This window comes from Alosa alosa, chromosome 17 (assembly GCF_017589495.1).
Source record: "Alosa alosa isolate M-15738 ecotype Scorff River chromosome 17, AALO_Geno_1.1, whole genome shotgun sequence".
NCBI classification, from domain to species: Eukaryota; Metazoa; Chordata; class Actinopteri; order Clupeiformes; family Clupeidae; genus Alosa; species Alosa alosa.
In genome coordinates, this window is record NC_063205.1 from 7,240,608 (window position 1) to 7,311,784 (window position 71,177).

The window sequence follows — 71,177 nt, forward strand, 5'->3', positions numbered from 1 at the left end:
TGGTATATTTCCAAACCAGCACTCCATTTGAACAATCTATCAACCTTTTTGAAAACATCACAAGTCCTTTGAATGTGTATTCCCCCTGTTGATTGATAGATGCGTCTCCAAGACTTATCAAGTCACCATGCTACACTTAGAAGGCATACATGTATGGAGAAAAAAACAACTAGACATTAAATTACAGAGATCTCCAAATGGTCACCTGTAATGATTTAGACCAACACTCTACCCCAAAGTGGGTGTCACAGTTATAAACATACCCGTAACAACAGCTGTTTTTATCAAAGGGGAAAGAATGAACTATTGGGAAATATCAACTTACCCCGTATCACACGCGTTACCCCAGTAAAACGCTTAGCAGGCCTCGCAGTTATGGCTAGATCTTCAGAATCGCTATAACGTCTCTTCTTAGTATCCTTCCAATAGACATGGTCGTAAGATGGTAACGGGCCCCCTTTTTTTAGTGGTGGTGGAAATTGGATAAAAAAGGCATCATTTCAGCTCTTACTATCCTGTAGTTTTTATTATAGGCTAATATTCCACTATTCCACAAGGATAGGTTGATAAGTTAACAAAAACAGGAAGGAAGAAATAAAGCATTTGAAATGTATCCCACAATTCCACTAAGAGGCATATTGAACCACTGTATTGTTTACATGTTTTTTTCTGCATGGGTCAGCTATCATGTTGTTGTTTGGTGATTTGCTCCTTTACTACACCCACTTCTCAAGCAAACAAGCCATATAGGTTGATCATGCATCCTACTGCTGTAGCCTACTGTTCTTTCTTCCATAAAATAACTTTAATTCATATGGTTAATTATCCTTTCTACTTGTCCCTATAGTCATAGTTCATTTCGGGCTCATCATGGCGGGGGACTGGCTGATCTGCTGCTCAGGCTACTTTTGTTTTTAGGCCTATAGGCTACTGCATACACAGATCAAGCTTGAGTTTTGTTATCAATATTTGCATAATATTTGCAAAGTCTATGAATAGCCATATTGGATGATACCAAAATGCTAATATTTTAATTCATTATGTTACTTGCGAATAGGTTGACAACGCTACAACGTTCAGTAGGTTATTAGCCCAATTACGATGTTATAATCATGGCTATCGCTCTTTACCAGTTGCCACTTATGTCTGTCCTCTTCAAAAAAATTGGATGCATGGCACATTTGCCAGCATTTCCCTCCAATACTTTTCGTCTTTTTTACCTGGCCTTTTCAGTCCCTCATGGCATCTTTCTACCATCCATCCTCCCTGACGCTTATCACTACGGTAGGTCCGACCCGGCTGGTATCTGAGAAAACTTTTTAGGAAAGACGGGCTATATGGACCCAACCAATTAACTCTTCTTGGGAGGGGAGAACAACGCATGCAGAGGCTGCGGTGTTAGGCATAGAATGTGAACGTGTGTAGCCAACTTTAAGAGAAGATAGATTAACGTGACAAATGCCAATATTTTTCCCTCGACCGGCCCAAAAGTGAAGCGGCCCACCGGGAATTCTCCCGATTCTCCCGATTACCCACTCTGGGCCTGGTTCTGTACCAGATGTAGATTTACTGCTTGTCGCAGCATCTAATTCAGATCCCCGGTCCGCTCCCAAATCGTTTTAGATCAGCGCAAAAAGACCAGATGTTTCAAGGCTGATAACACAGTGACCAACTAGATCATAGGATGGCTACAAAATGAAAATAGAAGAATAAATATCGAGTGAAATACATTTTAGATTCGAACATAAAACCAACCAGAAACTCTGACAAACCATACAGTTCTTTTACAATGTTATCAGCACTAGTGTGCGTGAAGTAGTAGGCAGACCCCCACATGAAAGGGGTCTCAAACAATACACCCAGAGACATGCCTGGACAAAACACCACCCCTACAGAGTAGGGGGATCATAGACTATCATTTTCGTCACCTAAGACCTCCATTATTTCAGTTATAAAGGTTACATTACAATGCGTAGCGTCTAGCTAACACATTTTTCAACCAAAACCACTAACAACATGCTAAACAGGTTATTGGCTATGCTAGTAGCATACTATAAGTTTATTTCCAGCTATTAACACTCCTATACATTTCATACAAAGTTTATCTGATCCCCCATTATCCACAAAACACACATGCGGGTTTGGGGCCAATATGGCCGCCCAGGGGTTTGACATCAGTCACATGTCTGTCACATGACTCTACATCCAATATGGATGCCAAGGGGGGGCGTGGCATTGTTTGACAACAGACACATGACTGTAACATGACTTTACATCCAATATGGCTGCCCAGGGGTTTGACACCAGTCACATGACTGTCACATGACTCACAAAACAATAACAATAACAAACAACACGTGGTGACAACCACGTGGCTAATTTGCATAAAAAGGAGGCGTGGTTATGACGTGATTTATGACGTTTCAGGGGGCGGGGCTTATTTTGACAGATAGTTCAGGATAATTACTACTCATGTGTGTGTAGGGCAGACTGTCCTGAATCGGGCAATATAATTGCCATGTTGGAGGGATACTCTGGGGCTGAGCAATTTACAGAAATATGTGGAGTGTGATTTATGGAAATTAATGTCATTTTTTATTTAGTGATGACCTTTCTGCGCTCCATATCTGTGACACGAACTGATCTGACCTGACTTGACCCGAGGTTGCGTGTTAGCCTGCTTTGCCATAGAGAAACACCAGATAGCGTTGGATTATAAACATGCTTTGCCACAAGAACAGATAAAAACGTGGGGTAAGTCCAGCTATATGAAGTTATTATTTTGCTGTCACTTAGTCTGTTTTATAACCCAGGAGGATGTACCAATGGATAGCCCTGTGTCCCCTCTTTCATCTGATATGCTTGCTATATAGATGCGATCACGGGTTCGCGAGTAATTCAAACGAGAGTAATGGGTGCGCAGGTGAACACAGAGAAGTATAGACTGTAAATATGATGCAATTTGATTTCATTTCATGATTTTTTTTTTTTAATTTTCATACTTGATCATACAGAGAAGTGCGTAGTCTCTTTGGAAAGTCCCGCTTCTGCTCTGTCATGCAATAACGGTTTCATCTTGCTGTGATGAACAGTTTCGGAGCAATGTAAGAGAGAAGAAAAGGTGTATTTTTTACGCACTTTGCGTCAATCGGGTTCTAAGGGTTAATATGTTTGTATTATATTTTATTCAAGTAAAAAGAAATTTTATGTGAGAGTAAGGTATCTGTGTTTTTTTGTCCTTCAATTTATGAGGGTGCTTGCATCTGGTTTCCCTAATGTATTTGTGCTAATTTCACATCTTGAGCCTGTTTCTGTTTATCTGGATGTTTTGCCTCATGCCACCCTTGATTTAATCAGTGCCTCACTACCACCCTTAAAAATGTCTAGAATCGCCACTGGTTGGGGCACAACAAAATGCTTATATTCAGTGGACCAAGAGGCATTGTCCACAGGGGACAGTCCATCTTGCTGATAATAATGTTACCCTTTCATTTGATCCACTCCGTGACTCTGATTCTGGTGTATATCTGTGTATTGCCAAAGATCATGCAGAAGGAGCTGAGGGTTGTCTGTGAGTATAATTAGGATGATGTATTTGCAGCCCGTGTCCTCCTCTCTGGGTTTGCCCTCTCTTGTGTGCTTTATTTTGCAAAAATATGCAGTAGCCTATCTATATAATATTAACCTTCTCTCCAGGGAGGTAACCTAAACGTTTTACTCTTTACTTTACAATGCGTATTTCATGAATTATAACTCTGTACACAGTAAAAAACATAGTGTCAATTTTACTCTTTAAGAGTTGAATTTAACTCTGTCAGATAACATTTGGTCCCACCCTAAATTAGTGTAACATTTACTCTGTAGCCAGTGTAAGATTTTCAGAGTTAATTTTACTCTATTTTGTGTCAAAATTTACAATGAAATGTGTAAAAACATTTAACACTGTGATCTGTTTACACTATTAGAGTAAAATGATTTCACTCCATAGAGTAGTTTCCACTCTAAATAGGCTATTCTTAAAATACACTATATAGTGTATATTTTATTTTATTTTAATGAAATAGTAATGTTTTTAACTGCTATAATATAAGACAATACACACCATCAGGTACTGTAGCACCATTTATTTCCTGATAACTCCTCAGAGATAACAATATGGGACAACATACATAGTGGTGTCATTCTCTCCACATGACATTTGTATGTCAAAAGGCCTTGGATAAGGCAGATCATCAACTTGAAAAGCAACAAAATCGAGTCAAATCTTGAGCCAATTACAAGCTCCACTGGCTCCACAGTTTCCCACTTACTGGTAATAAATTTTGATTGTTTGTAATCTGAATTTAGAGCTGTGAATGGATTCTCTAATTGGTTAAAACATCCCTCCACATTCTTGCATGTTTCAGTGTCTCTTTGATCACGAAATACACCCTGGATGACTGACTCTTTTGCATGCTCATGAATTTCCTGCACAATATCCTCCATAGAGGTCACAAAAGAATTAACAACAGACTGGGCTACAACTGCTGCCTTTAGATCTGAAATGACAGAGGCACAACTATTTACAAGGTGTTCTGACGATAATGCTGGCTCTGACTCAACCTCAGCCTCATATGTCTCTTCTGCGGGATTTGCATTAGTACTATCAAGAACGGTTTGACAATGTGGTGGTTCAGTTTCAACAATAACATCACATGCACTATTCACATGACACTTATTCAGATGCTTCCTAAGACCAGAAAAACTATTGAAAAAACGTGAGCATCCCACTTGGCCACATTGAAGATAAAGAGTCCTTCCCCGTTACAGAGTCCATGTATTACTTTGAGGTGCTTTACTAGATTGTTTGCTTCACCAAAGACATTGCTGCAAAGAAAGCACCTCATTGTTTAATTTCAAGAGTGCCTAACGCACCATTCTTGCTCGCAACTCTGCAATTCTTGGTGTTTCCTTAGTTTTCCCCACGTCAATGTTGTAAATGGAAGTTTGCAGAAAAGTGAACAAGTTGTTCAAGACAGGACTGTAAGATGTACCAAACACATAGTGGGCCTTGAAGAGAAGCTTGAAGAGAAGCTCATCCAGGGTTCCAACCGAGCTGGTGGCTTGGCATGGAAGTGCATGCTTGTCGATGGCAATGAAGAAAGAGTGAATGCTGCTTTTTGTGGGTCCCTGAGCAAGGAGGTAGGGCTGACTGCTTTGAGCGATGTTGTCAAGATGCTGCTGCACGCTTGTTCCCGTCTATAACAAAACACATTCAACAACACTATTTATTAAAACAATAACATGAGATCACTGCAATCTCTAAACAATTTAAGGATTCAAGAATTTTATGTCACATGCATAGAATTACTTGCGCAAAGCACATGCAGTGAAACTGTAAGGTTCTCCAGAAGAAAGAAAGGTTCAAAGGGAAGAGTGCTGTGTGTGGGATAGGTGCTCGTAGTAGTATGTGGTGTATAACGTTGGTGTGTGTGTGTGTGTGTGTGTGTGTGTGTGTGTGTGTGTGTGTGTGTACTGTAGAACTTTGAGTGAGGACAGAAATGAGATAGATAAAATGATACGCCTGAACGAGAGTATAGTTCCATGTCAAATCAGCCTAGAAAATCGCCACGTTTCATTTTCCGTTGGTCTTATTACACTTTCTAACTTGAGGAGACAAATATTAAATAGGAAAATTACCGGAAATCTTAGTAACTTTTAAACATGATGCTAGCACGTGAGAAGTTAACGGTCTAATCAGATTCAATGATCTATGCTAGGCTGTAGCTAAAAGTTGTATCGCCAGACTCACAGAACGGCTGGATGAACGGGAAAAAGGTAAACATCATTAAAAACATTGTTTTGCTCGAGGGGAGGTGGAAAATGAGCTTAATTCCCCAAATGGTGGAATATCCCTTTAACATTATGCCATCATTTTCCACCATCCTCAATATATTTAGCAACATGCTTCTCCACATTCAAAGACTTACCTTTTTCAACTTCAGTAGATGTCTCAGCATTGCGCATTAAATCAAGAAGGTCTGTGGAGGGGACCAGTCCATGGCTTTCCTTAATGACTCCTGCTTTGAAAGTGGTAGGCCACCTCTCCAGGAACTTGTTGGCAGTCTGCTCACCAAACATCACTCTAAAATCTTGTTCTATCTGTAGTTTGAAAAAGAAAAAAAAAGAAGAAAAGGAGGACAACCTGAGTTGGTACCTTGTGCTACATTTTACAATATGTCTCAGTATTCAATGAATGTAGATGCCATACCAGTCCTGGTGTGTCTAGGAACCGTGGAAATACTGAGAAGACCTCTGCTGATTTGTTCTCATCATTGACCATGGCGTGGCGGTATACGAAAGTGACTTTCATCTTTTCAGGGATGGTCTCCTCATCAGCAGAGTGTCTCAACAAAGCGATAGCACATTCCACTTCCTCGTCAGTCAGGACTCTGTCGGCAGTAAAGGGTCTAGTACGCCCATGGCCTGGCCCACCAACTTTAGAACAAGACAATTTTGTTGTTGCTGTTAATAACTACACAGTTGTATATCCTCCTTTAAACACATTTCACAGGTTAATAATTCCACCTCATGATAAATATTACCTTTAGGAGCTTTCCTCAGCAGCTTTTCGTTGAATTGTCTTCAACCGCCATGCAATGTAACCTGAACCACTTTCAGGATCGTAGTAATGTTCCTATGTATAATGTATGCACAGTGTGATATATACATTCATATGATCTCTGAGCTTTGGATAAAAGCGTCTGCTAAATGCATAAATGTAAATGTAAATCTCAGCAGTTCGAAGGGCAAATTTATTTTAAAACCTTTACTTACATAGCCATTCTGTGAATATGGGTCTTCAAGGTATGGAAACAGAGCGACAATCCCCTGTGCATACATCACTTTTACACTCCGGGGCGGAGATGTCCTGGTGTATTCAATAATCAACATTCATAGATAGCATTGAACAACATGACCTAAACAATAATTGCGATGTTTAAACAATGTCTCATGATAACATATTTGATCCATACTTACCCATGTGTTTCCGTCATCTCTGCAGTAAGTATGTTGATGAGCTGTCTTCTGGTTGAATCTGTAATTGATTTTGTTTTCGCATACTCCTCCATGACACGGTCACCTCCAGGCTTTGTCGTCAAGATTTTTTCAATCAGCTAAGAAATAAAATGTGCAGTATTGTATTTTGAAAAATACTTGGCAATTATGAAACAAATAAAATGCACCTCATACACATATGAATCAAACTCCCCACACACAACTCACAGCTTTTGCTTCATAGTTAATGTGGCAAGGCCTTTTAGGTTGACTTCCTTCGGCTGCAACTGGCTCCTCAGCTGGGTCACACAAGGAGAAGTTGAGGATCACTGTGTCTTCAGATGCAATAGAGCATGGAGATGATGTGGACTGAGGGTTACCTGAGCATTGGGAAATAAGAACACAATTACATAGTTCAACACTTCCACTTCAACTATGTGTGTGTAGTCTTATGCAGGTAGGCAGCAATTACCAGGTGCTTCATTGGCCAATGAAATTAGGAAAGGTCCATGGAACTCTTGTACGATCTCCTCAAAAACCTCAGAGTCGACCTCTGTGTTAGACTGGTCATAAACCTTGATGTCCAACCGTCTGTCTTCAGCAATGTTACATTTTAGACTCACTAGAGTAAAAGAAATAAACAGTGCACAAAATGTTCTGATGAGAAACAATTGCAATATGCCACCACTTGATTAGGCTACTTTCAATCCGAATTTAGTGACTAACCTTCTCTCAAGAAATCACCGAATGTTAGTTCAGGCAGCTTGATGTACATCTGCACTCCGCCAAACGAGACACGCAGCAGCATTTTCTGTTAAATTTAAATTTAAGGAAGGTTGAATAACTGTTAATATCCATATCCATCAAAACATTCTCTCAAAGTTATTAGAAAACGTAATGGTCTAATAAACACTCACGGACGTATGGTATCAATAGGCTGATATACGGGGTGCTAATAAACTTGTTAGCTGAGAGTATAACCTCCTGTCTTTCTAATGACTTTCTTGCCATTCAGCAATTGTTGAAATTACTCTCAATGTCTGGTTTCAGACAGGCACAAGTCAAGCACGACAACATAACATCTTGCAAATTATTTCAACTTGGGCAGAAACCACGTTGTCAAGCTAACTTGCTAACATTTTGGTACGTTAACCCAACGTCACCCACCCGGCCGAACAACTTCAATTATCACTAACCCATACATTGCACGGTGTTAACAAGTAAATAAAGTCTAAAAAATGTGTCATTTAAATGAATTTCGTTATCAACTGTATTACTTCTAAGTTCTTGACGTGGTATTGCAGTCGAATGCATCTGAACTTGAAGTCAGTGAGGTATATTGATTAGCTAACTACATCTATGCATGCCTAGCTTAACTTAATAATTTACCATCGCCTATCATCGTCAATGTATTGCAAAAGTTGGTCGTAAGTGGAAAAAATATCTAGCTAGATGGTGAAAACCTACAAATGTTCATACAAACTTACCACGATAGGTCTGCTAGTGGGGAAAGAGACAATTTCCAACGTGCCACTGCCAGCTTGAGCTCCAGTTCAGTTCTAGGATTTTCCGCGGGGAATCATCACCATGTAGAGTAGATTTGGTCATTGTGTGCATGTTGGACTTAACTCTCACTTTTGACACTACTATTTAGACGATTTTACTCTGTACATTGTTATAACTACTCTATCCAGAGGAAAATAGGTTTACTCTGCAATAATGACACTCCATTTTTTACTGTGTACGATCCCCTGTTAATTGCCATGCCATAAGACAGACATGTAAAACGCAGGGTGATGTGGATGTTTTTGGAGTTAGCTGCAGAAATGGGGCATCATGGGGTATTTTTATTAGTCCAACATACATGGTGTCCTTTACCCCATCCTCAAGCCTGGGCAGTCCAGTTACTCAGAGAGTAACATTTATGTGGGGCTGACATCCTGCATTTTTTACAATATAAAACTTAAGTAGTCACTTCATGGATTATGGGATTGAAATGTCTAAAGTGTCACAGTCACAGGGCATGCACATATGGGCCATGGACTCCTGAGTTAAGTGAATCTGGTGACAGATCAGTGGGACAAAATACTCTTCCTTCCCAAGGACTTCTGACACATTTCACATTTTACTGCACAGCTAAATGCTACCCAGCATGTGCCTATGTGTGGTACTTAAATGGTGAAAACAAGTGATGTATATATTATAGCTGAAAATGCCAGCTTCTCTATCAGCTCAGCCAGTCCAGTGTACAGCAGCTGATGAAGGTGTACTTGCCTGTGTGCCAATCAATCCAATTATATGAATTATACAAAACTATACAAATGTTGAGACGAACACTGAACTGATTGTTTTGCTACATTATTCCCTGTACATTTTTATTTCTTGCAGATGGCCCAAAGAATGTCACTATATCTCTGGACCAAACTCAGGACAAGTAGGGGTGAAGGTCACTTTTGAGTGTTCAGCTGTCTGCGCCCCACCATGTTTCCACAAATGGGAGGTCTATGGGAGAACACTGCATGGCAGTGAAGTGGATCTTACCATCAGTAAATATGTGGCCACTGAAACCCTGATATGCATAGCACAGAATATTGTCACTGGGGAGCTTGCAGGAGCAAATGAAACACTTGATGTTACAGGTAAGACAGCTGGCTATAATGGACAACATATAGCTCCATAATAAAGCAAATTGCTACCTATATTACCAAATTATTAAAGTATTGCTGTTGCAGTAAATATTACTAATACCGGTGACCAGACATAGATGACAGTCATGTTTGTATGTAGATGTTACTGCCTAGTAGTACTAGTTGGTGCAACTTAGGATAATTTTGCAAAATTTGCTTTACCATAATGTTTCCCCTCCAAACAGATCCTGACTGGTGCGGCTGTGATTCATTGTGAAAATGCTTCCTCTACTGTAGGTTGACATCAGATGAAGTGCTTTTGTATAAAGGATATCTAAACAATTAAACATTACCGGTATTTGTAATTCTGATCTCAAGATGCAACTAAAACGCAAGTCATACTGTATAAACAAAAACATGCTATGACAACATGATGTAGCATTTTTCAAATGAAAATCTGCCTTTTAAAGAAATCCTTGTGCATCTCTCTCTCTCGCTCTCTCTCTCTCACTCTCACTCACACACACACACACACACACACACACAAATAAATCCGTAAAACAAGTGATGTAAAGAATTGATCAATATAATATGGATGGAGCAGCCTGGACAAATATGGCATTACCTCAACATTACCTCAACATTACCTTATCATCATTTTACACAGATAAAACGAGTCACAAGAGCTCATCTTTCTTCACCTATTTAATTCATTGTAAAGCACAATCACACTTGTGACATATGACATTCATTCACCTTCTCCTTTGGCCCGACTGGGTCTGTACAATGTCAGTGTCAATTCCAGGGCTATATTCCACAATGTAATATCCCAGAAACATAGTTCAGCTCCACCTGGTAGGATATATTCATTCACCGGCAGCTCTAGATTGCTGCCTTGGTTCTCCTCTCAGCACAGATGTCATACTCCATACTTCTTCTGCAGGGCCTGGACGGACGCATCCTTAAGCCCAGCTTGCTGTATAGTCTCAAAGAGCTCCTGGATCCCTAAAATATACAGTAATACAGTAAATAAACAGTATAGCAGAGATATAAAATATCCCACAAAACCAAAAAGCTTTTCTGCATCGTACAACAGAGACATCACAAGTACAGCATGCAGTGAGCTGCTTGTTGGTGGCAAACTAAACTGGAAACAGGAAGCAGGTTCCAGTGTACTCTCAATGAAAGGAAAGCCATTTGGCAACGGCACAATGCACTTGTGTTGGAGAAATATAAACTCTTTATATATCTGCTAGCTTATAATGATAATTAAGAAAAGTTATTGCACTGTTTTAAAACACCTATAAGTGATATGTTTTTCAGTTTAGTTCATATGCATCCTTATGATGCTGTTTTAGTTCACATGCTTCCCTATGATGCTGTTTTAATTCACATGTACTGTCACATATATGAATCTTCTGTTCTGTCATTTTGACTCTGTTTAGTTATGACCTCGGCACTTTAAGCCGGGTCATATAGGTTTAGTCAGAATTTTTTTTTTTTTTTTCTTTTTTTAGCATGCCCAAATTTCCGTCAATGATTCCCGGGACACTGAAAGACCGGAATTTTACACGAAACTTGGTGGACATGTAACCCCACATGGATAGCATGGAACCATCGTTTTTCGTTTTGATCTGTAGCCCCCCCGCTGAATTGGACCCCCGAAGGAGGGTAGGGCAGACACAGTTTTCTGTGAATATCTCTAAAACCGTAGGGTTTAGGAGGACCATTTTTTTTGTATGTTGATCTCAAGGGGCCATGTCAACCCATTCCATAACCACTCATTTCATGTATAGCGCCACCTAGTTAAACACAAAAAAGTAAAAATGAGGTGGTGTAATTGAAGGTATCTGTGACCTAACATAGTCAAAACTGCACGAAATTGGAAGTGTAGGATCATTATGACACCCTCTGTATGCATGAAAAGTTTTGTGGAATTCCGTTCATGGGGGGCCACACAATAAATTAATTTATGTTACTATACACCAACTGGCCTGTAGGTGGCCGGAGACAGTTTTCTGTGAATATCTCGAGAACCGTAGGGCCTAGGAGGTCCACATTTTTTTTGTATGTTGGTCTTAAGGGTGCACGTCAACCCATCCCATTACCACTTATTTCATGTATAGCGCAACCTAGTTAAAAATTAAAAAGCAAAAAATTAGGTGTTTTCATCTCAATATCTCTGACAAGGTCAAACCTGCACGAAATTAAAAGTGTAGGATCATTATGACACCCTCTGAATGCATGCCAAGTTTTGTGTACTTTCGTTCATGGGGGGCCTTACAATAAAATAATTTGTGTGTACATTTAGTGACGTACACCAACAAGGATTCCCGGGACACTGAAAGACCGGGGTACACAAAACTTGGTGGGCATGTAACCCCACATGGATAGCATGGAACCATCGTTTTTCGTTTTGATCTGCAGCCCCCCCGCTGGACTGGACCCCCCGAAAGGAGGGTAGGGCAGACACAGTTCTCTGTGAATCTTTTATGGTATGTTGGTCTCAAGGGCCCACATCAACCTGGCTCATAATCACTCATTTGTGATTTGCCCCCCCCCCTTGGTCAAAAATGAAAAAATGCAATATTATTCTGCTTTAATCGCCCTATCTTCAGTTAAGATGTTCAGAACTGCACCAAATTTTATGTGTATGATTGACCTGGCATTCTCTGGGGTCTGGGGGTATGCCAAGTTTCTCGTAGAATTTCATCCATGGGGGGCTAAAAAATTAGGTTATGTGTACATTTAGTGACTGTACACTCATTGGCCTGTAAATGGCGGTGCACACATATAAACATGCACACACACAGGCACCCACATACTATCGGGTATTAGAACGGCCGATACATAATTACAAATTCAATAGGATCAAAAGAAAGCCAAAATATTCATCATCATCATCATGGCTGCATTTTCAGTATTGGCGATAAGTAGTCGTTTGTCCACTAGATGGCGCATCGTTGCAGTGAGACGTTCCTACAAGGACTGTAATTTACCGCAGCGAACATCTAATAAGGACAGGACGATGTTCACATGAAGTGTAAGTGAGGATGAAGTGAGGATGTTTATCGTTTATTTGTTTTTACTGCAGGTACGTTAATCTTGTAATATCAATAAGGACCTAGGTAATGTTACCGTTAAGCGTTGGTTGAGTGATGGAGGCCCATTTGATTGATTGCATTTGTAGAAAACTATAAATGCGGTTATACCAAGCAAATTGATAGCAGCACTGTTTGTATCTTTCGACTGTCATTTATTGCACGCTGCTACAAAATCATTCTGTGCAATGGAAGATTTACCAACGTTACAATCGGTCTGATACAGTTTTGCCTATACATGCGTTGAGACTGAGATGCCTGTTTATTTTGTTTTTAAGTGCGTGCAGGGTGTGAGAGGGGAATCGATGTGCTTTGATTCCAGCTTGGTAGTTGTAGTCTGTGAAATTAAAAAGCACGTGTGTGTGAAGTATCCAAACAATGACACCTTCATTTCATTATGGCTGCTTTAGCAACACACCTTAAGCTACTGTGTAGTGGGTCCCATTTAGAAGTGGCTACTTCATTCGCGCTTTCCTTGACTCATGGAACTGCGTGAATGTTATTACAACTTTTCGCCACGATATGGCAGTTTAAGTCCGCTTGATACTGTAAGTCGTAAGCCATTGGTTTCCAAAGGAGATTTTATTTGTGTCGCCAGCATAGCCTATTGACAATTTATGTTGTAAATAGGCCTACCTTATAATCCTACCTGTAGCTTAGGGAAGCTAACCGCTTTCTATTAGGATCTAGTTTGTTAGTTACAGTTTTGTCATAACTCCCTAATGCATTTTTGCATTTAGAATAGCCAGAGCGTGTATATCTCAATCTGAAAATTAAACAATATCGGGTGCCTATGGACTAGGCTGGGTGAACCCAGCCTGATCTGCCCGCTATTTATTTTTTGATTTGTTAAAAGATTGAGCTTGGTCTGATGAAAGCCAGACTAGCCATGGACCTCAGTTACACAATGCAAGGGAACATGAATCAGCCTATATTTGCAAATAACAATAACGGACAAAAGCTCTTCAACTTTGGCCCGTTAAAATGTGTATGAACAGTCTAGCTTACGCATTTCATCAAGGCCCATTTGGACATGTCAGTTATTTGCACCACTGGTTAGATGTAAAACAGCATTTCGTTTCAGACTACTGTTACTTAATTTGTGCATTAACAATAACGTTTCAGACTACTGTTACTTAATTTGTGCATTGACAATAAAGTATTGGTGTAAGATGACTAAAATCTTATGTAGAAGAAGAAATATTCACAAAAAATCCATTCATCCAAAAATGACCTTTGTTTTTGATAGCTGGTAAAAACGGCATGGAACTGACAGAGATGTTTTTGTTTATAAATACATAAAAAATAAATAAATAAATAAACATTATGCTGATACCTTTTGCTTTTCCCAAATACAATGTAGCCTACAGGTGTAAGTGACCTTTCATCAATCCAGTTGCAATGGATGAACTGTGATGACCTGCCCTACTTGTGATTGTTTAGAGATTTTAAAGGTTTTATAACAATGCTACATCTTCTTTGGCTATTCTACAATCTATTCACCTTTTCAGCACAAGTAGGCTACTTTCTGTGCAGCCGCACACACACACTCAGGCATGCCAAACAAGCATACACAAAAGTTTCAAGAGTGGGGGATGGAGTAAAAGATGGAGACAAATTGAAGTGTGATTTATTTTCGCGGAATGGATGTACAGGACTGAGCGGCGGTCATATTTTGTACCGCTATGCGGTACATCTAGTTATAAATCTTATGTTTTGTATATTATTGTGTCTTAGTCTGCGAACATGAACCTTGTGTTCTGTTTATAGTTCCTCTTTTGCTAAAATCCAGACATGCATAATATCCAGATATGCTGAGTCGCCCAAGTGAAAGTTTAAAATCAACCACAGAGGAACGGAGCGAAGCTCATGTCACAATTTCGGAATGCGTTGTCTGACCTGAGGGTCAAGCTATGTCATGTTTTAGGCCATATGTTAACTGTCACACCCTGATTGTATGACATAAAAGAAGCTTGCCTGCAGAACATGTCAGAGTTTGGGTACGAACCATTGTTTTGTCTCATTCTCTCTCTTTGCAAAGATAATACAATTGTATTGTTCTTTTGGATCACTGGCTCCTGTCTTCATTTTGTGTCAAAGCGTACAAAATTATCAACAACTTGGAACGCTAACACCGTGATGTGTGTTTGAATCAGGCAATAGCCACATTTGGGCAGAGCCAGAATATTGATCCAAGACAAACATACATCCATGACCTTTTCCTTGCTCAAGACAGATAACTGATAGTTTATACCTTTCTTCTCTGCAGATGACATGAACATGACTGCCATGTCGAATCGCCTCACGCTAGCCAGGTTCTTGAGGATGTCCAGGATGAGTGTAGGCTTTTCATTCCTGAACAGAGGAGGACAGTTCAGCAGTTACTGTATCTATAAAGCATACCTGCTGTGAAGCATTTCAGGCGGCAGAAAATAAGTCAGACTCACACACCAATCATACTTACTTGATGTAGTAATTCTGGAGAATCCTCAAAATCTGATTCAAAATTTCAGGTTCTAGGGAGTTCTGAAAAATTCTGGTGTAAGCCTCTGGTTGAATTTGCTAAAACGAAACGTGAGAGATAAACGTGAAAACAATGCTTCGCGTTCTCCTGTTTGTAGAAATGTTTTGCCCAATGTGAGGCTATCCTAATGACAATTTGAACATATTTGTATTGCAATGAGCAGTTCACAGGACAAAAATATTTTGATGATTAAAATCAGTTACTGCACTCATCAGTAAAGCAGGCGATTAGCCAACAAAGGCAGATCAGTGATTAAATATTGTGTTTGTTCAACATAAAGCCCAGAGAAAAGTACATTTGCTCTCTTGCATAAGCAGATAAGGTGTTAGCAGCAGCAGCAGCACACACCTTTAAATATCTGTAAATCATTTCAGGCCTTTCCCCGATCTTCCTCAAGTCGGCTTCTAACTGGAAACTGTTGCCTGGCGGGCTTGGTGGGACATCAGACTCCTGGTGGCTTGAGGAGGTGGCCTGCTCTGAGGCGTCTGGGAGCCTCTCTACCCGCTTACTCCCTGAGGCTTTTGAACGGTCACCCTCAGGTTCCCTGACGCAGAGTGAAACAGTGAAACATGGTTTTAAAGAGAATATTAATGATCTATTTAGCATCCATCCAAGTTTATTGATCAATCATCAATTTACGTCATAGCGTTATATGTCCTTTCAACATGAACATTTAGAACAGTGCAAGTATCAGCGTGCAAGTTCCTACATTACGAGGTGAGCAAATCCCTTTTCCTGAGTTTCATAGTGTCTTTAGTAGCAGGTTTCAGTGGCCAGTTGAGCAAGTGTTCAAAAGGCTGTGTTGACATTTCTTAAAATAAATCTGTAGGGTGGCGATTTCTCCCCTGACATAGCACAGGTGAGGTGTTACCTTCAAAAGCACATGGTGGCACAATACATAATCTGTTAAAATACCCACCCTTCCACGTACAAAGCATTGAACGTATTGCACACACTGGTTATTCAATGGAGTCCACAACTCCACCTCTCTCAGGTTGTTTGTGATGTATGGCTGCTTAGCTCACTGAATTGAACTGCAAGTGACCTTAAACTGGCCTGAGCTGCTCTGTCTGTCTGTCCTATTTACGACAATGACACTGTTGCCTTGTATATCGTAATTTCCCAACTATTAGCCGCGGCTTATACATTGATTTTGCTAAATTTCTTCAGCTATGAGGTTAATACACGGGGGCAGTTAATATGGTATTAATATGGTTTTGTTTCTTTTGACTTGTATAAAACACGGTCCTGCGGCTTATACACAATGCGGCTAATACACAGGAAATTACTGTACAGATGTTTATGCACATGAACATATTAGACTATTTACATTTATGGAACTTTATTTGTTATTAAACATATTAAATCCTCAGTCACAGTAGACACCATTGAAGGCCTGAAACAAATTTTATGGTAGGCTACCTAATGGCTGATGGGACAAGGGTGAACCTTTCAATGAAGGTTTCTGTTGGCAATGTTTGTTCTCCTCACTTGAAATCCTTGACAAACTCTTGAGAAAGTAAAAAAAGGTGGTGATAAGCAAAGCAAACCACTCGACAACCCAGCAAACACTCTGGTTCACCGGAGTACCACAAAAGATGAGAAATTGTGGCAAAGGTGTTTATTTCACTCCTATGTGTGAAAACCCTCTGCTGAATTTGAACGGATTTGTGACTCCAGTGTCTCCCCCAGAATTGAATTCCATTTGTGGTGGTTGGTTTGCAGAATTAACTTGAATACAACAGTTTTAAACAAATTAGCACCGCGTGGTTATGATGCTAACCAGATTTAAGCACAATTTAGTACAAACTGGAAAATCATTGTGTGGTGGTCAATGTTGATATTGTGATGGGCCGCCACAAATAAGTCAATGTATGGGAAACACTGGACTCACAGTCTTTACAGATCACAGAACCTTACATAACACAATGGACACATAAATAGCTAGGGATAACCTAATGGTTAATCCCAATTGTTTGATTGTAACAGAATCTTACTTGGCTGGAGATTGTGAGACTGGGTCCGGCAGCTCCTCGATCTTCTGTATTTTGGCAGAGGGGGATGATCCTAGTGATGACCCTTCACCTTTAGCCTTACTCTCAGCCTGAACTGCCAGTGGTGATGGGACCCGGGTTTCAAGGGAGACAGATCCACCTGCCGTGCTAAGGGACTTGTCTGAAGGGGCAATATCTCCTTTGATCTCCTCAATTTCCACCCTTCTTAGTGGCCTCTGTAAAAACATAGGTAGAAACAGAACATAATGATGTCGTGAAGGGCACTCAAAAAACACTCAAACTTTTAAAGAAGCATTAGAGAGTGAAAATGTGACTTACAGTTGAGCGCAAGTGAGGTGGCTTGCTTATTGGCTGGATTACTCTTCTCTGACTGTGCTCTCCGACTTTCTCTGACGTTCGGCCCGCATTAATGTCCTTGGCAAAATGAGAGGAAATTTTGACTTATGACTAACTGTTCTGAGTGAGGCTCGAAAATAAACATTTATTATTTAAATAAACATTTATTTACAGGACATGTGATTCTAAATGTCAAAATAAAAGTAATGTCAGTGGGGTTATACTAGTAAGTCATTTGTGAATTTACCATTTTAATCTTGTCGAGTTCATTTACAGCTAGCTTGTTTCCAGGCTCCAACTTCAGCACTTTTTCAAAGTCTATACAAGACAAAACATTTCTCTGAGTAAATAATCTGCTACTTTACTGAAGCAAAACATAAATGCACCTTAAACATCACAGACATCCATGACCATGTCTGACTGCATGAAGACAACACATATTTCTTTCAACAGGTTGGAGGATGCTCCAAGTTAATATCAGTGATTATGTACTATGGAACCAGGATGTTAAGAAAAATGATAGCTATTTGAAAGACTTGTGGAGAGATAAGATTTTATGCCAGCTTTTGTGCCATCTATACACCTGCTTTGGCTTCTTGCAGCTTTCCCAGAGCAGCTCTAGCTGTTCCCCGTCTGGCAAAGGCTTTAGAGTAGGTACCATCCAAAGCTATGGCTATACTACAGTCATCCTCTGCTTCTGCATATCTGGAAAAAGAAAAGGTCAAGAAAGCATGAGGTCAGGATTCAATCAATCCATACTGAATGACATTAAACTATAGCAAGACAACTGAAAATAATAAGAATAATAAATATCTACTCAAACAGTGTTTCCCACAGAATTGAATTCCATTTGTGGTGGTTGGTTTGCAGAATTAACTTGAATACAGTTTTTAACAAATTAGCACAGTGTGGTTATGATGCTAACCAGATTTAAGCACAATTTAGTACAACCTGGAAAATCATTGTGTGGTGGTCAATGTTGATATTGTGGTGGGCCCCCACAAATAAGTAAATGTATGGGAAACACTGACTCAAATTTCTAGTCACTTTTCCATAAGTATCCCACAGGAAGGTGTGTAGAGGTAATTACCTCTACAAGTTGAGGCAATTGCCTCTACAGCCATTGAACAACAACTGGCAGTTTCAAAGGGTTTCGTACCTCTCCAGTTTCAGGTAAGCCATCGCCCGGTTGGCTGGAAGGAGAACGTTGGTGGTATCTACCTCCATGCCCTGTGTGTAGCATTCTACGGCAGCTTCATATTTCCCCTCTTTGAAGTAAGCATTGCCCTGAAGAAGTCACACCGTTAGAACAGGCTGTTGTCATCTTTCATAGTCATACAAGATGCCAGACTTCATACATTAGGGCATTTCTCCTTTGTGAATTGTACACGTGGTGGAAAAGGCCTACCCGGTCCTTGTGCAATACTGCCTCCTGTCTTTTTTGTTGCTCCTCAAGCTTTTTCTGCAGGGCAGGGTCGATCACAGTCTCTCTCACTTTTCCTTGCTCTCCTTTGTCTGAGGGTCCCACTTTAGCCAAGGCCTTAGACGTGGTAAGAGATTAGCTCATGCTTAGCACACAGCACATATTCATTCCTTTCATATTCACAGTGCAGTGCAAAGTTGTACCTCTTTGACTTTTTTCAGCTCATTCTGAGCCTCCAGGTTGCCAGGTTCCAGCTTGAGAACAGTCTCGTAATCTTGCAACAGTCAACAAATAAATCAATTTTAGTGCAATAGCATACATAACTGGAAACTGGCAAAAGTACCAAAAGTACGTAAAAGCTTTACAGAAGTGTTAAAAACCGGACACACTTTATCCTCTAACACCATCCAAGAGGCTGGTTCTTTTATCAGTTCATCTATTGATCAGACTTAATGTCCATGCACCTTCAAAGGCAGAGCGATAATTCCCCAAGGCAAAACGTGCAGCTCCTCTTCGAGCATAAGCTTTGACGTATTTACTGTCCAGAGCAATAGACAAATTGCAGTCTGACTCAGCAACAGCATATCTGTGAAAATAATTAAGCATATTATTTTATGTTTCACTATGATAAATAGCTATAGTATCATACATCAACCAAGCATAAAGTAGATTCCATACTTTTTGAGTCTGAGGAAGCAAGCAGCCCTGTTGGTAGGGAGGATGGGGTTATGTGGATCAGCATCCATGCCTCTGGTATAGCACTCCAGAGCGTCATCATACTTTCCTTGCTTAAAAAGCTGGTTTCCCTGGAGAGCAACATAAGAGTTTTAACCTCGCAGACACAAATTATATATACTGTACTACTACACAAACACATGGTGTCAGGTGCATAGATAAACTGTACATCCCAAAATATCATGAATCCCCCAAAATATTTTTACCAAAAAGAAATTCAAACATTGACAAACACAAAACTTTTTGAGGTCACAAACTTTTTCCTTCTCAGCCAGAGCTGCCTCTTGGTCAACCTTAACAGCACCGTCCTCAGAATCCGACTCGTTAGACTCCTCTTGACTCTCTTCCTTGTCTACCGAATCCAGAGCTTTGTCCTGTCAAAAATAGCAAGAACTGGAGTAAGTCTCAAACATGACTAACCGCAAAAAGAGAACATTGTCAGAAAAAGGGGCAGATGGCATTACACTTATTTTTATGATCATATTAACATATTACCACATCAAATTTCTCCCAGGCCTGATAGTCATATGACTTGATCCGACTTGATTTCTTGTCTTCGTTGAGAGCATCCTTGTCTGACAGTTTGCTTTTTGTTTTACGCTTCTTCTTTTTGAAATCTTTGTTTCTCACTGGTGGTATATTTTTCTGCCAAAAACAAAAATAGATACAACAACGCGCGTCTTTAGATAAAACGCTAATGGATAATGGCTATTTAAAAAACAAACAAAAAATCCAGTCATACTGAGCTGTCTCCCTCGTTCCCTGTACGGAGTTGTACGTCCTTCTTCTTTATGTCAGCTTCCCAGCTGTTAAGTTCTCTCATGAAGTTTTGGAGATCTTCAGTATTCTGACGCATTTGCATCTGAAGTTCTATGGCTTTGTTCCCACTGCTCATCGCTGTCTTATAATGTTACCATAAGGCCAAATTGCCAATGTTAGACAATGCTAAATCATAAGACCAACTGGCAGTTTAACAGATGATCTGGAAAATGTACTTATCAAGCTCTCCTTTTTGGTTACATACCCTGCCAGCACTAACAGTTAGCATCCGTTAATGTCTGCTAACGCTAGGTTTCTAACACGTGAGTTACGCGTTACTTGGCTACCCTAACAGACGTGACAACTACAACTACACATTTATACCTGCAATGTTAACGTACTGTAACCATCTAACAAATAAACCAACAGATGATACGGGGGACATAGAGTAAATACTTTATTATCATCAATGTAACGATTTAAGATAACGTTAGAAGGCAAGCTAAAAGCCAAGCTGACATAACATTACAAGCTAACATTACAGCTAACTTTTTCAGCCAGCATTTTTTCTCAAAACCTTCCTGAACCAGACACTACCTACTATTGTGGTGCAAATGTCTTTCAGTGGAAACCCACGGTGGTGCTGTTCTGTAAAAACACTGTTTGGCGCATCCGAAACTAACAGGGTTTCTAGAAATGCACTGATAGAAGCACGGTGGCCGTGGTCGACTAGAATTGACGTTTTCTGTTTTGAACTTGCCGTCATGACATCCATGTACCAGAATACTTTGCGCGTGGCTCTGGCAAGCACAGCTCTGTCTGCAAGGGCACATTGCTGCCTCCCCGTGGTCTATGGGCGACATTCAGAAGAGCTTAGCCAGAGACTTTCTAATGTGGAGACAGCCACAGCACTCAAAAAATACTCCATAGAAATGCATGGGGCAATAGGCTAGTGACAATGGCCCCAATTTTTTTAGATACCCCTACCGGAGGTAGAACTAAATCCAACAATGTTTTTCCTCATCTCTAAGGTCTCCCATATATGAAATGGATTCTTGGCTAAAAATATTTTACTGCTAAGATTGTTTAAATTAACAGATATTGTTATACACCCCAAAACCAAAAAAGGACTAAAATATAGCCTTTCCGTATTGGAGTTAAGGCATATAAATTAGTGCAGATCAATCACACAAGCTCTGAGACCTTTGAAACTTGGCATGTTTATAGTCAGGAAGTTTCTTTACCTACTAGAAAAGACTGGATGTGAATATCTTGATGTATGGAATGAGTAGAGACATGTAAACATACACCTAAAATAAGCGGACATGCAAAAAATGAATATCTATGCAGAATGTTTTCATTTACTTTGTGGCTGCTTTGCCAGGGATTATCATAGAAACACATAACAATAACAAGATGGCTTGTTGGAAAGGTGGGGTTGTACTGAATCCAACAATACCAAATATGTAGTATAGTATGACGAATTAGGGTGTCGAATTAGGGTGTTCTGTCACTCAATGTATGAGGTGTCCAAAATGAAAGAAAACGGAACACTGGCAAAATACAGTCTCAAGTCCGAATCACATTATCAGTGGTGAGAAGAATGTTGACAAATTCATTGTTACTGCAAGGTAAGTTACATAAGGTAAGTGCTGCTCAATATTTACATTTAATAATGATACATTTCATATGTCCCAGTATTAAACAATTCATATGAAACACAGATCCAATTGAATCAGGTTAACATTGGGATGGAACACCTTTATTAAAATATTTATATTCACTTGAATTTTGTTTTGGTCATGTCATTACTGAATAATGGAAAATAATATTGTTAGCTTTTGTCTGTCCAAACCAGCAGTGGACAGTAGAGCCTACACTGCTTAAGAAAAAAGATCCCTATGTCCAAAACCCCACAGTAGAAGTCCTCCAACGCATACCTACCCTTGCTCAGCAGAGAGTGAGATGGTGATGTCCATAAAACTCTGGCTCCATATACAGATGATATTTCCTCCAAAATCAAAGTTTCATATCATGTAGAGTGAACTACTGCAGTAAGACAAATATCAGTGAGCAGCAGCAAGTTGCAAATGTTGAGAGTGAGAGCACATCTGCACCAACAAGGCTGAGTAGGGTTGATACAACATCATTTCAAATACGGAGAGATTGTTTTATTTGTGGGAAGGCCAGCTCTAGATCAGAACCTCTGACAGCCATTTCGACTGGTACAGGCGCAATGTAAATTATAGGCCAAGTATACTTGCGTATGCAAGGAATTTGGTCTCTGCATTTATCCCATCTGTGAATTAGTGAACACACAGAGCACACAGTGAACACAATGAGGTAAAGCACACACTAACCCAAAGCAGTGAGCTGCTTTACTACAGCAGCGCTCGGGGAGCAGTGAGGGGTTGGGTGCCTCGCTCAAGGGCACCGTGGATGTGGGTATGGGAGAGCAGTGAGGGGTGAGGTGCCTTGCTCAAGGGCACCGTGGATGTGGGCATGGGAGAGCAGTGAGGGGTGAGGTGCCTTGCTCAAGGGCACCGTGGATGTGGGCATGGGAGAGCAGTGAGGGGTTGGGTGCCTTGCTCAAGGGCACCGTGGATGTGGGCATGGGAGAGCAGTGAGGGGTTGGGTGCCTTGCTCAAGGGCACCGTGGATGTGGGCATGGGAGAGCAGTGAGGGGTTGGGTGCCTTGCTCAAGGGCACCGTGGATGTGGGCATGGGAGAGCAGTGAGGGGTGAGGTGCCTTGCTCAAGGGCACCGTGGATGTGGGCATGGGAGAGCAGTGAGGGGTGAGGTGCCTTGCTCAAGGGGCACCCGTGGATGTGGGCATGGGAGAGCAGTGAGGGGTGAGGTGCCTTGCTCAAGGGCACCGTGGATGTGGGCATTGGAGAGCAGTGAGGGGTGAGGTGCCTTGCTCAAGGGCACCGTGGATGTGGGCATGGGAGAGCAGTGAGGGGTGAGGTGCCTTGCTCAAGGGCACCGTGGATGTGGGCATGGGAGAGCAGTGCTCAACCACTTCCCCCGCCTTTTTTCCTTTTTTTCCTTCTGGGTTGGGGATCGAACCGGTAACTCTTCGGTTACATGCTCGAACCCCTAACCAGTAGGCCATGGCTGTCCCCAGTACCAGAGACGAGGTCCTTCGGGCAGCTTCTGAAAGGCTTGATGAAGATGTACATCTTCAAATTCTTTCATGCCCAGATCTCTTTGCATATGATGCCAAATACCATAAAATGTGCCTTGCACACTACAGTACATATCTAAACGAAATATAACAGCAGCCATAGAAAAGATTAAAAAAAGCAGACCAATGTCTATAACAAAGCCTTTATTAAGCTCACTGAAGACATTGATAAAACAGTATTGTCCAAAGATATGAAAGTGAGGACTCAATTCTTCGACTGATACAGTACAACCCCACCTTTCCAACAAGCCATCATATGTGTTTCTATGATAATCCCTGGCAAAGCAGCCACAAAGTAAATGAAAACATTCTGCATAGATATTCATTTTTTGCATGTCCGCTTATTTTAGGTGTATGTTTACATGTCTCTACTCATTCCATACATCAAGATATTCACATCCAGTCTTTTCTAGTAGGTAAAGAAACTTCCTGACTATAAACATGCCAAGTTTCAAAAGTCTCAGAGCTTGTGTGATTGATCTGCACTAATTTATATGCCTTAACTCCAATACGGACAGGCTATATTTTAGTCCTTTTTTGGTTTTGGGGTGTATAACAATATCTGTTAATTTAACAATCTTAGCAGTAAAATATTTTTAGCCAAGAATCCATTTCATATATGGGAGACCGTAGAGATGAGGAAAAACATTGTTGGGTTTAGTTCTACCTCCGGTAGGGGTATCTCAAAAACTAAAGCCCTTTCTGACCATTTGTCACTAGCCTACTAGTTTGTCACGCCAATATGGCCGTTGTCTACACATATCCCACCCCTTCCTCGGCAAAACGTCGACATGTGAATACATTGAGCCAATCATGTGGTGTGATGTGAATACATTGAGCCAATCATATGGTGTGTTGTGAAGACATCGTGCCAATCATGTGTTGTGATCTCGCCGCTGGAGCAAGATTGGTGTCGTGAAGCCTTGCGCATGCACATTTCTGCCGAAATGGATGCCCGACGAGTGCCCAAAAAGCGTTGTTAAATGGCCGCTGAGTGGAGGGACTTGCCTAAAAGGACTTTGCTTAAACAGAGCCGGACAGTAACGGAGTACATTTACTTGAGTACAGTACTTGAGTACAATTTTGAGGGATCTGTACTTTACTCAAGTATCATTTTTGGGGAGTACTCATGACTTTACTCAAGTACATTTGAGAGGCAAATATTGTACTCTTTACTCCACTACATTTCTATCCATAACCGTGAGTACCCGTTACTTCTTCTAAAAAAAAAGGAAAAAAGAAAAATCTCGGAAACCCTCAATTTGTTGTTTCCCTCTCAAACGTGATTGGATTGTGCAGGCGCCACTGATTGGGACAGCCTATCAGCAATCACCTATAGCTTTCCGCCAAAGTCAACTCCATGGTCAGATTTAGATAAAAGACGAAACCATGGACGAAACAATGGATGAAGACGCAGCAGGTCCATCCCGGGAATGTGCCAACATGTGGCCCCACCTCGCCAGACTATTTCAATTTTCTGAACAAGTTAATGATAGTTTTCGCTTCAAGTGTTTCAATTACAAAATAGTATTTTGTATTTTAAATACGTATTTTAAATACATGTATTAGAAATACTGCCCATCCCTGGCAACATGGTAAAAAGATGAAATGACTTGATTTTACTTTCAATTCCTTTTACATTCTCCAAGGTATTAACATTAAAAATGTTCCTATGTAGGACCATTCTGTACATAAATGTAAGCACTGTGGCAGTAATGCAATATTTAGAAAATGTAGGCTACTCTTGTACTCTTGATACTCAAGTACTTTTAAAAACAAGTACTTCAGTACTTTTACTTAAGTAGACATCTGACTGTTGTACTTTTACTTGTACTTTACTCAAGTAATGAAGCTGTCTCTGCACTTAATTGGTGACTTTTCTGTACTTTTCAAGATGTTGTATTGATTAGGCCCTTAAATAGGCCAAAGATATCATGAAATCTGGATGGAAATAGGTCTCATCTGATTTTATCATATTGCTTTTTAAAACAGTATTTTCATTATTGCCATTGTTGATGGGAATACTTTAGCAATTACATATTGTCCCAAACGTATAACCTTGAAAGCACCCAAGGTGTTCTCTACAATGCATAGTGCAAGTGGTGCCTTGTCAGTGCAGCCCATTTGTGTGTGTGTGTGTGTGTGTGTGTGTGTGTGTGTGTGTGTGTTTATTTTTAAGTTACTTTTTCTGGTCACCATCTACAGATCTACCATCTATAGTAGAGGACCGAATCATATCTTCCCTGTCATTCCAATGTGCCCCTGGGGAGGGCCACAATCTGACTAACTTGCAAATGATGCCCAGCCTGGATTTGCAAAGCCCTACCTCTCAAGGGCCCCAAGATGTGAACCAGAAGTTACACGGCCAGAGCTACAGAGACATTAACATGACATCAAATGTGCACAGAGTCAGAGATGTCCCAAAACAGGCTGGAACCTCCATTAACACAAAACAGGGTGATGTATATGATGAGGAGAGCACAGAATTTGACCTGGATATGGAGAGTGTAATGGATGAAGACAATGATGGAGCACCTTTAAAGGTGACCACCAAGCTTCCTGGCCTCACTTATGGTCAAGAGCAGGGTTCCTCATTCCATGGAGGGGCTGTGTTACAGACTGTAGTGCCTTCAGAAGTTCTGTCACTTGTTCAAGTTGACCAGTACACTGAGGAGAAGCTGACTGTGGCTCCTTCTAAACATGAAGGTAATCCAGCATTGTTACAACAGGAGTAAGTACTAATGTAATCTTTTGTTTGAATATTGAGACACAGAGAAGGTAATGTTGTGTGTGGTAGGTTCATTATGAGTTTGGTGTTGTTCTGTGCAGAATTGTCTTGGTGCTCTCAGACGTATCCTCCAGCAGCAATACAAATAATCCTGTGAAAGGTACAGTAGGATGCTGTGACAGTTTTTGATAGTTTTTATCACTTCTATAGGATGTTGTTAATTTGCGGTATGACATTATTTTGATGCTCTTTACAGGGTCGGTAAAAAAGGTCACCTGCCTTAATGCTGTCCAGCAAGGCCAAGACGCCTTGAGGGTCGACATCAACAAGCTGAAAGACACTTGTGTGCAGTATAAGTGTGTCACCTGTGGGCTGAGACTTGGGTCCTGGGAAAAGTGGCGCAGACACAGAAGAATTCACATGGCGGATAGGCCACCATTCAAGTGCGCTCACTGCGGCAGGGAGTTCAAATGGCTGAACAGTCTCACGAATCATCAGCAGGCCAGTGCCGACAAGGGGGACACCTCACGGCCATCCTGTTTACAGCCGAGGAGAATCCGTGGCAAATCAAAGTCAAAATCCATCCCTGCCGGTGCCCCAGACAAGACATATCCAGGCCGGTGTCGGTTCTGCGGTGAGACGTTCTCTGAAGACATTGCAATGAGGGTCCACTTGAAGACACATCCAGAGTATAGGCCCTACCGTTGTGGCCAGTGTGGCAAAAGCTTTACTACCAAAGTTGGCCTGCAGTTCCACGGGCAGAGCAAGCACAAGGCTGAAAAGCCTTACCTCTGCTCGGATTGTGGCAAGTTTTACCAGAGCTTATCCGTGCTCAAGCCACACATGAGGATCCATGCAGTAGAACGGAAATATCTGTTCTTTCTGCGGGAAACAGTTTACCCATCAGGCGAACTTGACAATTCACATCCGTAGCCACACGGGGGAAAAGCCCTATGTGTGCTCACAGCGTGGGAAAGCGTTCAGTTCAGCAGGGGTGCTACAGGTGCACATGTGCATACACACAGGGGAGAGGCCATACAGGTGTGAGGTGTGCGACCTGCGCTGTGTCAATTCCAGCCAGTTTTGTAGACACGCACTCGTACACAGTGGTGAAAAGCCTTTCACTTGTGTCCACTGCAGGAAAGGTTTTTCTGCCAGTTCCTCTCTTAAAAAGCACATGTACATCCACACAGGACTGAAGCCATATAAATGCCCCAAATGTCCAAAAAGTTATTCTTCTCAAAAAGTTATTCTTCTCGTAATCACTTGAATATAGACACTCACTAACACATGGGGCAGTAGTCCAGTAAATGTTAGACATTTGAAAAACTTAAATACTAATTCAATAATACTTTTGTATGAACATCTGAAGGAACAGCATGTCTTAACCTCAATTATTTCCTGTATCAATAAAAAAGGTTGGTGACATTTGCTTGTGTTTGTGTCAAAGTTCAAACAGAGCCAAAGTCTGAAATGGAATTATAATGCATGATGGAAGGGGTTGTTTTTTTTTCCTTGTTAGGATTGAATACTGTTGAAAACTGTCCTTTGAATACAGACTGAATATTGTTTTACAGCTCTTTGACAGCCATTTCACACCCAATTCTCGTAATTGACAGCTCCAGAAAGAAAAGTGTGCATATATGAGCACAGTTGATTTTTTTAGAGCCCAGTTCAACAAGATAACAAAATATTGTTGGTTAGTTTAGGTTGGCCCTTTTGCCCAGCTCAAGTTAACAAAATACTGACGATTTCAGTTGGGTTGAATTAGCTGCCTTAATAAGGTACCTTCATTATTAGCTGCCTTCATAAGGTACCTTCATTATTAGCTGCCTTAATTGTTCACGCATTGTCTGTCTGCCTGTCTGTCACATTATCAGACATCGGTCCTACACCAATGCTGTTGAGATGCGTGCATGTAAAAACAAAGACTATTAAGAAGGTAAAATCATTTGAGAACTAAATTATCCCAATTTAATTGTTTTACAAGTATGTGGTTTATTGACAAACCAGGGTAAGTAGTATACCTCCTAATAGAAGAGCTGTATGGCTTTAATCTCCTAACAAAACTATGCCATAGGGCTCTTGCTGTAGGAGGTTTATCACTTTTTAATTTACACAGGTTTGTTGGAATACCCCCCAGGCCTTTAGGGGGCGATAACGTTAACAAAGTAACTTAACCGTGTATAGCCCGAAGCAATTTGCCGCCGCGCAGTCAAGAACTACCATGGGTACGTTTGTTTTCGGAAAGGTCACTAAATATCAACAGTTACAAAAGCTAAAGTTTGTAAACTCTGAGTCTGGACAATGCCAGCTGTAAAATGCAATTACGACGTGGTTGCAGTTGTTCTAGTTTCAAGGTATAAGCTATAACAAGCTATAATAGTCTGGGTCGATTCATCGACATTTCTGTGCTTGGCCACTAAAGATAGTTAGGTAACATCACGAAATACCACTTACCACTACCATAGCCTACCACCTGCTAATGAAGGCGTAGTCAGTGTTTAATGCTTATTATTCTCAAACATACATCCTTTCTCTGATGTTCCCCTCCTTGTGCTGTTGTTTTCAGACTCTGTGTCCCCTTCCTTGACATCCCTGCGACTTTTGGTTCCTCCTCTACGATTCATGACAGCCTTCATGTGGCAAGTTGCACAAAAGCAGAATGTTGAGCATTATGAGAAGCTGGAGAACTTTGTCTGTCTGGTGACAAAGGTGGTCCCAGACATCCTTAGCTACAGACAGAAAGCCACTCTGGTTATGGCACTTCGTGCGAAGGTAAGAATGTTGGTGTTTGACACCATTTGATTTGTGTCTTGATTGGTGTCATGATTGATCAATCTTCCTGTGAGTGCATTGCAGTGCATTTTTTCTCATGTTTATACCCATCAGGTGTTGTTGGAGATGTGTAGAGGCGATCAGCTTGTTGATTCACAGACTCTTAAGACTCATCTACATCAAATTCAATCTGCTCATCTTCCCAAGGTTAATAGACCAATGTCAAATTTCTAAATATCAGATCATACTAAAAAAAAAAAATCCATGTGTAAAATTGTCCGAATCACATGGTCTTTATTTACATTAATATGAAATTATGAATACATCATTTATTTTAACATATAGCCTAGATTGAATAAGTTCCAAACTGGCTTCAAGCAGTCCTTCATATAATTCAGCCAATATAACCTATAACCTGTTGGTCATTAGCCAGACGTTGTTATTCAATGCGACTTACAACACCCGTAACGTTGTTTAGGTTTGTTTTGAACTTGACTTCAAAATTCAGTTTTGCTTTTATACTTTTCTTCACAGTCTAGACATTCAGAAATTGATCATTTGCAAAGAAACTTATCAAGTCTTATTTTAAAATTGTTGGAGGACCCAGTTAAAAAGGAAGAGTTTTTTCAGGTGAGTGACTACAAGCTTGTGATTATAACATTATTTTTAAAGCTTCAGTCACATGTTTTACTTCATTAGGACATCGTTCACTGTAAATATTTCTCCCCATTTTTCTCCGTTTTTACAATTTCTCCTGTGCCATCTTCCAGAGGGTGTACCCTGTGGAGTATGGGCCTGATTTTGACAAAGCTCTGCAGGTTCTCGTTTGCCAATTCATTTCAAGGTTGGAACAGATTCTCCCAATACCAAATTTTAAACAAGTATGTTGAGGCACCCCTTTAACCTTTCACAAGAATACATTTGTGTAGAGACCTCAAGTGTATTTTTTTTTACACTGTAATCAGAATCAGCTTTATTGCCTTATTATAAACTCAAATGCATGGATTTTTACACCGTAATCTCAACCATGTCAGGTTGCCTCCTGCATTAGCAGTCCCTTGCTCTGGGAAGAATGTAAGCAGTATATCTATGAGACAGAGGGCCTTCAGCATCTCCTGCAGGACAACTGCCACAGGTCTTTGGATGACGATGGTACTCTTCTTCAACATGTTAACATACCATGTTTTAGTTGTTCACTGTGTAGACTAGGGTATCATACTTCGAAGACAGATATACTGTATTTGTACTGCTCTGATCTGCCATCAAAATGACCAGAATTGTGGGTTGTATATTTAATTTAGCTGCCCAAAGTTCACTCATATTCACTTCACATTTATCAATTTTTTTTTTATTTCACATTCAACACATTAATGTATTGCATGTCTTTACCTTTCTCACTTTCTGATATGGTGAAAGGTAGGTCAACCATTGCCTTAATCATGTACACTATAACATGTCGCTACTTCACTGCATATACTACTAAACAGGATTGTACACACATTTTATAAAAAGGTTCATTAACGCTAGTCCCAGAACTTCATACCACTATTACTCTTGCATCTTGAAGTTTTCCGTTATACATCACTGCTGTCTAATGAATAGCAAAGCATGGTGTAAACTTTTACAACTTTTGTTTACTACTGGTGAACGTCAACTTGAATGACTATTTTAATGAATTCATACCTGTCACTTTTCTAACATAATCATTTTTTCATCCTCCATAGGTCTGCCCTCAATAGTGGAGGATAGAATCATCCTGTCCTTGTCACTGCCACACACAGATTATGCGCTCAACAGTCAGAACACTTTTCAAAAGAAGCCCTGTTCCCAGGACCTCCAGAGCTCCTCCTCTCAGACGCACCAAGACAACCCAAAGAGTCAGGGGTTTCACCAGCAGAGGGACCACGTAGATGACCCAACATTACGTGTGGGACAGGAGGAACATGGAATGTCCAACAAGCAGTTTGATGTTGACCATGAAGATGTGGACATTGAACTTGATCTGAGTGACTCTGAGGCAGAGGGAAAGGGGATTACAGAAGACACCAGCCTTTCAAACTTTGCCCATTACTGTGGAATATCAAGAGGAGTACCTCAGACGGCTTCAACAGAGAGCGCTCATTTGGAAGACATTGCTGTAGAGAAACGGACACTTCCTGACACCTCTGGACAAAACCACAGTGAGTCATTGCCAGAAAGGGCTCTAAAGGAGATCACTGTGCCTTTACATGAGTTCTGCTGGACTTTTCCAGTCAACAGTGATCAGATGTTGCAGGAGGCCCCAGCTGTAACTCATCTTGGCAAGAAAGTTATCATGAATGCCAACCTAAGTGCACCAACCGAAAAGTCATCCCAGCGAACGTAAGATCAACAAATAGTAGGCTATACAAATAATTTCCAATTCCATGCAAAAAAATGTTAATACAGGTCAGAGAATGTTACTGGGTTATTTATGCATGTTGTTTACTGATTTCAGAGGTCACCAGGTGCTGTCAGACATTTCCAACAACAACCAGGATGGTAGGATCCATTTCAGACATATTTTAACTTATTTGACATATTTGTAATTCTATTTTAACATTTGTAATCATTTATTTTTTATTTTTTATGATTTCGCTGTAGAAGAGGGGCTCTTGCAGGATGCGGCCAACTCAGAAGTAAGGCCTCCAGCGAGGACAAGCTTCTCCTCAGCAGGACCTGCCAAGAGCCTTGTGTCTCGGCTGGCTAAAAAGAAATGCTCTCACTGCCACAGGTGCTTTGCCCACTATTCTGACCTGCTGAAGCACCAGCGCTGCCACAGCAGGGACACAACGCACCAGTGCTCCCAGTGTGGAATGAAGTTCCGAAACGCCTCACTCCTCGCTATCCACAAACTGAAACACCTGAAAGCTCCACTCAAATGTGCAACACATCTGTGCGTTCACTGTGGCCGTGAGTTTGAGCGGCGCTCTGGCTTAATGAGTCATATGCGGACCCATCGTGTAGATTCATCCGCTAAATCTTCATCAGTGGATTCATCCGCTCCATCTTCATCAGTGGATTTATCCGCTAAATCTTCATCAGTGGATTCATCACGCTCCATCTTCATCAGTGGATTCATCGTGTAGATTCATCCGCTAAATCTTCATCAGTGGATTCATCCGCTCCATCTTCATCAGTGGATTTATCCGCTAAATCTTCATCAGTGGATTCATCCGCTCCATCTTCATCAGTGGATTTATCCGCTCCATCTTCATCAGTGGATTCATCCGCTCCATCTTCATCAGTGGATTCATCTTGCTTTCAAGAGACACCAAAGGAAACCGAGGTGGCTGTGGCACAGACCAGTCAAACTGAGTGTCAGTTCTGCAAAATGCATTTCTCTTCTCTGCTGGAGTTGAAGAACCACTTGATGAAGCACAAAGAACTCCGGTCCTATTGTTGCAACCAGTGCGATAAAAGCTTCATGTCCAAAAAAGGCCTTCAGCACCATTTGCCCCTCCACAAAACGGATAAGCCATGCCTTTGTGAGGTCTGTGGCAAGCATTTCTACACTCCTTCCCAGCTCCGATCTCACCGGAGGGGAGCACACTCCACTGAGCAGCACTGTTGCCCCTACTGTGGTAAATTGTTCAGCCTGAAGGGAAACCTCAACATTCACATTCGCATCCATACTGGAGAGAGACCCTTCCTCTGCTCCACATGTGGGAAATGCTTCCCATCTGCGGGAGACCTAAAGGTGCACGTGCGCATCCATACAGGAGAGAGACCGTTCAGGTGTGAAGTGTGTGACAAGGGGTTTGTCACCTCCAGTCATCGCTTGGTCCATCTACGCTCACACACGGGCGAACGGCCTTTCTCTTGCACCGTGTGCGGGAGACGTTTTGCACGGAGAGGGTGTCACCGAAAGCATATGTTGATTCACTCAGGGGAAAAGCCCTACAAATGCCCGGATTGTTCCAAGAGTTTCCGTCGGAGTTCACACCTGAAAAAACATAGAGAAACGCATATAAAAAAATAAGTAAACTTCAATAAAGTTTGTGAACAGACAATTTGGGGAACCTTGTTCAAAATGGCATGCTACTGGTGAGAAATAAAATCTGTTAAAGATTTTATTTTCTGTTTCTGGCTGTGTAATTTGAATCATGTGGGTAACAGCGAGTCTGGCCACATCCACCTATAATCTCCTTTCAGTGTGATGCTAGTCTGGCATATGGCAATACACTAACGTTTCCCTCAGACACCAGGAAAGACGGGCCAAAGACGCTAGTTTTGAAATGAAAAGTGGCTGTGTGGAAAATGGTAGTGTAGCTAGCAACACCTGCAAACATCAAAAATTGCAGTTGGAAGAATGTGTTAATTTATGTACTACAATGGTAGGCCTACATACATTGTTTCCTGTCTGACAATGCGGTATATTGTCAGTTTGTGAAGTTTAAGTGAAGCAGGAAGTAACTTTAGGAATCCCTGATCAATCAGATTGGTTTGGCTAGAGTGATTTCAAAGTCAATGCCTATTATAATGCTTGGTTTGGAAACATTTCCCAGTCTTTACAAAGTGTATGAGTAGTTTTACCAAGGTAACACTTAGCAACAACTACCAACATACCAACTGTTCACAATCAGCAAAACCCTCAGTGTTTCCTTTACATTGATTTTGCCATGGCCCCCACGGTAAAATTATTGCCCCCATTCAATTAGGGCAGACGCACAATATAGTTGCAGTTGCCTTTTAAATGGACCTGCCGTTGTGTCCTCCATGGCTGGCGTTCACATTGCAACTTAACAGTAAGTGGAACTAGAGGTTATTAGGGCTCGTCCAGTTTCACTTTTGTTGTGTGTATTGTGTTGATTTGGTGGGGCGGAGCTGGGAGTTTGCGGACTGGCCTGCCCCCACTGCTCAATTTTTTTTTTGTTGACAAAACACTGTGCCTGTTTCTGAACTTGCTGTTTTACGACTTTCAGGGAGGTTCCAGTGAAATTAAACTTAAATTGGTGCATTAAACATAACATGTTTTTGGTGAATCAGAAACGGATCGTCAATGGGTTCCTTTCCAGACTGACATGCAGAGCAAATTCAAATTTGCCAACAGGTTAGTCCAGGTTTTCCCAGGACATAACCTCAAGATAGAACAATATTTGTGTCAATTATTTCCCATTGCCATTATATCAGGTAATTTGTTAATTTTCAATACATGATTTATGCAAGGCAAAGCTGTAATGGTGACTCGGGTATTGTATAACATTTTTTTTATAACTATCAACAAATTAACTTTTTCCCCATACCCTGAGCCAGATATATCCACTTTAGTAGCAAGTACATTACAAAACTTTCCACTTGTATTTGTGTCGATTCAAGAGATATCCAATGAGCTGCCGTAGCATAAATTATACAGAAAATAATCAAGAATTGGGGAAATGGAAAATCCATAAATAGTTGAGAAAAAAATCTGACATTCATGCATCAGCAATACTCCTACCCAGTAGATGGCAACAGTGAGTATCTTGACTGCTATGTGTAGTCATGTAAAAAGAAGAAATACTTTTTGTAGGGCCAAAATTGAAATAACTAAGAACGGACGTGTCTGCATGTCCATATACTTTGCTTTAAAATATAGATGGTAGATTGGTAGAAAGTTGCGAAATGCAACCACAATGTATAGAGAAAGAAGGTAAGTCAAAGTGTAATGTTCACTATACGCACATAGGCTTTGGTTCCAGAAAGTTAACCATACGTTAGCGAGGAAGGGAATCTGGTATTTAGCAAACATTAGCCAACTAGCAAACAAGTCTCTGTTCCATGGTTCACATTTAAATATAAAAGACATGGTTTAACGAGATTTTAGTGTTATGTGTTATTGTTAAGACGATTGAGTGTAGTCGCTGTGGATAATGGGAGTGATAGAACTTGTCAATAACTCAAGTCAGTAGCTGTGTAGCGCCTTTCATCTTGTCCTATGATCAATCAGTAACGTTCTGCAAAAAGTCAGTTCGCTATTGTGGTATGATTACATGGTATGGTAGTCAAACAGTGACGTGACATACGACATTATTTTGGGCTTGCCCCGTAAATTAGGAAAGGTCATGATTTCAGTTCTCAAGCAAAGTCATGAGTCGCGTGTTCATTTTAACTCTATGTAATGCATTTAGCTTTGTCTATTAGATCATTTGCAAATAACTTTATCTCAAAACTGTCTTGCATTAACCATCGACTTATACTCAATGCCATTATGTATTGTTGTCTGCGTAGAGCCAAGCCCCCACTCGTCAGTCCTTCGCCTGCTGACATCCCCTCTCCGACTGCTCTGCGCATCCATTTGGCAAGTTGTCCAGGAGAAGGATGTGTTGAATTATGGGATGTTGGAAGAATTTGTCACCTTAATTACCGAGTCGGTCCCCGAGGTGTTAAGTCATAGACAGAGGGCCCAGCTCCTACTTGGGTTGCGAGCAAAGGTAAGAACTCAAAAGACAAGAGGTTCTCATTGCACAGAGGTGAAGGTTGCAGGTTTTGCCGTACAAATCACCATACCGGGTAGAGATAAAAAAAAAAAAAGTGATGTTTATTTAACATAAAGAATGAGGACAAAGGCTGATATCTCACCCATGTCTACTGTTTACTGGATGTTGACTGACATACATGTATGTTGTAAGGGCAGCCTTGCTGGGCTATAACATTAATACACTTTTCTCATTTCAGGTGGTCCTTGAGGTGTGCCGTTCTGAGAGCTCGGCTGACACGGAAACCATCCAATATCACCTGGAAAGAATCAGAATACCTGCTGCTCTTCTTGCTGAGTCTTCGGTTAGTCGGAGTGCAGAAACGTGTCAAAATGGTTGCCCTATAGCTCACTTACAAAAAGTTGCACATTGATTAATGGGAAAACTATACACTTCCTGTCATGAAGTTGGACAAACTTTTGAATCTCAACACTCATTTTCATCTTAATCTCATTTTATGTGGTGTATTTTCATTGAATATAAGCTGAGTCAGGATTGACTATTGATAGATAGATAGATAGATACTTTATTGATCCCCAAGGGGAAATTTAGGAATATTACATACCACAAATTTGAAATTTATTTTTTATTATTGTCATAGTATTTATGAAATCGATATCATTGAGCTTTTACAGCGACTCATTTGATTGGCCCTCAATTCACACTTTTCTGTCTTTGGTTACATTCTGTTGATCAGCATATTGTGTTTCCATTTCAGATAAGAGATGTGGATGTTGAAACATCAGAATCTAATTTCTTAGCCCTTGTGGATATTCTGCTGAATGACCCTGTTGAAAGGGATGTCTTCTTTCAGGTAACTTCAGTTAAATACAGTTTATAATAATCATGTACATGCTTATAACCAAATACATATTGATAAAAGTGTGAGCTAGTGTTATGATTTGTGTACTAAAAATTGTAAATGTAGAACTTCAATGGTTTCTGATCCCATGTTTTAGGAGGTGTTCCCAGTGGAGTACGGTCCAAAGTTTGACCTTGCATTGCAGAGATTGATCTGGATATTTGTCTCCAGACTTGAGGAGGTTCTTCGTGTCCCTAGCATTCATGAGGTATGGCCCCTATTGTGTAGATTTAGATAACATGGCAGGGAAATGTTATAGGCTCACAGATTAGTGCTAAGGTGCATGTCCCTTGTTTAGTAGTGCTGCTATTGATTTCCACTGTGGCCCATATTCTGGCTGGAAGAGTGTCGGATGGCAGTAGAGAAAGTGCCCCACACTGGTGTCTTTGGTTTAGCCTTAGTTGATATCAAAACTTATCAGTGAAAAAAAGTCCAGCAAATTAATTCAAGTCAGCTTCTTTGGACATGCTACCCGTAGAGTAAACTAGGCAGACTTTGATGTCTGAAGAAGTAATCAGAAGCTTTACCAATATGATACTCAGATTCATCTTCCATATACAGGGACACTTCAGTATAGTTCTAAGTTCTGGATTGGAGACATGAGCTGACGCCACAGTTTACCTCACCCATTCATTAGCATGCTAATGTTAGACAAAAAGCTAAGCCCCGTTGTTTTATAACAACACTCTTACGAAACTGCCCTGTGAAGAGAGACTACAACGCAAAATTAGTGGTTTGTCGAACATAAAGCCTGAAGTGTGTTAAAATTTGAGGCGAACATTCACAGCCGACTTTCTGTCTTTTAACTTTTAAATTTGGTGTAAAATTATCACTTAAAACGTTAAATAAAATGGCAAGCAACAAGGCAATAGCCACAAAAACGTTTGCCTCTGTGTACCAAATTTTAATGTACTTCCGGCGTTAGACTTAAGATGCCACTTATCATCTTTTGTAGTATACCCCTTTTGGAGTTTGTAACTGTTTACATGGAACAACAAGGAGGTTCCTTGCAAGTTTTTTTTTTTTTCAATGGTTAACATGAAGCAATGCATTTTGTTTCAGGTAGCTTCCATGTTAAGTCTGGCTCCTTCTATCATGGAGGAATGCTTTCAAGCCCTTTCACATCCTCAGAAATTGCTGAACTCTCTCAACCATCACAAAAATCATGCAGATATACAAATCAAGGGTAAAATCAACTTCCATCTTGTATTCTGTACTGCATTTCTTACTTATGAATATTAATATTACCACCAGAGATATTTACAGTTGGTTTAACAGTTAACAGTTGGTGCAATGTAGTCTTAAATTGTAGTTTGTATTTATTTGAAACTAAATTCTGATTCATGGCCATCTTTTCTGTCTTCTCTTTATCACAGCTATTTTACCAGAGCAGCCCTCTACAGATGATGACTGCATCTTCTCCTGTCTCTCACATCCCCCTTTGGTGCGAGTAGTACTGGACCCCGAGCGCAAAGTCTCTGAAATTGAATTGGAGCCCTCGTACTGTGAGGAGGTCTCTGTCGAATGTGAAGAAGTGAGTGCTCCGGCCACTGAGGATGTCAGGTCTGTTGAACCAATGAGCACTGGCAGTGATGCAGAGGACGGGACCGAGGAGTCAGCGGAATCCGCTAACTGCCAGCGTGACGGTGCGAACGTGGACAGCGAGCACCATGAGAGGTCGGTTTGTGAGGAAGCAAAGGTCGTTCCACCCAAGGAGATGCCGACACCTGCTGAAGAACTGGAAGAGCCCTCAAGCTCTGAGAAGGCCACCAGCAAAGGCATTGGGTTCATCAATGAAGACGGAACAGTGGACTACACTGGTAGAGCGACGGTTGAGGACAGACCAGAGGGGAGTGAGATGACCGAAGACGGGGCGGTGATCCTGAGGAGCACTGAGGCGCAGCCTGAAGAGCTGCTCAGCAAGCCTGTCCACTGCTCCAGTCAGACCGTATCTACACAGGGAGCCAGGGTCATTTATCTGCTACGCCAGCCCACTGTTAAGCTTGAGAGAATCAACATCACAGGCAAACCTTTGCCACCACCTCTCCCAAGACAGAGTGGCAGGGTTCGGAAGAAAAGACTTCAGTTGGTCTGGAGAAAAAATAGGAGTCCTGAGATCGTTTGGGTAGATTCACAAGATGAGTAAGTAGTGGTCTGTTTAGTGCTGGAAATTAATTGGAAAAAAATGAATGGCTTGGCTTAAAACTAGCTTGGAAGTTTATTTTATTTTTTATTTTTTTCAGGCCTGATCCAAAGAATGTGAGCTCTGCTATGATTCCAAGAACAGACAAATCAGGTAATTCATTTTTTAGTGCTTATGAAAACCCATTCAAACTGTTAATTTCATTCTTAATGGAAGCTAAACATGGGAAATTCAGGAATGTGGGCAGTGTGATTTCATTCAGATTACACATTGAACTAGCCTGGTAAGCACCTCAAAATCAATCAAAAGAGAATTGGTCTGGGAATGCTTTGTGCTCTTCTAATTCCCAAGGGGCATAACCAGAAGTGAAGTTAAACTTAAACTGGTTAATTGATAAATTGGTACATTGAACTTTTACCTTATCTAGTATAGCAAACATGTAAACAAAGATTTCAAATGCAGTTGTTTACTCAATTCCAAAGAACCAATAGTTGTGTTCTACAGTGTTACTGTTCTCTCCTGTCTGTAAAGCCTGCCCCAAGCTAGTTAGGTGGTTGTGATTTGTTTTTTCTCACTTTTCTGTAATATTGCAAATTGCTGTAAATTGAAGAATTGTTATGTCCTCAAATATGTAGATAAATATTACTGAAAGATGGGTTGTTACAACCATTCTTGCCAATGGACCCTTCCAAAGCCATGCCTGAAAACCTGCACAGGCCAATCGTGGCTTAGCAACCCGTTACTAGGCACAGGAGGCCTGGCAAGCTTTCGAGTTTGGAGACTGACAGCCTGTTGGTCATTAAGGGCACTTATTTGGATGTGTGGTGCCCTAACCCACGTAAAAACACTGTGAAATAACATGTTGCACTATAGAAACATGGCATAATTTGGAAGACGTATTGCTATAACTATAATAAATGGCATGTTGCATGATATTTCCATAACCGTGAGATACGCGCTTCACGATGACGACAAAAAGTTGTTAACAGACATTCACCAACACATAGGCCTATAGCCCGTCAGCAATCTATCTAAAATATCACCTTTAATCATGATATGCTGCCAAATATTAAAGTTGTGGGAAGTACATAGCTTAAACTTGTGTGTTTCTTATGTCTGTTTCATTCGTAGCCGACTGGCTAGGAAGGACGAATGAAACAACATACACAACTCATGAACGGTTTTATTCAGAGCTGAATGCAACTGTATTTGACAGAGGACAGATGTAGGTTGCTAGTGACAAAATATTAGCTTTCATTGTGGTACAATGTCTTTGTAAATGACAATTCATTACAAAGTCCCGGTTCTCCCCTTATAGACATGCAGGATGTGAAAGTTTGACAGGCATAGCAACAGTAACTAAGGAGGGTGTGGCAGGGTCAGTTAGGGTCATTAGTACCTTTCATTATGATGTAGGAAGGATGCAAAGGATGTGAACTTAATGACTAGGTCAAGTAACTTTGTCTGCACCTAGGACCGACCACAAGAGAAACCATCTTACTAGTTTATATGAGATGTCATTCAGGTGTGTCAAGTTGGTGTATTCTTGGACAGCTGAAACTGTAAATACAGAATCTTTTGACAAGTGGCAAGCTAAAATACTTTAATCACTGGCAGCTATTCGACACATGTACAAACACCTCATTTTGCACTGCACCTCATTTATATTTATCTTTTAAAGTAATTACACTTTCAACAACTTTTTCGTGACTGTATAATCTTCGGCTTCTCATATTTCTGCATGCATCTAATCCTACAGCACCAAATATGTTGCACAGCCACCTGGTAATAATCCGTTCATATTTTGTTGTGTAATAGTAGTGGTTTTAGGCGCAGTGATGCCATCTTCTGGTGGTAGTAGCATTTTATTACTAGGTGCTGATAACTGACAACACAATATGTAAACTATTTTTTCAATTAACATTCAAAAGTCATGATCCAGTGCCAGTACCATGGGACTTGGATCGGCAGTCGCCACATCATTACATTCTTGAATCTTGAATCATTCTTGAATCTTGCATTTTCCCTTGGGGATCAATAAAGTATCAATCAATCAATCAATCAATCAATCAATCATAATAGAATTTAGAACCATTAAATATAGCACAGCATATTGCAGAGCTATGTTATTCCCTCTTAAGTATAAGGTCCCATTTTCATGTGGTGTTGATCTCAATATGATTGGATTTCACTTTCCTGTACTCTAAGCACATGAACAGAATGTACCATTGCAACAGTGCATTGTTGTTTATAACCACTACATCCTGAATTTAATGCAGGTCCTAAAAAACAGGGATTTTTGCATGTTCTTTACCTTAACATGCTAACAATTTATTTTGCGTAGCAGGGCCACAAATGTAGCCTTGCTTGCTTCATAAAATCCAAACACACAAACCAGGAATCTGTAAATGAAGTAATACATGTTGCCTTATCATTACTCACAGTTAATTATTGTATTTGGTGTATGAGTTATTTTTTCCCACTGATGTAGATTTGTTGTTTGTCTCTTGTCGGCTTTTGTGTAGAAAGTGTGAACATGCGTGAGACGTGCTTAATTAGCCTGTATTTTCAGTATACTGTGGTATTATATTATTGTCTTGTGGTTAGATGACAGTTTTTCAGCAGCACAGTATATAGCTTAACATTGTCATATTATATTATAACAATGCGTCTGCTAAATGCCATAACCATGATATTGTATTGGATTATGTTATTACAGCCTATTTGTTCCAAAAAAAAACAAAAAACATTGGCCAAGATATTAGATCCACATATTGCTATGGGTTTTTTGAAATTAAAATTAAAATTATTTTATGTTTGTTAATGAGGTCGTGGGCATGCTTCAGCTTATGCAGAGCATATAAGTTGAGAAGGCTGCCCTTTAATTAGACCCAGTCGTGTTCACACTACTAAAAGAATCTGGTAATATGCGGGCCAAACCACATCAAATGTATCAAGATCCCCAGAGTATTAAAAGCTATAATAGCTGCCAATTGTGCAGTTTTGTTGAATTCTATGTTTGCTCTGCTAATAACTAATTGCCTTTATTTATTGATGGTAAAAGATGGGTCTCATGCAACATAATTAATAATATATACTTAATAATATGTACTGAAATAATGTACTAAATGCTGTTTATTTGTAAAATGCATAATTTAGCTCTCTTGTTATAATGTGTTGTTAACATTGTTTTGAAGATTGCGGTGTGAAGCCACCAGCTGTGGTCTTCGCCTGCTCCAAGTGCTCTTTCCAAGATGTCACCGGAGTTATCCTGGAGCAGCACCTCAGGAAGAGTCACCCAAATGAGTTCAGCAGGCTCCGGTCAGCAGGCATTGTCCAGACAAGCGGACCTGAGTCTCCAGCCAAACAAACTGATGTTTCAGTCTGTCAAACCCAGCCTGCCAAAATAGGCCAGATATTCAAGGCACGGCCCGTTGGCGCCAGGACTGTCTCGGACATCGGTCGGTATCTGCAGGACCACTCAACGGAGCTGCAGGACCACTCAACGGAGGGATTGTGCTGTTGCTCCGGCTGTGGGAAGTGCTTCCAGCACCACCATGACTTGGAAAGACACATGTCTGAGTGCGGAGTAATCGTTGTCCCACAACTAAATCAGGCTCCGGGGTCTGGGGAGAGCAGCAATAAGCCAGGGTCCACCGGTCTAAATGAGGAAATAACTGAAGTGCAAGGTGATGTCAAGAAGCTCAACCAAAACTCTGGAATATCACTTAAGGAAGATAAGGTGGAAGGACATGTTGACACTTGTCACAAAGGTTTGGATATTCCTGAAAATAAAAGTTCTGAACATGCAAGTGATAGTACCCAGGACCAAAGGGCTGGTACTGCAGGATCAGATTCAACTCTTCCACCAGAGTGCAGAAGAACAAAAATATGCCCTGCATGTGGGAAAACCTACACCCGAGCCTTCCAAATGAGACAACATTATTTGAAGAAGCACCAAAAAAACACCTCTAATGCTGACTCCCTCCAACGCCTTCAGTGTGGCCAGAAGTTCTCAGACGCCAGTAAGTTGACCAGGCACAAGCGGGTCCGTTCGCTGGTGTCCATGAAGTGCACCATGTGCGAGGACACTTTCACTGAGCTGGCAAGCCTCCAGCAGCACTTCCTGAAAGCTCACAGTCACAACATTAAGAATGCCTCCCAGGGCTCTCCCTGTGAGGAGAGCTTTACCAAAATCTTGCCTCGGCATCAGTCCACAAAGCATCCTTACCCATGCTCACTCTGTCCCGAGAGTTTTTTGAAGCCCCACCTACTGGCCAGGCATTTACGCACTCATGGCGTTGGCTTTGAACACAAGAAGGCTGAACTGGACCCCCAACACCTGTGCCACCAGTGTGGCGAGCGCTTCTGCACGGCTGTAGCGTTGCGTAAGCACGAGATGACCCATGGGGAGGAGAGGCCGTACATTTGCGATCGCTGCGGCAAGGCCTTCAAGGGCCAGGAGAACCTGAGCATGCACATGGGAACGCACAGCGAGCCCCACGAGCGCACACGATACCGCTGCTCTGACTGCGGCAAGGTCCTCATCAGCCGGAAAAATGTGATGCGGCACCGCCTCATGCACTCGGGAGAGAGACCACACCAGTGCGTCCAGTGCAAGAAGAGCTTCCTGTCCCACGACGAGTTGCAGAAGCACATGCGCTACCATGCGGACAAGCCGTTCAAGTGTGAAGAGTGTGGCAAATGTTACGTCCAGTCGAGCTACCTAAGGGAGCACATGCACACACACGCGCGTGAGAGGCCTTTTGCCTGCTCAGTGTGTGACAAGCGTTTCATGCACCGCAGCAGCCGGAAGCGACACATGCGCATCCACCACACAGGGGAGTCAGGCCTCCAACCTGAGAAACCTGTTGACTCCTCACCTCAAACAATGCACGACTGACTGACTGACTGACTGGCTTGCAGTGCAGTCCAATATGCACATTTGATGCCACCAACCATATTTGCTCTGTACAGTCTAGCTATTTGAAATTGCCAGCCACCGCTGTAGCACACAGCCATGGTAGATTACTGTACCTGCTACTTTACTCTCTTCCTTGTTCTTCCTATTTTCTACAAGGAATTTTCTTCATCCGGTTGTGTAGTACAGTGTTTCTTAGTTTAAAAAGAAAAAAAACAAAAACCTATTAAAAATGCTACCTTATCAGATCTAATATTGGACCTTTATTTTGAGAGACTATATTTGCTGGCACATGAGAGAAAATGCCACATGGTATCAAAGCACCCCTGTCAAAGAAAAACATAAAAAAGCCACCCCTGTCAAAGAAAAACCTGTCAAGTACTTCACAAATATATGGCCAAACATCAGCATGTTCCAAACAAGTGGGCCTACAGGCACTTTGCGTGTCTTACCATGTAGCTCACCGCATACGTTGGCTTGATCGCAAAAAAAATATATATGCCTATGGGTCGTGACTTAATGAACATGGGAAATTGTGGGGCCCAAAGCCAGACCAGTTAAGAACCACTGGTGTAGTGTGTATATATGTCATATTGCACAGTGCATGCGGTATTTTGTTTAGTGTTTTGTGTGGGCTGTGTTTACTGTATTTATACTCTTGCTAACCCCTCTTGGCCAGGCCATTGAAAATAATAGCCAATCATCTATTGACTTTACTTGCTGACATCAAGGTTAAAAAAAGACGTGTGTAGAGGATGTGCAGTATATGAAATGTCATCATGTAAAATATTCTGTTACTCTAGCCCACATAATAGACATGTAAATGAAAGAATTTGTACATTTTATTAAAATATCCTTGCACTTAACATATTCAAACAAATGCAACTTATACATTATTAAACTTTCTCTGATTTACATACCTACATCTGACTGTAGAATATCCTTTTTTGGTGTGCATATTGTTTTTAGAGTATAACGGCAAACAAATATATTTTAAGGATATTCTCAGTTTTTGTGAAAAGCCCATAGTGCTAATCCGTACAGTACTGTGATCACAGAGCAGCAAATGGAAACGCTGTATTCACTCTTTGTATGATTTGAGAAACATTACTTATCTGAATAGGTTTTGAATTTATCATGTATTTGTGTAGATGCTGTCATAATGACTTCACTTTGTCTTTAAGGTTGGAATGGGAAGTCACCGGGTGTGGTTTACGCCTGCTCCAAGTGCTCCTTCCATGATGCGACCGAGGCTAGTCTGCACCAACACCTCATGAAGAATCACCCAGACGAATTCAGCAGACTCCTGTCGGCAGGCATTCGCCAGACAAAGCCGTTAGCCAACCAAACCGCTGATGCCTCAGTACATCAGAAACAGCCTCGCAAAAGAGGCCCAGTACCGAAGACGTGCCCAGTGTGTTCAAAGACTTTCACTCGTGGCACAGATATGAGAAGGCATCAGAAGAGCCACATGGGTGAACCTCTGCACTCCTGCCTTGGCTGCGGCAGATGCTTTCTGCACATCAACCACCTGAAGAGGCACACTGCTGCGTGCAAGGAAATTATCCCTCAGCCAAATCAGAACCCTCTGTCTGGGCAAGGCAATAAGCCAGACTCCACCGGTCAAAATGAGGATAGTACCGAAGTGCTGGACAATAGTACAGAGGTCCCACAGGACTCTAAGAATGAACCTCAGGCAGCTGAGACATCCACCTCCACAGAACAGCCAGATAGTGAGACACCAGACCCAAGATGGTGTCCTGTGTGTGGCGTGATTTTGGCGCGTGCCTCAGACATGGAGAGGCACATGAGATCTCACTCTGTGGAAAAACCATATGAGTGTATGCACTGCTCCAAAATGTACAGGTATCCATACAATTTGAAGAAACATGTTGACCTATGTCACAACGGGTTGGGCTTTCCTGAAAATGAAAATGCACAGAATTCTGACGATGGTTCCCAGATTACTCTGAAGATCGAGTCAGGTCCAGTTCTCTTACCAGGTGACGTGCGGTCAAAAATATGTCCGATATGTGGCAAAACGTTCACCCGGGCCACCGACAGGCGAAGACATCAGAGATGTCATGCAGTCCACCGCTTTGAATGCTCAAAGTGCGGCAAGGGTTTCCGCTATCCTTTTGACCTCAAGAAGCATGAGCAAAACTCCTGCGCCGAGCCCACCACCCAACCTCAGATAGTGGCGTCTGCAAAGAAGCCAATAATCTGCGGTACGTGTGGTAAGAAATTTTTCTTCCTGACTCACTTCCAGAGACACATGAGGGCCCACCGGCAGGCCAACATGCCCACCAAGCGATGGCACAAGTGCACCAAGTGCGAGGAGATCTTCCGGACACTCTATGATCTGGGCAAACACTCGCGCTGCCACTGGGGTGATGACCCTCTGCGATGCACTCAATGTGGCCGCCGGTTCTCCCACTCCAGTCAGCTAACCAGCCACAAGCAGATCCACTCGCTGGTCTGCACCATGAAGTGCACCATGTGTGAGGAGATGTACACCGATCTCGGGAGCTTTCGCCTGCACTACCTGCAAGCTCATAACATTAAGGGTGCCTACCCGTGCTCCCACTGCGAGAAGAGCTTCACCGAGCTCTGCCCCTTGGTCCGGCACGTGCGCACACACACGGGCGAGCGTCCCTACCGGTGCCCGCAGTGTCCCAAGAGCTTCGCGACACCCACCAAGCTCTCCTTGCACAAGCGGGCGCACGGCGAGAGGGCGCCACGGGAGCGCCGGCACCTGTGCCACCAGTGCGGCAAGTGCTTCTACACACTGGCGGAGCTGACGCGGCACGAGGTGGTGCACCGCGAGGAGCGGCCGCACAAGTGCTCCCACTGCGGCAAGGCCTTCAAGCGCCTGCGCAGCCTCACGGCTCACATGGAGAGCCACATGGAGAGCGAGGTGCGCGTGCGCTACCCGTGCGAGTACTGCAGCAAGAGCTTCATGAAGTCGGCCACGCTGGTGCGCCACCACCGCATCCACACGGGCGAGCGGCCGCACCGCTGCACGGAGTGCAACAAGAGCTTCCTGACGCACTCCGAGGTGCTCAAGCACATGCGCTTCCATACGGGCGAGAGGCCATTCAAGTGCGATCAGTGCGGCAAAGGGTTCACGCAGTCGTGCTATTTGACGGTGCACATGCGCTCGCACACAGGCGAGCGGCCTTACGCCTGTAAGGTGTGTGATAAGCGCTTCTCGGACAGTGCCCATCGCAAGCGACACATGCTCATACACACTGGAGAGAAGCCCCATGTCTGTGAAAATTGCGGGGAGGCATACAACCGTAAGAACCTTTTGAATGTTCATCAAAAGAGATGCAGATGATTTGAGCGAGTTACTGAAACAAGCACAATCTGGGGATATAAGGATGCCCGGTGATTTGATTGCGTGTTTTTTGTAGGCTTAGAAATGGGAAACTACAGAATTGCAGCAATGTTATTTACTCTCCATGGAAACTCAAATTGATATACTTATCATTCATGGTTATATTTCAGATTAGCCATCCAAATCATGCTCATCAATTACTCTCAAGCCATGTTCATGGACATTTAAATGAGAATGTTTAAGTGATTAAATGGCTATTTTGATAGGACCTAAGTGATCCTAGGAAACTGGAATGATTTGCACTGTAATTTGATTTAGCATATTGTTTTGCATTAAGTTTCTGCATTTCTGTGCAAATATTTCTTGTCATGGTTTCTTAAAATAAATGGACACTTTCATCGTCATCATTTTCCTTTAAGAGATATTTGTTTGTTTAGCTCTAAGCTTTTGTCACTTTGCCTCATAAGTATTATGACCACTTCTGAGAGCTATGAGCGTATTTTCTTCCGTCATCTGTTTCCTGCAATTTTGGTCAACGATACCCGGGACACATGAAACTTGGTGGACTTTTATGGAGACAAATTGACATACACACGCTTGCACACACACATCCACACGCACAGACACACGCACAGGCACGCACATATAACACAAAAGTTGTAAGAGTAGGGGATGGAGACAAATTGACAAGCGTGATTTATTTGTACAGGACTGAACGGGCATCATATTGTGTACCGCTATGCTGTACATATAGATTTAATGTTGGTCAGGGTTTGATTGAAAGTCATAATAATCATATCCTGTTTTGACTTTGACTTTCTTTTTCTTTTTTTTGAAGGATGCACCATATTTTTGCTTCAAGACTAAACTATGTATTAATTTCTGATTGGACAAGAAGCATTCCATGACTCCATCATGAGTGGCGACATTCCAGAACATCCCCACTCAGGCAAACGGTCCATTCAAAGCAAGACAGCTGCGATACAGCTACAAAAGCAATTCCGAGGAATTACACGAGGGGATGCAATTTGCTGGCTAGGGTGTTGGTGGGGCTATTGAGCTTGCTGCTAGCTGGTTGGTAGGGCAATTGTGATACCTCCAAAGGTGCTTTTGGAGTAGCCAAATTTGAATCTTGTGTGACAAGGCGTTTTTGAGATATCACACTCAAGGCGTTTTTGACCTTGACATTTGACCTTCACCCTCCAACATCAACTCATTTCATCTTTGAGTCCATACAAACACTCGTATCAAACTTAAAGCATGTACATCAAGCCATTCTGGAGATATAATGCTGGATGCATGAGATATGGCTGAGACTTTTATTTTGACACACAGGAAATACTTCAACAGGATGTGTAGTTCAGGGAGAGCCAGATTGTATGCTTAGAAGCTGAGACAGTTGGATTCCTCACAGGTGACCCCTGTGCCAGTGTTCTGATTAGCCTGGGAACTGCTCTGAGAACTACTTAAAGGACCAGTATGTAGGAAATAATGGAAAATAAACTGTAACCATTCCAAAAATGATCACCACATGTTGTCAGAGAGTAAGGAAACACGATGAATTGAAATAATGGCTTATTTGACAACATTACTCTAACCCGTAAAACCCATGAAGAAAAAAAATGAGTTACGGGGCGGAATCTCTTGGAATTTTCGTTTATGTTTTGAATGATTAATTCTAGAATAGCGTATTAATAATGGGCTAGTGCATCCTCCTATTTGGGTTGCCAAATTAGCAAAGGCCAACTGTCAACAGCTGGCAGTTGTAGTCATGAACGTCTACGAGAGGCAAATTAAAACAAGAAACAAATTAAGTGGACATCGGATGAGCTTCCTGAGATGGTGACGTCTTCGTCAAACGAAGAATATCGAATAACGAACAGGTAGCCTAGGCTAAACTTCATCTGCATCGCTAACTTCAGCATGTTACGTTGGTTAGAGAGGTATTTTTTTGTTTTCACTGTTAACGTAATGTGTAGCTGGGTCATGGTTGGAGAAACGTTAGCTGCAGGTCAACTAACGTTAGCTAACGGTGGGTTTCCACACAGCGAAACACCTCGTGATTTTCGGCCAGCGAAATTTCGCCTCGGGGGCGTGACGGCGAAACCGCTAACCTTTTGACTGCAGTGTCTAGCCAGTGGTGGCAAGCGAGCTAATCAGCTAATTCAAACGTTTAAGTACTTAATGAAGATATCCAGGGGTCTTTATGCCTCGACTAAGTTGATGTTGCCTATAAACAACAATTCATGTTCATAGAAACAACAAGGTCAATAAGACATAATATATTTCATACCTGTGTTGCAGCATGTAGCCTAGCTGTCTAGCTAGGTTTACAATGCAATCCAATGTCCTAAAATACTAGCATTTCGCCTGTCGGCTAGCTAAAAAGATTGAGTGCGTAAACTAACATATATAGTGGTCTATTTTTTTCTAAGTTTGTGTGGCATATAAACCACAATTCGTGTTGATACAAGTGCCAATGTTCGTGTAGAAACATTTTAATCACATACAAATTTTCGTGTTACAGCTCAGGTAGTCTCCGCCAGACTTTTTTGTAACTCCCGCCTCCAAACACAAAGACGCGGACCTGATTGGTTCTCGAATGGTCCTCATTTAAATAAAGTTAAACTTTGGCCAACTTTGTTTCGCCTGCCTGTGCGATTCGCTTTCATTTCGCCCAACCAGGGCAAATTTTATCTCCATTCAACCTCAATGTGAGCGACGCGAAATTTCGGTGTGTGGAAACATTACATCTGGCAACCCAGAAGAGGCTCGCGTCTGGTAGTCTTGAGAACGTTCACCAGTGTTTTGATTTTGGCCTACAGAACGTTCGGTAACAATCCTACAATTCTCACCTTTAAAGAGTGCAGCTGGCTCTATCTATTATGACATCACAGGCCTCCATTCAAGTCTATGGGGGGGAAAATACACTCAAAAAAGATTACAAATATCTCAAAAAGTATAAACTTCTCAAAAATGAAAAATGGATTGGATGGTAAAGCCTTGGAAGATCTACGGAATGGTGTTCCAACCAATTGTGTTAACCAATGTTAAGCGGTTTGGGCTGAATAGCACGCACAAAAAAGTACAAAGAATGATAATAATAACTAGAAATGCAATTCCAAGGAATTACCAGTGCATGAAAATGTAAAATATAGTGTTAAAACAGATAACTTAGCTAATGTTTGCTAGCTAATTAATGTTTTATAGCAGTTATGTTCAGTGATGGGCAGTAACGCGTTACTGTAATCCCATTACTTTTTTCAAATAACGAGTAAAGTAAGGGATTACAATTGCAAAAACAGTAATGAGATTACTTTCCTGCAAGCAGCCTGCATTACTGCGTTACTAAACCGTGATTTTGCCATAGACAGTAAAAGAATTTGGGATTTTGCTGTATGGATTTTGCTTTGTGAGACTAACTCGTGACAATGGCGACATAGATGTAAACAACAGACGTACGTGTGCAAGACATGGAGTGCGGGAGAGAACGCGAACATGGAGCATTTAATTCATTGCAGTACAGACATTACGAAAAAAACATTAACGCTGTACACAGTAGATAGATACTTTATTGATCCCCAGGGGAAATTCATTCATTCTAATGTGGTCTTTGCCGTTTTGTAATGGGGCTGGTGAGTGTTGAAGTCTTCAATAATTCGTTTCCCTTAAACTAAGCATTTACATGAAGCACTGTAGCCTATGCCGATTAAAACACATTCCACTCAGATAGCTAGGCCTATCACTTTTAATTGCAAACAGGCTCTACAAGACTCTGCATGCATTTGTGTCAACATCTTCAATAGACCTCTCCAGAATAAGTCCAGCCTCCGTAACTTCCGTATCCATCCACCTTCCGAATGTCTATGGAAATAACATGGCGTTTCGAAATATCGAAGTAGAAAAAAATGGTGGGCCGATTGGCCTACACTCTTCTGCCATCTAGTTTCCACTGGGTTTTTTGATTGTCGGTGCCTTTAAAGTAGAAATATATCAGTAAGAAGCACTAAGCTAACGCACGCTTCAGACGCCGCGACTCCCCCAGTCAAGGTTGCATAGCAACGGCAATGTTTCATAGTTTGTCTTCACCGAAATGGAGTTTGTGACACCAGAGCCTGTCTACGGAGGTGGCACTGACCCTGCGTGAAATCATCATGTTTGATAGGTTGTTAATACATTCTGAAAACGTTACTGTTCTGATCAAGGTCATGCAAAATAAAGCTATCGACTCAATACGATTCAGCCTCTGATTCCTAGTCTGCTTATCATTATGTTATTCGTGAAAAAAAATCTCATCTCGTCATGTCTAGTGTCTTCGTCGGCAATTTCTTTCTTTTTCAAATATCTCAATAACAGCCAACAAACTCGCACAGTCAAACCAAAGTTAAGTCATGTTGAAAAGAGGCTGAACCTTGCAAACGATTTACATTTATAGACCACTGAAACCACGCATGAATCACACGTGAAAATGACCATCACGTTAGGTGGTGACTGGTTGGTTGTGAGCAAGATCTAACGCCCTCCTCCGCCCGTGTACATCGGAACTAGCTCCCGGTTAGCAGTAATAATCGTTTACTACTTAAACGGCACCGACAATCAAAAAATCCAGTGGAAACTAGATGGCAGAAGTGTGTAGGCCAATCGGCCCACCAGCTTTTTCTACTTTGTCACCTACAGAGTTTGACAGGTACGATCTTTCGAAACGCCATGTTATTTTCCATAGACATTTGACGACCGGAAGTTGGATGGATACGGAAGTTACAGAGGCGGGACTTATTCTGGAGAGGTCTATGCTAAAATGACAGGGGAAAGAAAGACAACCACAGAGGATTTAAAAAAAAAATATATAACATTCATTTATGACGTGAAACATTTCAATTTCCTTTGTTGAGGTAGTTTAGAGGGTTTGTTTACCCTTTGATTAGCCTGTGAGTTCTGACACTTGAGTTCAGCCCCCAGCATGCACATTACAAATTTTGGCAGCATGAGCGGCTAATTGAGATGCGTGTTCATGATGCAAGTCGTGCAGTGGATTGAAGATGTCCGTCTCCTGCACTTTTGTCTTTACAGTTTTGACTATGTTGGGTCTGGCCCAATATGTCCGAAGGCCCTCGGTAACTACAGCCTCCATCCTCAACACTATTTGCTGCAGCCACTAAGGTTGCCAACCGTCCAGAATTGCCCGGTACATCCCGTATTTTGGGTCATTTTGATTTGTCCCGTCAGGGACAGCTCCAGTCCCGAATTTCAATAGCCTCGTCGGCCCTGTCAAGTTGTAAATGGCCAATAGTAGGCTACTGTAAACGCACTTGGAACAAAGTGTCCAGTGCCGCCGCTACCACGCACATCTCACACACACGTAGCGTACCGGGACAGAGGGGGCACCACAATTTAGCCAGAGAAGCTTTACTGCAAACTGCTTTTCACTCTCTTTTTAGAAAACTTTTACAATGTCAAAATGCAGAAACATCCACTGTTGGTTCTGCTTGGGTGTTTGTCATGGCCAACAGTGGGATGCTAGGCTCCTCCATGCAGTTGCCCCCCTCTGGACTGGACAGTTTGGCCAGAGATGCACTTCTCAAGGCTGATATAAACTCTTGAGAAGTCGGATTGTACCGATTGCCCCCTTTACTAGCTTACCACATTAAAATGTAGGGTCTGGGCACTCACCGTTCGCAGTGCTCAGTCCGAGGGGCGGGATAATCAGTTGTTTTTCAAATTCCCTCTGCACGCAATAGGACAGCGGCAGTTCCATGCGTTTCCCACCAGCGGAGCTAGTTTGCTAGTTCAAACGTTTGCCAACTTAATAAAAGCTTAACTCGTGTCACACTGTTCGCCAGCAGCAACATCCATCTTATTTGTTTTCAAGTAGCAGGGAATTCAAGCCAAACCGTTGCAACTCTGCCATCAATCATTATGTTAAGCCCACCTAACGACTCTATACACGATTTCATTGGCCTGATTAAGTTTCGATTTCTGGAGCTCACAAGCCAACGGAGAGTTGCTAGACTAGCCCTGGCAGCAAATGTAATTTGTCTAGATTTCTAGGCCACCCCTTTACCTCTTAAAACTGAAAATAAATTCTTTGTACAAGAGGTATTGTAAAAATAGATTTAAATCATATTGTGAAATATGCAGGCAATGTAAAAAAAAATATGGTTTTGTTTCTCATTTCTGTTTTATCTTAATGCAGTCTTGATATAATTTTGCTGTGCAAAGGAATTTCAAATGTTTGTCATAGAGTTCCAGAGAAGTAGGACACTTCTGATGGTAAGGCTGAAGCCCCACTGACATGGATAAATGAATCTAGGTCTATGAAAGTAAGACAAAGTATTCAATTTTTTTTTAACTGAGTGCAAAGTGTTAGCTGTACATGCAAATTGCCGTTTGTGCAAGGTGGTTTGCAAAAATGGACCTGAAACTCCAAGACGAAATCCAAGGCAGAGACTCCTCCAGGACTTTTACCTGGACTGCACTCCTCATGTTGAGAGGGCAGCGCCATGGATTTTTGTCTCCAATGGTCCTGTTAAGTATGCAAGATATCAAAGTAGGGTATTATTGACATATTTCAAAACCAAAGCACTGGTAAGTTTATATAATCACTCGATTGTGTGATGAGTGGTCGGTCATTGTAGTTATTACTTGCTACATGTACTCTTACCAGCTGCCACAGTATGGCTAAAGACCTGGGTGGCCAGCTGCACTCGCATGTTCATAAAAAATGGCAATGTGATGTGCTTCTCTGTTAATTTTGGAGCCAATCTCACAGTATTTGTTTTGTCATTCTAATAAAATGTTTCAAGGTGGCTCCAGGAGATGTTTTTGTCCTGAATCTAGTTTGAGAAAATATTGATGAAACTAATTATTGTATTGTATTTTTTATGTATTGATCAAACTAATTATTGTATTTTATTTAATGTATTGATAACATGAATGTCGTCCACATTGTTAGTTTCTATTGTATTGATTTGGTGCTAACCGCCCATGCCTTTTTAAATTGTTGCAGACAGATTTAACTAAACATTTTAGGTAGGTTAAAAAGTACTGAGTGGGAACCCTGTACCTTACCACACTATTGTCTTTACTGGAAGTCAAATATTGCTCTTACTGTAAGACCAATCATAGCCATACGTCTTACAGCCTCCACAAATATGTCTGCTGTTTCCTCTGCAGGCAAAGCCGATTTCGCAAATTTCGCGATTGCCTGAAAAGGATGAATGGCCATATTCATCAGGTGTATGTTATGAGGTAATATGTCTAGTTTTATAATTATTGGTTTGATATGTACAGCGTATGGCAGTGTTTCCCAAAACGTTTTAATGAAATTAGGTCATAAAAACCATTTACGCTACATACTGTATTGTTTTTTACTTTTATCCACTTTTCTGGGAAGACTTACTTGTTTCCATTTAGAAGCTATGCCTCTATGACCATTGTGTTGTCAGCCATCGGTCCTTTTCCCGTCAAGCCATCTACACAATCAAATGTGGGATTGTAACCAACATGTTTTACGGCCATCTCATCCAACATAATTGCGACATTGCGTTGATGAGACTCCATTGTCTTGACACGATTTTTCATTTGGCCAATGATGGTATCTAGAACCCTTGCTGTAAGTACATTAAGAAGAACACTACTGGTCATATATTCGATATGATGTTTTAAAAAAAGCAATTCACATGTCTTTATCATTCTTACTTTGAAATGCCCCAAGATGTTGGCCAGGTACCGTCGCAATGTCGATGGACAGGCAGACAAAAGTATGTTCTAAGTACTTTGTAGGTTGCTGGATTTGCAAGGCCTTGTCTTTTATTTTTGGGGGGAATTTTCTACATTTCCTCATTGGCCTCTGTTCCTTTGCCTGAAACATGAGGAATTCCCTGCTGTGCGGAGAAAGGGTGGCCAGTGTGTCGGACAACTTCATCTTGCCTTGCTCAACCTGCAGCCTTTGAAAAAGGTAATCCTATTCATTTGAAGATACTTGCACGATAACTGTGATGAATACATTTTGAAGTATATGTAGTTGCCTACTTTGTTTTTTTGTTAATTTGTGAACGGAGTCTCCTCAGAAGGCTCTTGGAAACAGTCAGTGTTTTAATTTTTATTTATAAGCCACTTGTTACCTTTTCTGCTGTCACAGAGCTGCAGTGCAAGTAGCTGCTTGTCCTCCCTTTCCTGCAGCTGCTTCTGTAGCTGTGATAGTTGATTTAAACAGAGCAGTACATCATGTTAGTCTTCAAACTAGTCAAGCTCAGGGTATGGGTATGCTTTCACACATAATATGTTTGTATAAATTTCTGCAGGTCTTTTCATTTTGGGTACCTCAGTGACATCTGCCCTAGCATCTGTACCCAGATCGGATTCCCGGTGGCCTTGGTCTCCTATGGTTGTCCCCTCTCCTTGAAATGGAATTGCAACCATAGTATCTGACAACAAATGTTTAATGTACTGTTTGATACAAGTTTACTTTACAGGTTTACCGTTTGAACTGGAAATAAATAGAAAAAACCCACCAGCAACTGTCCTGTCCAATACAGATAGCCATAGCCGTTTCCTCTTGCTCTATAAAAGTGATTTGGTATGCACCTAAACACCTAAGGATGTTTCATTATTGTATACAATATGCTAATAGAAAGCAGCTGCATTAGTTGTAATGCTTCATAGTTGTGACATGAGTTATGCCATTAGTGTATGATGCTATATATTTTATCCCATGTCAAGACATTTCCAGTGGTGTTTTAATACAACTCTGTAATGATAACGTACTATTTGAATAATCATGTTGGGGTTGAAATGATCTTCACAAACCACATATCCCCCGGGTGTGAGATCATTTGTTGTTATGGAAAGGGAGAGGTCTGCCCCTGTTATATTGATCAGCCACCTCTTTTTTCTAAACATATATTTATGACTACTGTTAGTAAAAGCACAATATGAGTAAGTACAACATTGCCAAGGTCTATGTATTTACATATCACTGAAGCTCATGGCCCACATGGTAATTTATGCTATTTACAACATTGATATTACACTTTAAAGCTGGAGGAGGCCACAGTTCGGTGTAATGTTAACTTACGTAGGTGCTAACGTTATGTGTAATGTACTGTAGCCTATGTCAGACTGTCTGTTGTTACAGCCAATTACTGCACAACGTTTCGGCATGTTTCATTTGTGTAAACAAGTAAGTTAACGTTATGAAATATTGTCTCGATGTTGTTTCAATAAGATTTTGTTGTTAAAAATACTAACGGTACTTTTTTGTATTTAACATTCCAGGGCATGTGCACAAAAGAACCAAATAAATGAATCAGACAATTGAATGGTATTTTTATTTGTTTATTTTATCTTGTTATATTACAACTATAAGACGACATCCTCAAAACTTGTATCTGAACAATCTGCATCAGTTTTCCACTGTCCCCGGCTGTCACCCATTAGCTTAACATAGCGTGGCTAACTTTAGCCAGCAGGCTAGATAGCTCTAGTCAGTAAGTGGTCGCTACCTAAAAATAAAGTCATTTTTTCCCAAATCCGAACACAAACAAATTACACTAAGCTTGAAATGATCACAAACACTTACAGATTATGACAAGATGTTCAAACAACCCCTCAACAAATCCAGAAAGCCATAATAACCAATTTATTGGTAAAATTCCAATCTCCCATTGACATTAATGCAGTGACGGCTTACTCTGGTCTACATAAAGGGAGATCCCCCTTGGAATAATCGAACGTGGAAGTTGTTAAACGTTTGCGCCTCTCGCTCCGCTTTAACCCTCTCTGATATTACTTAGCTAACTGAGCTAATGTTTTCTAGTAGTTATGCTAACAATGTTAGCCATGCTAACTATGTGAACCATGTTACTTAGCTAATGTTTTCTAGCGGTTATGCTAACAATGTTAATGATGCTAACTATGGTAACCATGTTAACTATGCTAACCATGTTACCAGAGCCCGTTTATGGAGAGCCGGATCACTCCCTCAGTGTCCCGCCGACAGGACGGTTACAATTACAACTTTTTTCATGTACAATCTGTATAGAGCTTTACATTCTCAGATTAATCTTATTATGTCTCAATTAAATTTGATTCAAAATGCCCCCCTCCCCCTCCTCCGCTTTTGGTGCTACCCTGACTTCTGGCTGCAGTGTAGCTGCAGCACAATAAGTAGATGCAACATATTGGGTACTGAAATATTCACAAGAATCCATAGAAATTGAATCTTCATGTTGTATTATCCAATATTAGTTGTACAGATGTATAGTCTATCTTATACACACTCATTGAACCAACAAAGTAAATGCAAAAATAGAGACTTTTTTGTAATTATTACATATTTTGTAGTCAGTCTATATCAGAACACCTGACATACAATCTAAATAGTTCACAAGAAACCTCAAAGTGTTATCTTTCATTTGAGACCAGGATTATGCTTCTACACAAAGGGGTTCATGTGCAGAAAGCATTTGATTGTCAGTATGCATTTTGGATAACAAAAAGTCCTATGGGGAGTTTCAGGCATTTTACAAAACGCATGAGCATACTTTGGCATATAATGGTCTAAAGCACTGATATTTTCATTCTATATTGATCTACTTTTGCACACAGCTTCACAAGACCGGTGCTAGGGCTCAGTTGTGTTTCTAAGTGATATCAAGTGACCTAGAGGGCTGAAATGTATTCAGTTCAGAGATGCTTGTAATCCGGCAGAAAGAAAAAACTATATTCCAGCCTCTGTAACTCTTTGTCAGTGGATCACACAGTTATTTTGACTGTTTCCTACAAAAACTACAGCTTCTCAGCTTTCTATAGAGGTCCAACATTTGATGGTAGGCCCTCAGAAGAGGTGGGAACAATGCCCTTGTAAATAGGCACAGTGCAATTTCAGGCAAAAACTTGAAATTTGTATTGAGATCCATGTGGTTAACTCCATTGTACCTGCAATCTGTTGCAGTTCCGCTAAGGGCGATCACGAATAAGTGCAAAAACAATGGGGGTCTATGGAGCTAGACAGCTAAATTTGTCTCTTTCACCTGGTTGTCATTGAAAACTCCAAGATTTGATTGTGGTTTCTGCAAGCTCAATATGGATTATACTGTAGGTCAAAAGTTGAATGAACGAGTGCACGTCCTTTCGATTTCTTACAGTATGGGTCGTTGGTTGTTGCTTACACACTAGCTTTCTGCTAATGAATGACGTCATTGATACGGTTTGAAAGGCTTTTTAGAATAAATAAGTGACAAAATATTATACTCAGCGGTGTGTATTTTCTCTGCCCCCTCTTTCAAATGCAACATTTAAATTTCTGGGCAAAATTATATCCTGAGAAAAGTGGATTTTGAGGGGTACAGCTGGGTACATAGACTTCTCTAACGCTCTAACGCTTGCCTACAAAGTAGTCTCAGGTTCTGCTCCCACCTACTTGAATGCCCTCATACCGACATACGTTACCTCCAGACCGCTGCGCTCCTCAGACGAACGACTGAGCTCTACGTCTAGCTCTACCACCGGTACACTCAAGCCAATCCAAACTTTTCTCATCTGTTGTTCCTCGTTGGTGGAACACACTGCCAGCTCCTACAAAGGCAGAGACATCCTTCTCCATTTTCAAAAAACTCCTGAAGACCCAGCTCTTTAGAGAATATCTCCTCTCATAGCAACACTTACAACAAGTCTTACTGATCCTAGCACTCACCAGCCGTCTTAAACACCGTGGTAAAGTTGGTTTTATATTGGACGTTGGAAATTCGACATTCGAAAAATCTATTTAGCACTGGACTATAAGGGTCGAGTTTGTGTCAAACCAACTTTAATGTGTTTGAACAAGGCCTGCCTATATTACACAAAGCTTCTTTTGTCCAAAAACCCATGTTTTGATTTTATGAATTTTTTTATGCTGATAAAAGATTTTAATCTATTATGCGGCTTCACCTTTTGACTTATCCATACTAAAACACATCTCCTGAACTCGGCTTACTGCCCTTTCTAGTACATTAAGCTCCTTTTTCCCTAAAACATACTCTTTGATTTTATACAATTTTTAATGTTAAATGTTTCAAATCTATTATGCGGCTTGCCCTTTTGACCTACCCATGTCAAAACTCATCTGGTGAACTCGGATTACTGCTCTATATAGTACACAAAGCTTCTTTTTCCCAAAAACCCATTCTTTGATTTTTATAAATATTTGTAATGTAAAAAAATGCTTTAAATGCTTTAAATCTATTATGCGGCTTGACCTTTTCACCTACCCATGTCAAAACACATCTGTTGCACTCAGCTAACTGCCCTTCATAGTGCACAAAGCTTCTTTTTTCTAAAAACTCACTCTTTGATTTTATATTAATATTTTACGATTCAAAAATGCTATAAATCTATTATGCGGCTTGACCTTCTGACCTACCCAAGTCAAAACGCATCTATTGCACTCAGGTACCTGCCCTACATAGTACACAAAGGGTTTTTTTTTTTTTTTTTTTCAAAAACTCATTCTTTGATTTTATATAAATTTTTTACTATTCAAAAATGATATAAATCTATTATGCAACTTCCACTTTCGACCTACCCATGTTAAAACGCATCTGTTACACTCAGCTAACTGCCCTTCATAGTACACAAAGCTTCTTTTTTCCAAAATCTCCCTCTTTGATTTTATATCATTTTTTTACTGTAAAATAATGTATAAAAAATCAAAGAGGGAGTTTTTGGAAAAAAGAAGCTTTGTGTACTATGAAGGGCAGTTAGCTGAGTGCAGCAGCTGTTTTTTGACATGAGTAGGTCAAAAGGGGAAGTCGCATAATAGATTTATAGCATTTTTCATAGTAAAAAATTAATATAAAATCAAAGAGTGAGTTTTTGGAAAAAAGAAGGTTTGTGTACTATGTAGGGCAGTTAGATGAGTGCAGCAGATGTGTTTTGAGATGGGTGGGTCAAAAGGGGATGGCACATAATAGATTTATAAAAAAAAAAAAAAAAAAAAAAAAAAAAAAAAAAATGTATATAACATCAAAGAGGGAGTTTTTGGAAAAAATAAGCTTTGTGTACTGTGTAGAGCAGTTACCTGAGTGCAATAGATGTGTTTTGACATGGGTAGGTCAAAAGGTCAAGCCGCATAATAGATGTATAGCATTTTTGAATAGTAAAATATTAATATAAAATCAAAGAATGAGTTTTTGAAAAACAGAAGCTTTGTGTACTATGTAGGGCAGTTAGCTGAGTGCAACAGATGTGTTTTGACATGAGTAGGTCAAAAGGTCAAACCGCATTATAGATTTAAAGCATTTAAAGCATTTTTTTACATTAAAAAATATTTATAAAATCAAAGAATGGGTTTTGGGGAAAAATAAGCTTTGTGTACTATATAGAGCAGTAATCCAAGTTCACCAGATGTGTTTTGACATGGGTAGGTCAAAAAAGCAAGCCGCATAATAGATTTGAAACATTTAACATTAAAAATTGTGTAAAATCAAAGAGCAGGTTTTAGGGAAAAAGAACCTTTGTGTCCTAGAAAGGGCAGTAAGCCGAGTTCAGGAGATGTGTTTTAGTATGGGTAAGTCAAAAGGTGAAGCCGCATAATAGATTGAAATCTTTTATCAGCATAAAAAAATCATAAAATCAAAACATGGGTTTTTGGACAAAAGAAGCTTTGTGTAATATAGGCAGACCTTGTTTAAACACATTAAAGTTGGTTTGACACAAACTCGACCATCATAGTCAGTGCTAAATAGATTTTTCGAATGTGTCGAATATCCAACGTCCAATATAAAACCAACTTTACCACGGTGTCTTAAACTGACAAGTAACTGTTAAAAACAGCACTCACTGATGCACTTAGTCTTACTGTACTCTAATGTTTTTAAATTGTCCTAAATTGTTGAGAATTGCTCTAAAACTTAAACTGTTTACCATGTTGTTAGTCGCTTTGGCTAAAAAGCGTCAGCCAAATGTAATGTAATGTAATGTAATAGACCTCCGTTCATTCTGCACTTATTAGTGAGCGCCCTCATGTGGAACCAGAACGGGAACTGCAACCAGTTCAGAAACTGGAAGTTTCCCGAGAGTGTGTTTAGACATTCTCTGATGTTACTTAGCTAACCTAGTTAGCATAACTGCTAGAAAAGATTAACTATGTTAACCCTTAGAACCCTAAGCTGTTTTTAGGGTATTTTCACTACCTTTATTCATAAGGATTTATTCTGGTCATTGTAAGTGCCACACACACATATATTGCACATACACATATTACATATTTTTTCAGCAGAGTCTAGGCTATCCAGATCTGCCATCATTTCATGTATTAGTACTAGCATTGATTTTATTTTGATTTTTAAATAATTAAAATATAAAAAAGCATATTATAAAAAATCTTATATTTCGACATGTGTCTCACCACAGCAAGCTCATAGCTCTACATGCATGTCATGTGTGTGTAGGGCAGACTGCCCTGAATCGGGCAATATAATTGCCATGCTGGAGGGATACTCTGGGGCTGAGCAATTTACAGAAATATGTGGTGTGTGATTTACAGAAATAGGGTTTAGGGTTGTTGCTAGGGTATCCATGGTGGCTACAATGGTTGCTAGGTAGGTGGTGGTTTAACAATGTGAGTGCCAACAACGCAATATTGCATTTTTTGTTCCCATCCGTGGAGTGCCAACAACGCAATATTCCGAATATGGCCGAATAGTAGGTTTATGCACACTTGCAAACTTCTTGAGGATCCCACATCTTGAGGTTCGCGGGACTCCAGAGGCACCAGCTGCTTCAAATATAGGCCTACCTGTTTGTTGCTTTGCAATGGCATTTTAGCAGCTGCTCACTCTCCTAATTTGCCTGGCAGAAACCTTCCTTATTATGCATTTGTCTGCACGAACCCGCCTGTGCTCTGAATCAGCGACACATTTCTTCACAGTACGATGATCACGCATAAGCTTTCAGGAAATATCCAATGTTTTCATACCTTGTCCAAGGTAGTGCACAATTTCATGCTTTTCAGCAGCAGAGAGATCCTTTTTCTTTCCCATATTGCTTGAAACCTGTGGCATGCTTAATAATGTGGAACATCCTTCTTAAGTGGTTTTCCTTTGATTGGGCTCACTTGGCAAACTAATTATCACAGGTGTCTGAGATTGATTTCAATGATCCAAAGAACCCTGAGACACAATACCATCCCTGTAACTAACGTGTCATAAGATAGGGCCTCACCCTAGAGAACTTGAGTAGTGATACTGGAACATGCTGTTGCCAGTGACTTGCTCCCGGTATCGTGAATAAACCTGCAGTGATTTCTCACACCTGAGTGTGCCTGGAGATTTTTGACCGTCCGAATGCACCTATCCAGTTGATGGGGCCTTGTCCACGCAAGCCTTTAAGGCAGAATACATCAGTGCAGCCTCCATATTTGACAGGGGACACTTAACGGTAAAAGAAAGGCGTGTAATGACAAGCTGCAGGAGTTTGGGGCTACAGTGCACCCGCTTCCTTATTTGGGTTTTGGGTTGCCAGGTTTTATGAAAAAAGGGTTGAAATTGAAAGTTAGTGATTGTGTATGTGTATGGTGTATTTCATACACAATCTGGCAACCTGGGAAATGTCAGACTAACAGAAAAAAATGAATGGATCCATGATTTTAAAATTAAGTTTGATGGAAATTACGGAACGCAAATTATGGGAGTTTTCCAGGAGAAATAACCAAACGTGTGTGTGCACACCCAATTTGTTACTATTCATCCTACCTACAGTCCTGCTAATAAAGCAAAATGAATTGAATGACAAAAATGTATACGAGGAGTTTAAGGCAATACAGACCATCTACCCACATAGCAAGTATAGTCCAGTTCAGAGGACGATAATATCTTTACTTCCTTTATACATAGGTTGCCAAAATGCTAGGGGGGTCCGGGAACTTACCTCTAGGCTCTAGGCAGGTCAGAGGTAGCTCTTACACTTGAGTCTAATGGGCATCCTTACACCAAAAGACACTGAAAAGATTTGGGAAGATTCTTTAAAGACTACAATCTATGAAGAATCTTTCCCCAATCCTGTAAAAGTCTTTAGGTTCAGTGCATTTATTGTGATCTCTCTGTAAATGACGTTACATTTAATTTCTTCCTCAAGCAGACTCCGGTTAACATTACACAACACAAAACAGAAATACAACTATTTTTCCTTTTTTAATATAGTGTTTTTTATACACAATAAGGTGTAAATCCTTTGGTTGGTCACTAGCACTGTGTATTCATTCACATAAGTACATTCACACTGATAATTATTAAGACAAAGTGCACTGCAAGTACACAGATGGTGCACTCATTAAGGTGCATTTTCGTTCAGTTGTGAAGACATACCATACATAACATAATGAATAACAAAAATAATAATTATTTAATAATTGTCTGCATGCATGATTATCATGCTACGTAATGTTTTAAACACAGCTTTGGGGGTAGACTATGGCTAAGCCTTAGAACACTGATCCTCAACCAGGGTCCGTGGAGGTACTGCAGGGGGTCCGCCACCAGGGTCCGTGGAGGTACTGCAGGGGGTCCGCCAAATTATTTCACCCTAAGCATTTTTTTCCTCTTCCAAAAATGTAAAATGTTTGATAGGCTACATAAACATAAATATAATGTAGAAAAGATGCTATGCAGTACATCTAGTTTGTATTACATGAATGTGTGTTCATTTATATATGTTCAACACTTCGATTGTGTGTTCTGTTTCCCAGTACTCATTTTGAGAATGCACTTTGTGCACTCTGACACTTTTGTTCTGGAACTTCAATCCACTGTACTTTTCCTGTTTTAGAATGTTGTTACTGTCAAAGTTGCCTTTGTGTATTTATGCATGATGAACTCTCACTACCAGTCGGTTTTCCCAAGTGGGTACTTATGCTATTGCTGTAGCCCCATACCTCTCCATATTTTATATAGAGGCCTGAATCACCTTTGCAGATAACAGGGTATACATGTATAGTCTCAATGGAATCACTTAACACTTGGCCTGTATAATGAACTTCAAATTGTGTGTCTGGAAAACATTGTGCAGCCTGGATGTGGGAGTGAGATGGAGTTGTTATAACTAGTACTAGAAAATGAACACTAGTAAACCTATCTAGCTATCAGAACATAGTACTATTAGAACATAGCAGACCCCAGCCAAATTATATAACTTTAATTCATGGAAAGGCATCATTTATGAGTCATTTTTGCGTTTGTATTTAATTTTGTTTAATAAGTTTATTAACTTGTTATGTTGTGCATTATAACAAATTTGTCTTTAGTATTTACTTTCTTATATTGCATTCACCAAAGTATAAATCAAATGTGTATGTGTTGTCCCCTCTCACTACCAAATACTTCTGTAGCAGTCCCAGGCCGTCCCTGCAGATGCATTCCATCCAGATGTGATCTCAGGGATGCTTGGCCGGGGAGAGTCCCCAGTAAGTCAGCTTAACTGAAGAATGTATTTCAGAAATCTGTTATGAATGATTCTGATTTAGCATTAGTGGATCCATCTGTATTGTGTTATGCTGCTATGCCTGTAACATTTTACTGTAAAGTGTCATGCATCACATAATTACCATGGGAGAGTTATGTGTGTTCTTGATTCTTCTCAATGTTATGGGGTTGCTCTGTTCTATGGGTAGTGTTAGTGACACACCACAACTGCCAGATGTCACTGTAGAACTAAGAACAGAACATATTGTGTATTCTAGTCCTTTTCTGTTTTCTGCAGCCATTATTTCATTTCTATTATAAAGTACTAATAACTTCTGCACTCATATCATTTTGTTGCTTTATTTTGTAATAGCCATCTTCACTCTAATAGCCTAAAGTTATGAGGCTATAGAAGGCCTAATGTAATGATCATAGACTGTATAAAATAGGTTATGATGCCAGCAGGGAAAGATACTGTTGAATGCAAGTTGTCAGCACATTGGGTAAAACACAAAAAATGCAGTCAATCTTCCTTTTTGAGAAACATTTATTATTAATATTGGATCATTATTAAATGACATAGTCAAGTGGTAGCCTGGGTTTTCCCATGCTGCCTTTGCGCGCGCGATTTAATTCACGCTGCTAGGCAGCCTGGATACCATGGAGCAAATTTTCACCTCAGTTACAGTAGGGGACCAATCACAGAACGGAGGGAGGGCAGTAAGACGATGACGACACACCGTAGCCGTTATGAGCCACGTACAAACGCATTTGATAGACATTCGTTGCGCCCAATAAACGGCTCTGGGCATTCGTAAAATTACGTTTCAAATACGATAAAATGAATGCCTAGTTCCCAGACCCCGTCTCATTTGAGATGAGGGTATGACGTTAGCCAGGCTAGTAAAGTGGCAGAGGCAGAGCAAGTATTATCTGATATTCTTAACCCTTAAAGGTGTAGGTTTTTGAACATTCTAAGTTCCGCAACAATTGAAGGTTCTAAAATTCTATGTTGAATTCAATGAACCCAGATATTCTTTAGAATGTTAATTTCCCAACATTCCCGTCACACCGGTGTGACGGTACTCCTTTAAGGGTTAATGTATGTAAATGAGTATGTTGGTATATTTCAAATAAAATCTATCAAAACATCATGTCTAACAAAATATTAGAAAGCAATGGCAAAGCAAGCGGTCAAATTAAAGTCATGGCTTCTTAGACCAGTGTGGGTAATGACAATTCAGTTTTCACCAATTCAGGCAAATTGCTCTTCTTTTTCTTTGTCTTTGAAGGCACTTTGAACAATTTCCTTCACTTTGTTTGTTTCCTCCTCGCGTGGTGGAGTCATTACTGAGAGTAGATCTCCCTCAATTTGCTTCAGTCTGGCTTGCGTCTTCATCTCAAATTTCCGCTTGTTTTCAAGGACAAGTCGTCTTATTCCATCTTGTGCCTCTTCACAAGCGGTCTGGAGACCAAGTCGCTCTGTTTTAAATTGTGGGTTGTTGGGATCAAGGGCCATCAGTCTGCCCAGGCTACTGACACGGTCCATCAGGTATTTGGCAGAGACTTCGGCATAAGTCCCCGAGATCATGTTCACCAGACTGGCAATGTTGGAGGCTTGGAAAGCCTGGTTGTAAATCATATCTTTCATGAACATCCTCGAGGAGTACATTAGAGATGAGTTTGAGGCCTTTGTGGCTGTTTTCAGGAAATTATTCAGACAGGTGCTCAAGCAGGTCTTGACAATGTTGGACACCATCTGAAAGAATCGCACCATTTTCTCCCATTGCTCCTTCACCCTCCCCATGGCTTCTAGACCTTTCATTAGCATCTTGATGGTGGTGTTGAAATCGATCTCCTTGACCTCGCAGTTTCTCATCGTCACCAGAATCTCAGTCAGCTCCCGTTTGTTCTTCTCCATGTTGTCGACACTCTTCTGATACATCTCCCTCACCATGTCCAGTTGGGCGCGGCTTTGCTCGATGCGCAGTCGGGCGTTGTCGGTCGCAATCTGACTTGCGCTGTTTGTTTCTGGCCCACTGGCTTGGCTTTTGCTCAGCTGAGGTGGTTTAACAGTGAAGGCAGCTGTGTTGGTGTGGCATTTGCCCTTTGAGTCAAATGATTGGGCCAGGCCGTTTATTTCCTCAATAAGGGAAATGAGCTTGTTTGCAGCCTGGTCTGATGTAGGTTTTAGTTCAGGCCTTGCTTGCTTCCCTACTACGTATTGACCAAGCTTTACACACAGGATAATGCCTTTCTCACAGATTTGCAGAGCAAGCGCTTTTGGCTCACATTCATTCTCAGATTTGATGGATGATAATATCCTCTCGAAACTGCTTTTCTGAAAATTTGAATTAGCTGTTTGACGTTTCTGATCGTAAAGTGCTGTCTCGTTGATCTGCCTGTTTTCATCAACAAACATTTTCAAAGATTCACAGTGGGTCAAAATTTCAGACGATTTGGAGAAAATGTTGTTTGCAGCAAATGGATCAGTTGCCTGCCTCTGTGGTTGAACCCCCTGGGGCTGTAAGGTGTTTAGGATTTCAGTAGTAGATGAGAGTTGGTTGGCAGTGATAGACAATAAATTGCCTCCAGTGTATGTGTTAACTACACCCTGCAGAGCAGCAGTAACACTTGATGAGAGCCCTTCAACCAGGTTCATTCCAATAATTTCCCACCCAGTTGGTAGAGAGTCCATCGACTCATTGAAGCTCCTTTGTGCATCGCTGAGCTGCTTATCCATTTCCTTAATAGCTTTTTCGGCACGCGTGTTGGCTTCGTCTGATGCCTGCTTGCGTAGTTTTGCCTCCTCTATCTTGCGCTTGACATTTTCAAGTTCCTCACCGTAGCTCTGTTTGGCATTAGTGCACGCTTCAAGGAGCTCCTGGATCAACTCAATGACTTTCATGAATTTCTTTTCCGTCCGCTCAGCTAATTGCAGGCAGTCCTGTGCCATGTGGTCGATGTTCTCAAGCTGGTCAGGGAGAAGGGTCTGGATAAGCTCATCATTGTCCTGAAGGAGGATCGTCACGGACACCTTGATGTACTCTGCCACATTCCCAGTGTAGAGGCGGATTTGATCCATGTTCTTGTGGGCCTCATTGAAAGCTGCCCAGCCAGCATTGCAGACTTGCATCAGGCAGGCACGGAAGGATTCTGGGTATCTGATGTGCTTGAAGCCGTCTTTGGGTGGATTTTTGTTGATGGAGAAATCGACATTTGATGATATGAAAACTAACTCTCCCATTATTGCGATGGACAGGGGTCCAGGGGTCAGGTACTCTTCCCAGTTGGTATAAGGCTGCATGAGCAACTTTGTGTCATCTCGACCATCTGATGCTTTGGAAAGGCGCTGGGTAGCCTTTGTAATTGCTGATGCCATAGTTTATCCTGGGGAAACAATACAATTTTATGATATTATACAGACATTCACATTCATGCTATATCAGAATGTTTTACCTGTAGAGAAATGCTTGTTTTGCAGTTGTCAAAAATGCAATGACTACTGAAGTGAAAAAAAAAAACTACTATTACTGTGTAGTGTGTAACGGTCAAATAAAAACAGTGAAACAGAGTCAGTCACATGAGTGGGTCAGTATAATCATAGTAATGTTTTTGGTTAAGTAATTTCTTCAAAAACCTTATTATTGTTGACTGTTTTTCATTTGCTGACTCATAAAGATTCATAAAACCTTAAAAACCTACTTTACATTGTAAAACACAATAACATCTGACTTGTTATGTTGTTATTGTGTTTTATTGTGTCAGTAACATCTGACAGGTTATGTTTTGACGAAAACAAAAAACACATTTTCAGAAATGGAGACATCGATCTTAATAATGCCTTGTGGTGAACTTTTTATTTTCCACCATATGCAAATCAGGCCCTATATTTTGCATCATATATCCGATGGTATCTAAATAAAATGTGAAAAGTCTACCCTTATGTTTTGGATTAGAATGACACTGTGAATCATCATAAAATGTTTAGGTGACTAGCTAATTGTGAGTTCAGTGATGAAGTTTCAAAAATGTCAAAGTTTAAAGTTAAAGTTACACATACAGTAATGTAACTTTTCATTTATGATCACATTCTGGAGCCGGAATTGCCTATATTAGTGTCCAGGAGGAGGCATTGTTTGATAGGTCTTCTCCTGCAGCCCTCCGTCTTGAAGAAAGATTCTAGAGCGCTTGGGCTAGATGGGTCATACTAGCCTGGGTGTTCCCATGCTGCCTTGCGCGCGATTTGATTCACGCTGGTAAGGCAGCCTGGAGACCATGGAGCAAATTTTCGCCTGAGATAGGGGACCAATCACAGAACAAGGGGGAAAGTAAGACGATGATGAGCTATGCACAGACGCATTTGATAGACATCCGTGGCACCCAATAAACGGATCTGGGCATTTTTTTCAAATACGAGAAAATTAACGTTTGGTTCCCAGACCACGTCTCATTGAGAAGTGGTGGCGCTAGCCAGGCTAGGGTCATACCACTCTAGATGGGTCAGCAGTCATCAAATCAAGTTAAAGATCTTTCCCCCCTTCATCAAAGTAAAATTGTAAAGGGCCAACAGAGTAGATGTTGAATGAGACTGCAATGAAGTTAAAGGAGCTATGTGGAATACTGTAGGCGTTGAGTTCTCTTGAACATAGGCACATGACACTCTTCCATTGACTTGCACTGTATTTAATACAGCAGCCACACGTGGTACAATGTGGTATTGCAAAAGAGCTGGCTTGGTTCCAGCAGGTTTACATGCTAATTTCAGTGGCTAGAGTTATGTTGATATTATGTTGAAATGGTTGTTTCACATTCTGATGCTATTTCTAGGTCATTTTCATACTTTATACTAAACAACTTCACATTTAAAGCACCTTTAAATTGGCATTGAATATGTCATCTCCAATACACCTGGGTTAGAGGGAGCCAATGATAGTAAACCATTATGGTCAACTCTTCCACAGGCAAACCAGTCCAACGTTGAACTCCTAAGTTGTGGCTGCAAGAAAGGCTGCTGGGGACACTTGTTGCACTTGTCTACTTAGACTATGCAACTGATTGTCAGACAAGTTTTTTTTTTAAGCAGCAGTAAAACAAAGTTTAAGTAACTTTAGATTTTAAGTTTAAGAATTATATGCATAAGGCTGCAAAACCAGAGAAGTTAAACATTCAGAAAATGTCAAATAAATAAGTAAATATATTGCATTGCATATTTTCCTTTTATTTTTGTTTGCATTAAAATAGAAATCAATAAACTAAACAAAGTGTTGATGTTCATTAATTGTTCACATTATTTTAGGGATAGGTTATTATAAATACCTCTGTAAATCACACTCCAAATGCAAAAAAAAAGCCTTATAAAGTGCACAGCTACGGAATCCAGCAGGTATCACTTTTACTAAATCTAGTAAAGTCCCATCAGAGCAGGGGCGTCCCTCTCTGTCTTCAAATAACTCTTGAAGACAACTCTTCCAAGAACACCTCCTAGCACTTCTGACAATCTCACACACCTGATACGCACTTACTGTACCACGCTCTCCCCTCCTCTACCTCCTTCCTCTCCACTTCCTCTCTCCTCTACCTCCTCTTCAACCACTTTTCCTCATAACCATACTTGACAAGGCACTCCTATCCTCTTGTACTAGTACTGACAGATTCAGTGGTAATATACAGCAATTCCTCTGTATAGTTTAAAGGCTTCTATTGCTGTAGCTTTAGCTTAAATGTTAAAATGCTTAAATGTTAAAAATGAAATGTCATTCTATTGCTGTAAGTCACTTTGGGTAAACATGCCTGCCAAATGAATAAATGTAATGTAAATGTAAATAATGCCCTCATTTTACTAGATTGTGCACTCATTTAAGTAAATGGTGTATTCATTTCACTATCAATTCACACAATTTTGTAAAACGAGCACACATTTTCTTGATATACAATGATAAAACTCTCAATGACACACCTCTCGACCTCCTACAGCTCTACTGTATGTCAGTGTGGAGGAGATTGTGAAGGAGACAATGAAGAATATGAAGTTTGTTCAACAACAACAAAACAATCAAACAAATGTGTTTCTATATATTTTTGAAGTAAATGTTTGTGTTTGATGCTTTTTTTTGGAAAATAAGTTGCCAGGGTGATACTAAATAGGTAATCGCTGCATTATCAGGTCTACGGTCGGGGATTATATCTATACACACAATAGCCTATTCACTTTAAATTTTATGATGATGTTATATGGTGCATGTAGGTCTGTAGGCCTAGTTAGCTAGCACTTTCAATCGCAGGAAGCATAAATTACAAGAAGGGTTTCTTTTGCAAAAGCTCATATAAGAATTTTATAAAATGTATTAACAAAAAATATTTTACAGGTCTTAGTTTTCTGTAACCTTAATATTAGGTAGATCTGAGGAAGTGCAGAAACTATTTTCCTGGATTTTGTCTGATTTGACACCGAATTACCCAAAATGTCAAACAATTTAGATGGCTGAGATCAAGAACATTTCACTTGAGTGTAAGTACATGCACACAGTTTAGTCTAATGTTCTAAAGGAAATACAGTATATCAAACATACATTGGTTTGGACATTTTGCATATAAGCATAAAACTTGTAAAGTTTGGTGCCCTGAACATTTTCATGTCATCGCAAAAAACTCCTTGTGTCTGCGAATGGGGCCATTTTACTTTCCACCATAACGGAATAATGTATTTTATATCTCTTGAACCAAAGATTACACAGAAAAGTTCA

At 40.8% G+C, this 71,177-nt stretch overlaps 5 protein-coding genes across 9 annotated transcripts; 2 read left to right on the plus strand and 3 right to left on the minus strand.

Moving 5' to 3' along the window:
- Positions 1-4,813: 4,813 nt before the first annotated feature.
- Positions 4,814-8,768, minus strand: LOC125310921. Its single transcript, XM_048268719.1, has 10 exons — positions 8,526-8,768; positions 7,765-7,849; positions 7,511-7,660; positions 7,267-7,418; positions 7,021-7,157; positions 6,817-6,910; positions 6,585-6,676; positions 6,251-6,477; positions 5,970-6,141; positions 4,814-5,238 (listed from the first exon to the last, which is right to left on the minus strand). The coding sequence occupies exons 2-7, from the start codon at positions 7,844-7,846 to the stop codon at positions 6,587-6,589; spliced, it is 705 nt and encodes a 234-aa protein (XP_048124676.1). The 5' UTR covers positions 7,847-7,849; positions 8,526-8,768; the 3' UTR covers positions 4,814-5,238; positions 5,970-6,141; positions 6,251-6,477; positions 6,585-6,586.
- Positions 8,769-10,357: 1,589 nt separating this feature from the next.
- rpap3 (RNA polymerase II associated protein 3) lies at positions 10,358-21,326 on the minus strand. 3 transcript variants are annotated; one of them, XM_048268718.1, is made up of 17 exons: positions 21,156-21,326; positions 20,542-20,700; positions 20,295-20,444; positions 20,057-20,173; positions 19,743-19,870; positions 19,529-19,650; positions 19,268-19,338; positions 19,050-19,181; positions 18,801-18,928; positions 18,225-18,346; positions 17,889-17,959; positions 17,624-17,719; positions 17,288-17,520; positions 15,639-15,834; positions 15,231-15,328; positions 15,021-15,121; positions 10,358-10,670 (listed from the first exon to the last, which is right to left on the minus strand). In XM_048268718.1, the coding sequence occupies exons 2-17, from the start codon at positions 20,692-20,694 to the stop codon at positions 10,585-10,587; spliced, it is 2,004 nt and encodes a 667-aa protein (XP_048124675.1). In that variant the 5' UTR covers positions 20,695-20,700; positions 21,156-21,326; the 3' UTR covers positions 10,358-10,584. The 3 variants fall into 3 exon arrangements, with proteins under 3 accessions (XP_048124675.1, XP_048124674.1, XP_048124673.1); XM_048268717.1 differs by having other exon boundaries at positions 20,542-20,696; positions 21,160-21,325; XM_048268716.1 differs by having other exon boundaries at positions 21,160-21,325.
- Positions 21,327-28,668: 7,342 nt separating this feature from the next.
- On the plus strand, positions 28,669-33,345 carry LOC125310621 (zinc finger protein 37-like). Its single transcript, XM_048268218.1, has 10 exons — positions 28,669-28,704; positions 29,046-29,251; positions 29,366-29,458; positions 29,786-29,881; positions 30,022-30,132; positions 30,286-30,403; positions 30,976-31,612; positions 31,728-31,771; positions 31,874-32,236; positions 32,359-33,345. Exons 1-10 carry the CDS (start codon positions 28,701-28,703, stop codon positions 33,249-33,251), a joined length of 2,565 nt encoding a protein of 854 aa, XP_048124175.1. The 5' UTR covers positions 28,669-28,700; the 3' UTR covers positions 33,252-33,345.
- A 586-nt stretch (positions 33,346-33,931) lies between these two features.
- Positions 33,932-47,397, plus strand: LOC125310867 (zinc finger protein 62-like). 3 transcript variants are annotated; one of them, XM_048268628.1, is made up of 9 exons: positions 33,932-34,322; positions 35,480-35,682; positions 35,927-36,031; positions 36,446-36,541; positions 36,687-36,797; positions 37,652-37,775; positions 37,966-38,731; positions 38,833-38,885; positions 44,838-47,397. In XM_048268628.1, exons 1-9 carry the CDS (start codon positions 34,241-34,243, stop codon positions 46,991-46,993), a joined length of 3,696 nt encoding a protein of 1,231 aa, XP_048124585.1. In that variant the 5' UTR covers positions 33,932-34,240; the 3' UTR covers positions 46,994-47,397. The 3 variants fall into 3 exon arrangements, with proteins under 3 accessions (XP_048124585.1, XP_048124588.1, XP_048124587.1); XM_048268631.1 differs by lacking the exon at positions 44,838-47,397 and adding an exon at positions 41,930-44,568; XM_048268630.1 differs by lacking the exon at positions 33,932-34,322 and adding an exon at positions 34,774-34,901.
- An 18,202-nt stretch (positions 47,398-65,599) lies between these two features.
- On the minus strand, positions 65,600-67,813 carry LOC125311046. The gene has a single exon (XM_048268856.1). It carries the CDS (start codon positions 67,811-67,813, stop codon positions 65,687-65,689), a length of 2,127 nt encoding a protein of 708 aa, XP_048124813.1. The 3' UTR covers positions 65,600-65,686.
- Positions 67,814-71,177: the final 3,364 nt, after the last annotated feature.

What these genes read in the sequence shown, in the direction of transcription:
- LOC125310921 (XM_048268719.1), bottom strand. Translation starts at nt 7,846, where the DNA reads ATGCTGCTGCGTGTCTCGTTTGGCGGAGTGCAGATGTACATCAAGCTG. An exon ending in GAGATGACGGAAACACATGG is followed by an intron (nt 6,911 to 7,020) that starts GTAAGTATGGAT and finishes TGAATACACCAG; the next exon opens with GACATCTCCGCCCCGGAGTG. An exon ending in CATATTCACAGAATGGCTAT is followed by an intron (nt 6,677 to 6,816) that starts GTAAGTAAAGGT and finishes CATTATACATAG; the next exon opens with GAACATTACTACGATCCTGA.
- rpap3 (XM_048268716.1), bottom strand. Translation starts at nt 21,324, where the DNA reads ATGACGGCAAGTTCAAAACAGAAAACGTCAATTCTAGTCGACCACGGC. An exon ending in CTCTGGCTGAGAAGGAAAAA is followed by an intron (nt 19,871 to 20,056) that starts GTTTGTGACCTC and finishes GTTGCTCTCCAG; the next exon opens with GGAAACCAGCTTTTTAAGCA. An exon ending in TTATCGCTCTGCCTTTGAAG is followed by an intron (nt 19,339 to 19,528) that starts GTGCATGGACAT and finishes GACTGTTGCAAG; the next exon opens with ATTACGAGACTGTTCTCAAG.
- LOC125310621 (XM_048268218.1), top strand. An exon ending in TTATGGCACTTCGTGCGAAG is followed by an intron (nt 29,252 to 29,365) that starts GTAAGAATGTTG and finishes TATACCCATCAG; the next exon opens with GTGTTGTTGGAGATGTGTAG. An exon ending in TTCCAACAACAACCAGGATG is followed by an intron (nt 31,772 to 31,873) that starts GTAGGATCCATT and finishes ATTTCGCTGTAG; the next exon opens with AAGAGGGGCTCTTGCAGGAT.
- LOC125310867 (XM_048268628.1), top strand. Translation starts at nt 34,241, where the DNA reads ATGTTTTTGGTGAATCAGAAACGGATCGTCAATGGGTTCCTTTCCAGA. An exon ending in AAAGGGATGTCTTCTTTCAG is followed by an intron (nt 36,542 to 36,686) that starts GTAACTTCAGTT and finishes CCCATGTTTTAG; the next exon opens with GAGGTGTTCCCAGTGGAGTA. An exon ending in GTGTCCCTAGCATTCATGAG is followed by an intron (nt 36,798 to 37,651) that starts GTATGGCCCCTA and finishes ATTTTGTTTCAG; the next exon opens with GTAGCTTCCATGTTAAGTCT.
- LOC125311046 (XM_048268856.1), bottom strand. Translation starts at nt 67,813, where the DNA reads ATGGCATCAGCAATTACAAAGGCTACCCAGCGCCTTTCCAAAGCATCA.